Source organism: Lolium rigidum, chromosome 2 (genome assembly GCF_022539505.1).
Source record: "Lolium rigidum isolate FL_2022 chromosome 2, APGP_CSIRO_Lrig_0.1, whole genome shotgun sequence".
Taxonomy (NCBI): Eukaryota; Viridiplantae; Streptophyta; class Magnoliopsida; order Poales; family Poaceae; genus Lolium; species Lolium rigidum.
This window is the reverse complement of record NC_061509.1, coordinates 265,960,078-266,029,679: the sequence shown is the minus strand read 5'-3', so window position 1 is coordinate 266,029,679 and position 69,602 is coordinate 265,960,078. Positions and strand designations below refer to the sequence as shown.

At 45.6% G+C, this 69,602-nt stretch overlaps 6 protein-coding genes across 8 annotated transcripts; 2 read left to right on the top strand and 4 right to left on the bottom strand.

Annotated features, from left to right (window-relative positions):
* Nucleotides 1-17,551: 17,551 nt before the first annotated feature.
* LOC124693383 (aspartate aminotransferase P2, mitochondrial) lies at nucleotides 17,552-21,430 on the bottom strand. The gene is made up of 11 exons (XM_047226864.1): nucleotides 21,359-21,430; nucleotides 21,217-21,276; nucleotides 20,051-20,245; nucleotides 19,938-19,976; nucleotides 19,748-19,837; nucleotides 19,507-19,615; nucleotides 19,279-19,388; nucleotides 18,912-19,055; nucleotides 18,668-18,834; nucleotides 18,131-18,395; nucleotides 17,552-17,922 (listed from the first exon to the last, which is right to left on the bottom strand). The coding sequence occupies exons 1-11, from the start codon at nucleotides 21,413-21,415 to the stop codon at nucleotides 17,791-17,793; spliced, it is 1,368 nt and encodes a 455-aa protein (XP_047082820.1). The 5' UTR covers nucleotides 21,416-21,430; the 3' UTR covers nucleotides 17,552-17,790.
* A 1,669-nt stretch (nucleotides 21,431-23,099) lies between these two features.
* Nucleotides 23,100-27,714, top strand: LOC124688723 (DNA replication licensing factor MCM5). Its single transcript, XM_047222363.1, has 19 exons — nucleotides 23,100-23,257; nucleotides 23,333-23,447; nucleotides 23,531-23,674; nucleotides 23,785-23,964; nucleotides 24,085-24,183; nucleotides 24,315-24,448; nucleotides 24,527-24,632; nucleotides 24,712-24,846; nucleotides 24,952-25,029; nucleotides 25,584-25,688; nucleotides 25,770-25,861; nucleotides 25,971-26,103; nucleotides 26,221-26,316; nucleotides 26,396-26,493; nucleotides 26,574-26,664; nucleotides 26,805-26,914; nucleotides 27,039-27,168; nucleotides 27,250-27,351; nucleotides 27,435-27,714. Exons 1-19 carry the CDS (start codon nucleotides 23,100-23,102, stop codon nucleotides 27,516-27,518), a joined length of 2,190 nt encoding a protein of 729 aa, XP_047078319.1. The 3' UTR covers nucleotides 27,519-27,714.
* A 249-nt stretch (nucleotides 27,715-27,963) lies between these two features.
* On the bottom strand, nucleotides 27,964-30,316 carry LOC124693381 (peroxisomal membrane protein 11-1). Its single transcript, XM_047226863.1, has 7 exons — nucleotides 30,143-30,316; nucleotides 29,782-29,973; nucleotides 29,625-29,699; nucleotides 29,455-29,529; nucleotides 29,269-29,349; nucleotides 28,354-28,605; nucleotides 27,964-28,253 (listed from the first exon to the last, which is right to left on the bottom strand). The coding sequence occupies exons 2-7, from the start codon at nucleotides 29,971-29,973 to the stop codon at nucleotides 28,212-28,214; spliced, it is 717 nt and encodes a 238-aa protein (XP_047082819.1). The 5' UTR covers nucleotides 30,143-30,316; the 3' UTR covers nucleotides 27,964-28,211.
* Nucleotides 30,317-41,749: 11,433 nt separating this feature from the next.
* On the top strand, nucleotides 41,750-44,766 carry LOC124688722 (ATPase 8, plasma membrane-type-like). 2 transcript variants are annotated; one of them, XM_047222362.1, is made up of 3 exons: nucleotides 41,750-43,966; nucleotides 44,050-44,403; nucleotides 44,485-44,766. In XM_047222362.1, exons 1-3 carry the CDS (start codon nucleotides 41,750-41,752, stop codon nucleotides 44,764-44,766), a joined length of 2,853 nt encoding a protein of 950 aa, XP_047078318.1. The 2 variants fall into 2 exon arrangements, with proteins under 2 accessions (XP_047078318.1, XP_047078317.1); XM_047222361.1 differs by having other exon boundaries at nucleotides 44,050-44,412.
* Nucleotides 44,767-45,634: 868 nt separating this feature from the next.
* Nucleotides 45,635-47,859, bottom strand: LOC124688721 (H/ACA ribonucleoprotein complex subunit 3-like protein). Of its 2 annotated transcripts, none has more exons than XM_047222359.1 (4): nucleotides 47,794-47,859; nucleotides 47,122-47,193; nucleotides 46,995-47,037; nucleotides 45,635-45,932 (listed from the first exon to the last, which is right to left on the bottom strand). In XM_047222359.1, exons 2-4 carry the CDS (start codon nucleotides 47,173-47,175, stop codon nucleotides 45,835-45,837), a joined length of 195 nt encoding a protein of 64 aa, XP_047078315.1. In that variant the 5' UTR covers nucleotides 47,176-47,193; nucleotides 47,794-47,859; the 3' UTR covers nucleotides 45,635-45,834. The 2 variants fall into 2 exon arrangements, with proteins under 2 accessions (XP_047078315.1, XP_047078316.1); XM_047222360.1 differs by having other exon boundaries at nucleotides 47,122-47,188; nucleotides 47,794-47,850.
* Nucleotides 47,860-51,647: 3,788 nt separating this feature from the next.
* Nucleotides 51,648-52,209, bottom strand: LOC124688720 (60S ribosomal protein L39). Its single transcript, XM_047222358.1, has 3 exons — nucleotides 52,166-52,209; nucleotides 51,969-52,072; nucleotides 51,648-51,873 (listed from the first exon to the last, which is right to left on the bottom strand). Exons 1-3 carry the CDS (start codon nucleotides 52,166-52,168, stop codon nucleotides 51,825-51,827), a joined length of 156 nt encoding a protein of 51 aa, XP_047078314.1. The 5' UTR covers nucleotides 52,169-52,209; the 3' UTR covers nucleotides 51,648-51,824.
* Nucleotides 52,210-69,602: the final 17,393 nt, after the last annotated feature.

Genomic DNA, 69,602 nt, shown 5'->3' with positions numbered 1-69,602 from the left:
TCTTCCGGACTTTTCTAGAACCTTCTAGAACCTGCCATAAATGCACCGGATCATTTCCAAACTTGGAATATGACTTCCTATATATGAATCTTATTCTCCGGACCATTCCGAACTCCTCGTGATGTCCGGGATCTCATCCGGGACTCCGAACAAATATTCGAACTCCATTCCATATTCAAGTTCTACCATTTCAACATCCAACTTTAAGTGTGTCACCCTACGGTTCGTGAACTATGCGGACATGGTTGAGTACTCACTCCGACCAATAACCAATAGCGGGATCCGGAGATCCATAATGGCTCCCACATATTCAACGATGACTTTAGTGATCGAATGAACCATTCACATACAATACCAATTCCCTTTGTCACGCGATATTTTACTTGTCCGAGGTTTGATCTTCGGTATCACTCTATACCTTGTTCAACCTCGTCTCCCGACAAGTACTCTTTACTCGTACCGTGGTATGTGGTCTCTTATGAACTTATTCATATGCTTGCAAGACATTAGACGACATTCCACCGAGAGGGCCCGGAGTATATCTATCCGTCATCGGGATGGACAAATCCCACTGTTGATCCATATGCCTCAACTCATACTTTCCGGATACTTAATCCCACCTTTATAGCCACCCATTTACGCAGTGGTGTTTGGTGTAATCAAAGTACCTTTCCGGTATAAGTGATTTACATGATCTCATGGTCATAAGGACTAGGTAACTATGTATCGAAAGCATATAGCAAATAACTTAATTACTAGATCTTATGCTACGCTTAATTGGGTGTGTTCATTACATCATTCATACAATGATATAACCTTGTTATTAATAACATCCAATGTTCATGATTATGAAACTAATCATCCATTAATCAACAAGCTAGTTTAAGAGGCATACTAGGGACTTCTTTGTTGTCTACATATCACACATGTACTAATGTTTCGGTTAATACAATTATAGCATGATATATAAACATTTATCATAAACATAAAGATATAAATAATAACAACTTTATTATTGCCTCTAGGGCATATCTCCTTCATCTACTATCCTTAATTCTTGCATAGAATGCTACAGTAGGAATCCTTATATCCTTGATTATAAAGAGAGACACATTAATGCACAAGAATGCACTCGCAATTTGCAGGAACCGGTGGAAGAAGAAATTGATGAACTCGAAAGCTCATTGGATGAAAAAGAGGAGGAAATTGATGAACCTGAAAGCTCATTGGATGAAAAAGAAGAGGAGAGTGATGAACAAAAGGAGGAAGAATGGATTAGCTACCCATGCCAATCTTCTAATGAGAGTAACTCTTTATCTCTTACACTATTTGATTGTCCTCCATGCTTACCGGAAGAGGTTGAATGTTATGTTCCTGTGGATTCTCTTGAAATATTACCTATGAGTAAAACTTGTGAGAATGATTATGCTACTGTTATCTATGATAATCCATGCTACTTTGATAAATCTTATGATAATGCTTTGTTTGTGCCTGATGTCGAAATGCATGGTACTAAAGAATTTTGTTTGGCAAATGTCTATGATAAAGCTCTAGATGATGGTCCTATGTTACTTGATAATATTAATTGTACTACTAATGAAAATGGGATTGGAGAGTTCTTGACTTTATCTATGAGTCCCATATCTCTTGAGATTGATCAATCATCTTGTCATATTATTGATAAAAGTGAGTTTGAAAGTCTTAATCCCACTATTTTTGAGCTTGATAAAAATTATGTGTTTGGAAATCATGAAAAGTATGCTGCATGTGATAGTTATATTGTTGAGTTTATTCATGAAGCTACTGAAAATTATTATGAGAGAGGAAAATATGGTAGTAGAAATTTGCATGGTACTAAAACACCTCTCTATATGCTTAAAATTTTGAAGCTACACTTGTTTTATCTTCTTATGCTTGTCACTTTGTTCTTCATGAATTTATTTGTGTACAAGATTCCTATGCATAGGAAGCATGTTAGGCTTAAACTTGTTTTGGATTTGCCTCTTGATGCTCTCTTTTGCTTCAAATACTATTTCTTGCGAGTGCATCATTAAAACTGCTGAGCCCATCTTAATGGCTGTAAAGAAAAGAACTTCTTGGGAGATAACCCATGTGTTATTTTGCTACAGTACTTTGTTTTATATTTGTGTCTTGGAAGTTTTTTACTACTGTAGCAACCTCTCCTTATCTTAGTTTTGTGTTTTGTTGTGCCAAGTGAAGCCTCTAATCGAAGGTTGATACTAGATTTGGATTTCTGCGCAGAAACAGATTTCTATCTGTCACGAATCTGGGCTGTTTTCTCTGTAGGTAACTCAGAAAAATATGCCAATTTACGTGCATGTTCCTCAGATATGTACGCAACTTTCATTAGTTTTGAGTTTTCTGATTTGAGCAACGGAAGTATTTATTTAAAATTCGTATTTACTGGTTGTTCTGTTTTGGCAGATTCTGTCTCTGTTTTTTGCATTGTCTCTTGTGGACTTTAAGCAAGGCTTTCTACACGTGGAGAGCTGTAGCTAATGTTTTATTGAGTTCTTGCAATGTGTCACTACAGGACCAAGGTGGATTCAAGTTTTTTGAGTACTAACCCCTCTAATGAAGTTTATGAGAAGTTTGGTGTGAAGGAAGTTTTCAAGGGTCAAGAGAGGAGGATGATATATGATCGAGAAGAGTGAAAAGTCTAAGCTTGGGGATGCCCCGTGGTTCATCCCTGCATACTTCAAGGATACTCAAGCGTCTTAGCTTGGGGATGCCCAAGGCATCCCCTTCTTCATCAACTTATCAGGTTTCTTCTATTGAAACTATATTTTTATTCGGTCACATCATATGTGCTTTACTTGGAGCGTCTGTGTGCTTTTATTTTTGTTTATGTTTGAATAAATTCGGATCCTAGCAATCCTTGTGTGGGAGAGAGACACGCTCCGCTTTTTCATATGAACACTTGTGTTCTTCGTTTTACTTTTAATGTTCAATGATAAAAGTTGGAAGCTATTGCACTTATTTATATTTGGTTGAAAACAGAAAATGCCTCATCATGTCTTGGATAATTTGACACTTGGCAATTGTTTTGAGCTCTCAAGTAGATCATGATTAAGTTTTTTCGTGTAGTCTAAGCCTATTAGTGGAGAACTACTGTAGAGCTTGTTGAAATTGGTTTGCATGATTGGTCTCTCTTAAGGTCTAGATATTTTCTGGTAAAAGTGTTTGAGCAACAAGGAAGACAGTGTAGAGTATTATAATGCTTGCAACATGTTCTTATGTAAGTTTTGCTGTACCCGTTCATACTTGTGTTTGCTTCAAACAACCTTGCTAGCCTAAGCCTTGTACTGAGAGGGAATACTTCTCGTGCATCCAAAACCTTGAGCCAAAAACTATGCCATTTGTTCCACCATACCTACCTACTATGTGGTATTTCCTGCCATTCCAAAGTAAATTGCTTGAGTGCTACCTTTAAACAATTCAAAATGCTTCTCAATTTGTGTCAATGTTTTATAGCTCATGAGGAAGTATGTGGTGTTTATCTTTCAATCTTGTTGGGCAACTTTCACCAATGGACTAGTGGCTTCATCCGCTTATCCAATAATTTTGCAAAAAGAGCTGGCAATGGGATTCCCAGTCCCGAATTAATTAACTTAAATAGACACTCCTCCATGGTTTGTGATTGTTGGACGACACCCGAAGGATTCGGCTAGCCATGGCTTGTGTAAGCAAAGGTTGGGGGAGTGTCATCATCATAATAAAACTAAACTAAAAAGGCACTCCTTCATGGTATGTGATTGTTGGCGGGCACCCGAGGATTCGGTTAGCCATGGTTTGTGTAAGAAAGGTTGGAAGGAGTGCCACATAAAAATGCAAATAATTCATGGGAGCCGCTCTTGAAAGTCCGGTTGGCAAGGTAGTTGGTGTACCCATTACCATTCGTTGACAACAACAAACACCTCTCAAAATAATTTTACTCCTGCCTTACAAATGAAAAGCTCTAGCGCATGTTAACCCCTGCTTCCCTCTGCGAAGGGTCAATCTTTTACTTTTATGTTGTGTCTCCATCCTTTCTTTGAGCACTTTCTTGAGAGCACAACTGTCATTCTTAGTATAATATGCTTGTCTCAAAATATGATTGATTGTGGTATAACTTTGATGCCTTTATCTTTGACAATCACTACTTCTAGTCTTTCTCGTGAACTTCGGAGGTGCCGGGCATTTATGTTTTGCCGATCAAATACGAGCAAGCGAGATACCACTTTATCATACTCTCTTATGAACATTGCAATCCTGCTTATATACATGATTCATGATGCTTATTATTAATTGTTGGTACCTCTTCATGATTGACATAGGCTGTTAGATGATCTTATTTGCATGTATCTTATTATGAACTCGCTTAAGTATTAGCCATATCATGAGAATATATACATCATATGAACAAATGTGTTCGTGAAAGTTCTTTTATCGCTCGATTGTTAAGCTGAATTGCTTGAGGACAAGCAATAAGCTAAGCTTGGGGGAGTTGATACGTCCAAAACGTATCTACTTTCCCGAACACTTTTGCTATTGTTTTGCCTCTAATTTGTGTATTTTGGATGCAACTAACACGGACTAACGCTGTTTTCAGCAGAATCGTTACGGTGTCTCGTTTTTGTGCGGAAATCCAACTTTCGAGGAAAAACCTCGGGATTTTGACGAAGGCCCTATTTTCCCAGAATGCGACGGAGCCGGAAGGACAAATCAAGTGGAGGCCCGAGGGCCCCACACCATAAGGCGGCACGGCCTAGGGGGGGCCCGCGCGGCCCTATGGTGTGGCCCCCTCGGCCGGCCTCCGACGCCCTCCTTCGGACTATATATCGGCCTCGACCTAAAAACGCACGGAGAGAAGCCGAAGTCGCCAGAAACCCTCCAGAACGCCGCCACATCGCGAAACTCCGTCTCGGGAGCCAGAAGTCTCCGTTCTGGCACTCCGCCGGGACGGGGAATTGGAGGAGATCATCGCCATCATCACCGCCAACGCCTCTCCATCGACCAGCCATGTTTCCCCCATCCATGTGTGAGTAATTCCCCCGCTGTAGGCCGAAGGGGATGGTAGGGATTGGATGAGATTGGTCATGTAATAGCATAAGATTGTTAGGGCATAGTGCCTAGTATCCGTAGATGTTACTTTTATGATATTGTTGCAACTTGTTATGCTTAATGCTTGTCACTAGGGCCCGAGTGCCATGATCTCAGATCTGAACATGTTATTGTTTCATCATGATATTCATTGTTTATGGTCTTACCTGCAAGTTGTATACACATGTCGCTGTCCGGAACCAATGGCCCCGAAGTGACGAAATCGGGACAACCGGAGGGAATGGTAGTGATGTGAGGATCACATGTGTTCACGGAGTGTTAATGCTTTGCTCCGGTACTCTGTTAAAAGGAGTACCTTAATATCCAGTAGTTTCCCTAGAGGCCCGGCTGCCACCGGCTGGTAGGACAAAAGATGTTGTGCAAATTTCTCATTGCGAGCACGTACTACTATAATTGGAACACATGCCTATTGATTGATTAGTACTTGGATACCGTTTTATTATTATCTGCAAATGCCCTGCTATGATTGTTACATGAGTTTCTCTCATCCATGCAACGCCCGTCATTCGTCCCCGTGCCTACAGTATTTTAATCCTGCTGTTTACTAAAATCACTACTATTGTCTTTGTTACTCTGCTGCTGTTATTTTACTACTGCTACTGCTATAAAACTGTTACTACTGATAAACTCTTGCGAGCAAGTCTGTTTCCAGGTGCAGCTGAATTGACAGCTCCGCTGTTAAGGCTTTCAAGTATTCTTTGTCTCCCCTTGTGTCGAATCAATAAATTGGGTTTTACTTCCCTCGAAGACTGTTGCGATCCCCTATACTTGTGGGTCATCACCTATCAAACCCAGTATCATATTCTCTCGTAGGCTGAATGTGCCGCACCTCCTTCCTAGCACGTTTCTTCGCCTTTTCTCCATGAAAAGTCCAAATCTTGTAGGACGGTTTGAACCCGGACTTGATCAGGTGAAGACTCATAGTTTCCTTGTCCTGTGTTTTTTGGTTAGCGCACTTACTACAAGGGCAAAAAACTATACTGGGTCTGCTAGGGATCTCAAACGCCCTGTCCACGAACTGCTTGGTCTTTTCTCCCCATTCCTCAGTATATTTCCACGGACCGATTCTGCCATCGTACATCCAGTCACGGTTATCCATCCTCTAATCAGCACCAAAACAGACGAACTTAGAATTTATATCAAACATGATCCGCATTTCAATTTTTCTTTTTTACGCATGCATCAACCCGAATCTCTAATAGGCGGGCTCCTAGCAGCCGCCGGATCCGTAGATTGAGTACGTTCTCCCTGCTCTACCCTGATCCAAGACAGAATTTCGGCAGCACCTCCCCGCTGCTCTCCCGATACACGTCTCGCCAAAAAGCCGAGAGGGGTGTGCATCCGGAGAACAACGGGGAGGCGCTGCCGAAATCCTGACTCAGATCGGGGTAGAACAGGGAGAACGTCCCCAACTACGCATCCGCCGGCTGTCCCGATAAATGCCGTAAGAGTTACGGTTCATAATATGCGAGACCACTAATGCATATTTATCTGCGTAACCCTTACGGTCGGGAAAAGACGCCTAGGTATCGCGACAGACTTGGTGATCTAGACCCACAAAAAAAACCTAGGTACACGAGAGGCGAACGGATTCTCACCCTCGAAGCGTGATCGACAGCCGGCGAAGAAGACCAACGACCCTCCGGCAAATTCCCCTCCAGGAAAATGGTCTCTCCGAGCAACGCTACTCAAGCACCCCGACAACGCTGGCCCTTGTGTCCACCTCGAAACATCGTCTGCATAGCGAGAAAACTAATTAGCGATAAAGACCATTTGATTCCTCTAAATCCAACTATTATAAATACACTATTTCTAATTGTGCCCTAAATCCCATTTCTAAAATAATTTCTATACTAAACTACACTATTTTTGATGCAATTTTATTTTAACTACAAATTAGCATGCATAATATGTTTTAACTACCCTAAATACAGTAAGTAATATGCAAATTTCAAAAAAAAATGCACACATACTGTGAGGGTCGGCAGCGCTTTGCGGGCGAGCAGCAGCGGCAGCTGCGGGCGAGCAGCGGCAGCTCTGCGGGCGAGCAGCGGCAGCTCTGCGGGCGAGCAGCAGCAGGTGCGGGTGAGCGGGGGAGGGCCGGGCGCAGCTGCGGGCGGGGGAGGGCCGGGTCGAGCGGGCGAGGGAGCGGCGGGGGAGGGCCGGGCGAGGGAGCGGCGGGGAGGGCCGGACGCGGCAGCCGGCGGGGATGGCTGGGTCGGGCGGGCGAGGGAGCGGCAGCGGCGCGCGGGGGATGCCTGGGTCGGGCCAGCGAGGGAGCGGCAGCGGCGGGGGAGGGCCGGGCAGATCGAGGCGGCGCGTGCGGCGGGCGTGCGTGCGGCGGCGCGGTGCGAGGGGCGTGCGTGTGCGGCGGCGGCGTGGCGGTGGCGGCGGGCGTGCGTGTGCTAGCTAGTTGTTTCTCTGTGTGGAGGAGAAGGGGGTCGGGCCGACACCGTGCCTTATCCTCTATCTTTGTCGTGCAAGCTGCCTTTGCCGTGCGGCAAAGAAGCTTTGTCGTGCGCCAGGGGGCGTTGCCGTGTGCTCTTGCACGGCAAAGATCATTTCTTTTAACATTCAACAATGCTTTCTTTTAGTTTAGGGTGTATATGCACCCTGGTGTAGAAACATCGTGTCCAATTACTTTTTCCTACAAAAGTTAATGTATTTGGGATATCATTTGTGATAAGGGGGTGAACATGCTGAATTTGTATGCTACTTTCAAATTTTAACACATAATGTGAATTGTACCAGATTTTGTTAGTGAGTCTCACGCCCCTAGGATATGTGCCAAAGTGTGCCAAACCTGGCTTTCCATGTGCATATGGCCTAATCAAAACCAAACCTATCAAAAAGTATCTTGGTGGAACCTCGCGCGGTGAAATCTAGGGGGTAGACCCCCCGAGGCACGCAGACCGCCGTTTTCGGGGGGGGACGACCGCCGGAGCACCGGAATGCCACCAAAACTTGCAAGTGGACCTAGGATATGTGTGAAAGTGTGTTGGAAGGTGTGATTCACCAAATGGTGCAAGGCATAGCTCCCATGTGTGGCATTCCTCTCTTTCGTGCGATAACACTTGGAAGATTCCTCGACTTGTAGGCTGAAGTGTCCCGCTGCGGGTATACCGGTGGCTATAATGTGCCAAAGTGTGCCAAACCAAGCTTTCCATGTGTATATGGCCTAAACAAAACCAAACCTATCAAAAAGTATGTTTGTGGAACCTCGCGCGGAGAAATCTAGGGGGGTAGACCCCCCGAGGCACGCAGACCGCCGTTATCAGGGGGGAATGACCGCCGGGGCAACGGAATGCCACCAAAACTTGCAAGTGGACCTAGGATATGTGTGAAAGTGTGGTGGAAGGTGTGATTCACCAAATGGTGCAAGTCATAGCTCCCATGTGTGGCATTCCTCTCTTTCGGGCGATAGCACTTGGAAGATTCCTCGACTTGTAGGCTGAAGTGTCCCGCTGCGGGTATACCGGTGGCTATAATGTGCCAAAGTGTGCCAAACCAAGCTTTCCATGTGTATATGTCCTAATCAAAACCAAACCTATCAAAAAGTATGTTGGTGGAACCTCGCGCGGCGAAATCTATGGGGGTAGACCCCCCGAGGCACGCAGACCGCCGTTATCGGGGGGGGAATGACTGCCGGAGCACCGGAATGCCACCAAAACTTCCTGTGGACCTAGGATATGTTTGAAAGTGTGTTGGAAGGTGAGATTCACCAAATGGTGCAAGGCATAGCTCCCATGTGTGGCATTCCTCTCTTTCGGGCGATAGCACTTGGAAGATTCCTCGACTTGTAGGCTGAAGTGTCCCGCTGCGGGTATTCCGGTGGCTATAATGTGCCAAAGTGTGCCAAACCTAGCTTTCCATGTGTATATGGCCTAAACAAAACCAAACCTATCAAAAAGTATATTTGTGGAACCTCGCGCGGAGAAATCTAGGGGGGTAGACCCCCCGAGGCACGCAGACCGCCGTTACCGGGGGGGAATGACCGCCGGGCCCACCGGAATGCCACCAAAACTTGCAAGTGGACCTAGGATATGTGTGAACGTGTGGTGGAAGGTCTGATTCACCAAATGGTGCAAGGCATAGCCCCATGTGTGGCATTCCTCTCTTTCGGGCGATAGCACTTGGAAGATTCCTCGACTTGTAGGCTGAAGTGTCCCGCTGCGGGTATACCGGTGGCTATAATGTGCAAAAGTGTGCCAAACCAAGCTTTCCATGTGTATATGGCCTAATCAAAACCAAACCTATCAAAAAGTATGTTGGTGGAACCTCGCGCGGTGAAATCTTTGGGGGTAGACCCCCCCGAGACATGCAGACCGCCGTTATCGGGGGGAATGACCGCCGGAGCACCGGAATGCCACCAAAACTTGCATGTGGACCTAGGATATGTGTGAAAGTGTGTTGGAAGGTGTGATTCACCAAATGGTGCAAGGCATAGCTCCCATGTGTGGCATTCCTCTCTTTCAGGCGATAGCACTTGGAAGATTCCTCGACTTCTAGGCTGAAGTGTCCCGCTGCGGGTATACCGGTGGCTATAATGTGCCAAAGTGTGCCAAACCAAGCTTTCCATGTGTATATGGCCTAAACAAAACCAAACCTATCAAAAAGTATGTTTGTGGAACCTCGCGCGGAGAAATCTAGGGGTAGACCCCCGAGGCACGCAGACCGCCGTTATCGGGGGGGAATGACCGCCGGGGCACCGGAATGCCACCAAAACTTGCAAGTGGACCTAGGATATGTGTGAAAGTGTGTTGGAAGTTGTGATTCACCAAATGGTGCAAGGCATAGCTCCCATGTGTGACATTCCTCTCTTTCGGGCGATAACACTTGGAAGATTCCTCGACTTGTAGGCTGAAGTGTCCCGCTGCGGGTATACCGGTGGCTATAATGTGCCAAAGTGTGACAAACCTAGCTTTCCATGTGTATATGGCCTAAACAAAACCAAACCTATCAAAAAGTATGTTTGTGGAACCTCGCGCGGAGAAATCTAGGGGGTAGACCCCCCGAGGCACGCAGACCGCCGTTATCGGGGGGGGGAATGACCGCCGGGGCACCGGAATGCCACCAAAACTTGCAAGTGGACCTAGGATATGTGTGGAAGTGTGGTGGAAGGTTTGATTCACCAAATGGTGCAAGGCATAGCTCCCATGTGTGACATTCCTCTCTTTCAGGCGATAACACTTGGAAGATTTCTTGACTTGTAGGCTGAAGTGTCCCGCTGCGGGTATACCGGTGGCTATAATGTGCCAAAGTGTGCCAAACCTTGCTTTCCATGTGTATATGGACTAACCAAAACCAAACCTATCAAAAATTATGTTGGTGGAACCTCGTGCGGTGAAATCTATGGGGGTAGACCCCCCGAGGCACGCAGACCGCCGTTTTCGGGGGGGGACGATCGCCGGAGCACCGGAATGCCACCAAAACTTTCATGTGGACCTAGGATATGTGTGGAACTGTGGTGTAAGGTGTGATTCACCAAATGGTGCAAGACATAGCTCCCATGCGTGACCTTCCCCTCTCTTTCGGGCGATAACACTTGGAAGATTCCCCGAACGCGGTTTATTTGCTCTGAAACCCTGATATGTTGGAGGGGGAGTGAGGACTTATAGTACTTGTCGTATTGTAAAAATATGGTATACACATTGTATTAATGAAGATGTAGTACTTGTCATATTTCAAAAATAAATTTAAGCATTAAAATAAGTACAATAGAAAGAAAAAAGAGAAAATGGAACAAGGCACACGGCAAAGGCAAAACTGCACGGCAAAGCGGCCTTTGCCGTGCGACCTAGACCTGCGCATGGCAAAGGATTTCGCACGGCAACTGTTTGTTCTCTTTGCCATGCGTGTTTTCATTGCCGTGTGCTTTCCTGTGTCTTTGTCGTGCCCTTCCTCTTTGCCGTGCGCTGTAGCTCCTCTTTGCCGTGCTCTTGCCTTTGTCGTGCGTTTTCGTTTTTGTTGCACGGCAACGATAGCTTTGCCGTGCGCGAGCACACGGCAATAGGTGGTCGCACGGCAGCGGCTGTTTTTCCTGTAGTGAGTGGTAGTCGTCATGTCCTAGCCAAGCAGCGCTGCAGCTCTCCATCGCCCGACTACGACCGTTTCTGCGCGCACAGCCTCGCGGCCGACCGCATCCCGGGCTCAGCTCCACCAAGCCTAGAGCGCTCTCTTTCCTGTGTGCGCAACAAAGGCCCTGCTCCCTTGCCGACGCGTGCGTCGCCGTCTCCACTTGCTCCCTGCCCATGCGCGATGCCGGCCTCGACCCGCTCCTGGCCTTGGCCTTCTCTAGCACCGCACGCCAACGCAGTCCTCTGTCCCCGCGCGCGCGCATTGACCAGCCGAGCCGCTTGCCTGCACCACTTGCGCCCGCTCCACCAGATCCTGCCGGACACGGACGTCAACGACGGCGGCAAACTACCAGTCCACGAGCCACCAAAACCGCCTGAGATCTAGCGAAAACCACTGTGAGGGGGCAAGTTGTCCGGTTTTGCAAACATGGGGGGTTAAGTGCCCCACTTCAAAGTTAGCGGGTTCTCCATCCCAAACACAATACTAAGCGGGGTTATATTAACTTCTTTCTCATGTTCGTTGCAAACATCACACGCCCGCGCAGAGCTCCGCCCCGCCCAGCGCCGCCGCACGCCGCCTCGCCCAGGCCCGCCACGGCGCCGCCCCGACCACCCCAACGCCGCCCCACCACGCCCCAGCCATGGCCCCGCGCGCGCTGCTAGGCTACGCCCGCGTCGGCCACCGCGCGCAGCCTCACCCAGACCCGAGCCGCCCCGCCCCTGTCCCACGCCGCGCCACCCCGGCCGCCCCAGCCCCCGACCTGCGCCACCTCGACCCCGCGCCACTCCGCCCGGCCCTACCCTGGCCCCGCCCCGTCCAACACCGCCATGGTGAGCTCGACGCTGCCCCGCCTCGTCACGGACGCCTCCAAGGCCGCCCCGGCCGCGCCCGGCGAACTCGTGGCCGGTCGGCTGTCCGCTATCCCTTCCCCAAGCTCGCAACGCATGGCCCGACCAAAATTTGGTTGACCTCCGGTAATCCTCCGGTGGAAGTGCACTGTTTGGAGCTGAAGTTTCAGCCCGCCAAAACACCACTGGGAGTACAGTTCAGCGTTCAGTTCGACCTTCTGACCCCTACAAATACGGGCCAGAGTTTGGTTTTCAGTCTCGACCTGTAAATTTTTTTCGGTTTTCGTCCCGTTTACAGTAACTGATCTGCGCCGATTTTCGAACTGAACCGGTAAACTGGCGGTTATTTTACAGTTTTGGCCTGTTTACGGGCTCTGCTAGAGATGCTCTTAGAGTGTTCTTTCTTTGCAGCAAATATGGCCACGAGCCAATTGAAGCCACTAGTGGCGGTCTCTGGATGTTCTTCCTCGAAAGGATCAACAGGGCTACAATTACCAGCTGGATTTTCCAGTTTGGGTGATTGAGTATGTCCGAGAGTGTTCTTTCTTGGCAGCGAACATACTGAACCAACACTAGTTAGGTTTCCTGATTTTTCAATGTTCTAATTTGTGTCAACCATGGTTCAAACTATGCATTAGTTTATGTAAACCATGTTCCCAATTATGTATTAGTTTGTGTAAACCATGTTTCAAACTATGTACTATGTATTAGATAGATAATGAAATAATATTTCATATGGTATCTACAAAATATCATATTTATTGATAGGTTCTTCTAAAATTTAGTTAAATTTTACTTGGCTTGACTTAAAAAATAATAAGCCTTAAGTTTTTGAACAGAGGTAGTAGTGCGAAGCGCTGTTGTTACCCGATCGTAGATCTTAGCCTTTCACCCTAAAAAAAAGTATGTGCTCAAAAAATATTGCCTCAACAAGGCCATTGCCAGATACAATCAGTTAATGCAGTTAATGCCAGACTTTGGATTTTCACCATGAAAGGTAGGACATTGGACTTCACTTCTGCTGGCGCTCCCACTCGTATGCCACTATTATGAAGCCCGAGACACCAAGCAAGTTCATCATCGATGCAAATCCTCGTACCACCAACACAAGTCTAAAAAACTCGGCTTCCATGCCATTCTCCGCATCTGACTTTATTGTTGCACCAAAGAGCCATGTTCCATGATGGCAACAAATAGCAAAGCTTTGCACCGGCCCCTCTTGAAACCAAACTGCCGGAAAAAACATGGAAAAGCCTGACCGAATCCCATCCGATGAAGCAATCTCCAAGCTTGAGTCACCCAAGGGAGTTCGCCGGTGGAGCCTTCCGAAACTCGACACTCTGGCCAAATTAAGGAGGATAAGCATCCAGTAGATCTTCATCTTGACGCAAGAGGAACCCTAGGACCACCACATTCATTTCTTGATGTGGACGAACATATCCCCACGTCGCCATCCGCCGCCCAACAACAAAGGAGGTTCAGAACCTCTTTCGCGGTAGGAAATGGAAGATGCACCAGCGACATATGAGCAACGTGGTGCCCACCGTCGCTACACACCCAGCTGTCACCCCCCAAGGCCGACGAGGTGCGTGTAGCAGCCACAACCCCCACAACCCAGATCAGGCCAACGTGGCCCAGTGCGCTGCCTAGATAGCCGCGCCCCAACGCATCCGCGGTCCATGTCGCCGCATCCCGTCGCCAGCCCATCGCCCATGTCCATCGCCTAGAGTGCCACCACCGCACGCCCACTGGAGTTTCACCTCTGCGCATAGAGGATTCAGCCGATGCGCTCCTTGCCCTCTGCCTTTGACGGCCGGGCGCTGCCATCACCGCCAGCACATGAGGTGGCAGCGAACAACAGAGCCACAAGAGGGAGGTCTTGTGTTGTTGATGTTGCCCTCCGGGGTGGTCATCGTGCAGGCGACTCAGGAGGAGGTAGGAAGGAGGGGCGGCTAGGAGGAGGGAGGAGGGAAGCGCGGTTGGGAGGATGTAGATAATCTCATTATCATGTGCCCCTCCTAATATCACAGTGGGTATTTTGAAATAGAATAGGCAGTTCTATCAAAGTAAGCTTCACAACTTGTGGTCACCAATATGGTAGAGCGATTGAAGATCTTGACGGCCCGATATGCCTCACATGGGCAATGAGGCAAGGCTTGGTATATTATGAAATGTCAACGCATCATTCATGAGTTAGATGTGGCTACGACAGCGTCAACGGCGGCAATAGAAGAACCAATGTCCACAATTAGGACGAGCTGTTGTTGATCTCCATTTGATCTCTTCGTGGATGCCTTTGTAATGTGATATTATTGGATGGCGTGTTTTTGTTGCATGGACTATGGGGAATGATGTTTTGGCACATGGGAGCATATGCTCCCTTTATTTTGAAATGCATGTTACATACATTTTGAAATTTCAAAAAATTGAAACGAAAAATTTGAACGTACATCTTCACGTGCTACGCGCTCATAAAGTTGTTTCATAAAAATCCGACTTGTCGTGTGGCGTGTGTAAAAAAGACAAAATTCAATGCTGAAAATAAGGCTTTTCACGAGATAAATTTTCTCTTTTTTACATAGACCACAAAACATATTGGTTCCTCGCGAAACTTGACGAATGTACGTATATTATGGAGATGTACATGTAGAACTTTTTGTCAAAAAATTTCAACATTTTGAAATATTTTTTTGATAGAGGGAGCATATGTTCGTGGGACTATTTTGGTGTGGCTTGACTTTCATGGCTTTTAAATTGTTCAAACTATTTGCATGTCTTGATTTGAATTTTTTATTAATTCTGAATTTACTTGAGAAAAAATATCATTTAGGCCATCCTATCAGGGCACCGCTATGGGCAGAGGCCGCCCTACTGCCGGCGCCCCGAAAACAGCTAGTGTGGCGCTATTGTCGGACATAGTTTAGGGCGTGCTGATGTAGATGCTCTTACATTTTGCTTAGGTAATGGCCACCTGATGAACATGCTCATAATATTTAAGACTAAAAGCCAAAACTTCAGGTGTTACTCACTTCTTATCATATATCTTTTGGGTATTATTATTAGCCAAGTTCTACATTTTCAACTAGAAAAATAAGTCATGTCAAACAAAATATATATGATTTGATTTACCTCATATCACATCCAATTACTGCAATAGTTAGAATATTGCAAACCAATAGATGTTGCATTCAGCAAAGTCACCATATGTTTAAATACAGCTTGTTGGCTTTGGATTTTTTTTTTATTGTATGATGTAGGGTAATGCCAGGGTGTGTTATCAATCAGACTACTCATACATCATGTCTTGTATACAAACAAGTTATGCATCTTTCTGCTATTTCTTCGTTTTTTGCTCTGTTTGGGCTAAATCCCAAAACTTCTGCTAAGTACTCTGCCTTGTACTGTCAAAAAAGGAGAGTACTCTGCCTTAGAGCATCTCCACTCGTTTGCCCTCCCCACGCCGAAATCCGGGGAAATTTACATCCAGATTGGACGTAAATTTGGCGTGGGGAGGAGTAGTTTCCCAGCCGCGAACTCAGGCGAAGACGGCGATCTAAATTTGAAAAACGGAAACTTGACAAACTACGGCATAAAACGGTCGAATTTAGACTAAATTTAATGATATTTACTATATCGAGGGCGAAGTTCATACATATAGACCGAATTCGACTATATTTCGAATTCGGCTAGGGGAATAGAACTGTAAATATTAAAACACGGCGCTCTACATGCCGAAATGGCGGTAGAACACCGTGTAGTCCATGTCGCTGTTGCCGCCATCGTCGTCGGAGCCATCGTCGTCGAACTGCGGCGGCGCCGAAGCCGCCTGGCTGCTGCCTTGGCCGGCGTCTCCCCACCGGCCACTAGTGCGAGGCGGGGACGGCGTAGGCTTGTACAGGTCGTCGTCGGAGGCTTCGAGGTCGACGACGGGGACATCGGCGCCGGAAGGAGGAGTCGCAGGCCGGCGGTAGCGAGCGATGTCCTGGAGGAGCCTCGCCTGCCGCTCCGCCTCCTCCTTCTCCCACTGCTCCCTCGACCAGGCGCAGGCCTGGTCGAGCGGCATGGCATTCTCAGCGGGGACGAGGTCCTGGAGGGACCTCGCGATGACGGCCTCGAGGATGCGGCGTCCTCGGCGCTTTCGGCCTCCTCCACCTTCACCTTCGCCGGCTTGCGCTTCCGCTCGCCGGAAGTGTCCTGTTCGCGCTTCGGGTGGAGCCGTCCTTGTGCCGTCGAGGGCTCGCGGATGACGATGCCGCCGCCGCCGCGCGTGCGGTTGCTCGGCGGGGAAGCCGGCTCCTTTTTCACCGGCGCCAAGGATGGTGCCGACCTGGAGAGCGACCTCGACGCCGTGTCGGAAGACGACGAGCTGGCAGCCATGCGCCGTGGCTGCCAGCTGTTTCCCTGGCGTCGGCTGGCCGATGCCCTCGATGGATCGTGAGCACCGGGGTGTTGCCGCCCTCGATGTGCCCGAGGACGTTGTGGAGCGTCCTATTCGGCGCGCTCCACCAACGCCGGCGACCCGCGGCGTTGTTGCGCGGAGGCGGAGGCGGCGGGCCGTCGTAGGACGCCAGCTCCCGCTCCCACCGCCGGAGGAAGAAGGAATTCCACCTCGTGTAGTTCTCGGGGTGGTGACGCGGGTCGGCGCGTTCTTCCTCCATCATCGCCATCCGAGCCTCCTCGATGGCGGCGTCGAGGGCGTGGCCCTGGGGCGGCGGCGGGATTGGCACGCCGCCAGCACTTAGCCGCCACCCGCCACCGGGAGGCCTGGTGTCCGGCGGGCAGGGGTACCCCGCCTGGTGGAGGAGGTGCCCCTCCCACGCGTGGAGCGACCGGCGGGGGAAGCCGTTGTTAGCTGCGCCGTCTTCGTCGTTGAACGCCATCGGGAGAGTGGAGGGAGAGTGGAGCAGGGATACGCGTCGCGGCGAGCGGAGCGGCGTATATAGGCGCGGCTGGCGTCGGCGATTAATGCCGCGTGGAATGCGACGCGTCCGCGGCGAACTGACCGGCGGCAGCCTTTACTGCGCGCGAAAGACGATGCGTGCACGGAAGACGATGCGCGTGTCGCTGACCGGTCGGGGCCACCTCCGCGGTGAAGACGAAACGAAAGCGCGAGGGAGATTCCTCGGCGTTTCGCGCGCTTTCGCTTCGTCCGGAGTCCCCGAGCGCTCCCCGGTAGACCGGGGTTGGCGTGGGCTCGCCGGATGGATGAAAGCCCAAATCCGGCAAAAAAACGAGGAACCGGGGGCGCGGCTAGGCCATTTTCCGCCGTCCGGATGAAAAAATGGCACACCGGAGGCCTTTGGGGGGGGGGGGACGAGTGGAGATGCTCTTAGTGTCCATCGGCTCGGTTCGGTTCAGGAGCAGCTCGCTTCCATTGCTGAATGCTGATACGAACCTAGACCTAGATCTTCCTACATATGTATTGCTGTTGGTTTAAGCACGGGGGCCAAAATTCAACTCGGGATTACCTCAGCCGAAAATTAAGTCAGATGACGAATATCTAAACCTCGACATGTGCATTAAACTGTAGATGTCATTATACTTAGTATTACAAGCTTGTAAACACCATGCTGACTTTACATGAGTTTCTCTGTACTGGCAGAATTTCCTTTATTACCTCTGGAATTCACGAAACGGACACACTATCCTGACTGAAAACTCACGCTGGAAGGACCCAAAAATGCCAGCATATATTACTATCAAAAGAATTAATCGCAACAGTGTGGCCCCCAATTATAACCTAGTTGACGTTATGGAAGGAGTCGATGATGGCGTCCGCGAGATACTCACACTTCGCCAGGTTCAATCCGGCCAATGAAATTCTCCCATCCTTGGTCATGTATATGTGCCATTTATCGGTCATGTTATCACTCTGCAAAAAAAAAGGAATTCAGAACATGCCGCGGTATACATTGGTATAGTGTGCCAATCGCATGGTATTTGCAGACATATCATTCAGAGATACATGTGTGTATTTAAGTGTTTTGAGGTCGGTCACCTGGTTCAATGACTATTCACAACACTATTCAGAGATAATCTGTAAATTGAGTGTGCCATTTGTGGAATTTGAAGGTAAGTACCTGGGTTCTGTTCAAGCCCGTGTAGGAGAACATGCCTATCTGGCTCAGAATGAAAGACCAGTCCTTGCCAGTCTGGTCCTTTGCAGATAAGCTATCATAAAGCTTCTGCCGTACATTCTTGATCCGCCCAGCCATTTGTGCCATCTCTTCTTTCCATTCACTGAACATGGTAGGGTCTCCAACAACATTGGCGACGATCTTAGCACCATGAACAGGTGGGTTTGAGTACATGGGCCTTGCCAACCGTTTCAGCTGGCTCTTCACCCTGCAAAGCTTATAATGTCATAATACAGAAGACAAAATTCATGCATATTCTTACAAATCAAGTAACTATTGCAAACATTTGGTTCCTCTTCCTTTTTCTTGCCCATGAAGCAAAACTAGTTACAGATGAAATAGTTATAGTGTTTGCCCCTAAGCAAGGATACTACAGTGCAATGGTGTGAAACTAAGGGAGAAAGCCAAAATTAGCATTTCCAGGAACTGAATAAGAACAAAAACATGTGTAGGCAGGCAACATTTGTAACACCAGATTACCTATCTGCAACTTCTGGTGCTGAGCAAATGACATTAATTGCACCAATTCTTTCTGCATATAGACCAAGGTTCTTGCTGTAAGACTGCGCAACAAACACTTCCAGGCCACGCTCAACAAAAAGCCTGACAGAATATGCATCTTCATCAAGGCTTCCACTGGCAAAACCCTATAAAGCACACATAGCAGTCAGTAAGAGATAAATTGTGAAAATGGAAAAGGAGAGTTAAAATCAAACCCATTCACCTGATATGCAACATCAAAGAAAGGCATATGGTTTTTCTCTTGAATCACATCTGCAAGTCTCTCCCACTGTTGCGGAGTTGGGTCTATTCCAGTTGGATTGTGAGCACAACCATGTAGCAGAACAAAAGACCCTTCTGGGGCAGCCTATTTTGCAAAGAGAAAACACATAAATTAACAGCACAAAAAATAACCACAGATAAGACATTAACAGTAGCATAAAGAAATCGTGACTGTTCATTTCCAGATTGCAGTTTCTTAACAAAATTGAACAAAAAAACTACATAACAAAATTCTTCCAATTAAAAGTTGCAAAACAAACAGAAATATTTGGATTACAGTTCATATTTTGGCACAGATACTCAAGTACCTGTATGTCAGCTATCATTCCCTCAAAATCCAGCCCAACAGTCTTGGGATCATAATACCGGTACTCTGACCAAGGTACCCTGGCATCATTGAATATGTTCTTGTGGTTACCTGTTAACACAAAAAAAATGGACAAAATAGAAGTTTCCCAGTGAGATTCAGCACAAAAACAACAATGAAAAATAGACTTCTGCACGTGAAGTCATGAAGATTCCATTGCCATACATACCCCATGTAGGAGATGATATAAGTACTTTTGCATCAGGGAAATATCTTTGAATAAATGCCGCTGCAAGGCGTAATGATCCAGTCCCTGACAGAGACTGAAGAGTGGCAACCTACAGTAGGAGTGATTACTGAATAAGGTTAACTGAACATAAGGCAAAGGAAACGCCCCAATATATGTCGATATCAGGATGCCAGACAGTCCTAATATAACAAGAACGATGGCAAGGGCTGCATAGCAATACCCGTCCTTGCTTGATGGCGGGATTATCAGCTCCAAGCAATAGATCTGCGGTTGCTTTGTTAAATGCAGCTAAACCTTCAATAGGCAGATACTGCACCATAAAATATGCTTTCAGACTTAGGAATAAAAAAGGAAAACATGAGTGCTTATAACCAAGTTCAAATCATGTGAATCGCAAGGTTCCACCATACCTCCTTGAATTCTCCTTTCTCCAACATGAGATTTTCAGCCTACCACATGTAACAATAGAGCATCACAATAGGAATCTAAATTAATCTGGAAATGCTAGGACGATTAGACTTACCTTCTTGACTACGTTCAAGACAGCGGGCTGTAGCTCTTCCGTTCTGTAGGCGCCAACACCAAGGTTGAGCTTCAGGTCACTTGTGTCTGCTCTAAATGCTTCCGACACACCAAGAATTGGGTCTGGAGGGGCCATTGGCACTCCTTCGAATCGAGAAGTGTCTACTGCAAGTGCCATCGCGACACGGCCAAGATTCTTGCATCCAAAACAGCAAAGGAAACAAAAAATCAGATTTCAAAGCACAAATGATATCACGAGGTGGCAAATCTCGCAGAGCTGACATCACATACAAAAAGATTATTCGGGGTAAACAGAAACTCTGGCCTAACCAGCTATACTACCAACTGCTACAAGCCTCATTATTGAACAAGACATCCCCAGAGTGGTCCTATATTACTATCAGAAGCCTGGACCGAGCACAACATATTATCACTGCAAACTTCAGTGATAAAAATGCTGCGCGTGAAGGTCCTGACAGAATTAAACCACAACTTCATTGTTTACTTGTATTCACAAGATGCCTGCTTATATTTTACTACCTCCGTTTCAAGGAATAAGGCGCCCTAGTTTTACGTGTTTTTTGTTTGACCAAGAATTACTTTAAATAGATAAAGATTATTTGTATGAAAGTAGCATCATTCAAAGTCCTTTTCAATACGAATCCAACAATACTAATTACATATAATATAATCAAAATTTTGTTGCTCAATTTTTATGGTCAAAGTTCGTCTTGGAATACGTGTGCGCCTTATTCCTTGAAACGGAGGTAGCATTATTTTTACAGACACAGTATGAAAGTTATTATTAACAATGACATAATCCTTCAAATCCTTATGAGCCATCCTACATTTTTTAATGATTCCTTGAGTAGCTAAGCAGCAAGCCAATGAAAATTTGAAATACCATAGATGCATGACCCGTAGTATGAAATACCAGCAGCCCTCCATGAGTCACTATTATTCGAAGAGCTTGTGGCATCATGCACAATCGGAAACCACTCACAGAACAAACTGCCTACTCAATTATGAACGTTACGAGTAAACCACTAGCAGTCCTGAACTGCCAATCAAGAGAAATCCACAGCAGGACACAGACCAAACCAATTCAACAAACCAGACATCGGATCTAGATGAGCCAGAGCGGCAACATAGGATCAGATCAATCACCTTCCTCGCGACCCCGACGCGGCACCCGGCCATCCCATCCTTCCTCCCTCCTCCAAACACCTGCACCCACGACACAAAAGAAACCTTCAGAAACCACTGCAAAAGAAACTACGGGCCTGGGGTCGAAGAGACGGGGCCCTGCCTTGGACCGGGCGGCGGCGACGGCGGAGGCCGCGGGCGAGGAGACGGCGGAGGCCATTCGCGGGATGTAGGGAGATCGGCGACGCGGCCCGCGAACTGGCGATGAGCTGCAGTGAGGCGAGGCGAGGGTGATCTTGGATCAGAGCGGGTGGATGGCGATGGCCTTGGAGTCTCCGTCAGAACTGAGGTTGAAGGACCGGCTCTGTTCTGCTGTCGAGTTCTCGAGCCGGAGATTCCGACGGGGAGGGTGACGTGGGTAACTCTCAGCCGTCCGATCTGGAGTACGGCGATTCCTTGCGTCTCATCGGGAGCTAGCCGCCGCGCACGCCGCGATGGTTCTGAAAGCGAAAAAGTGACCCCGGTTTCTTTCGAAAGCTATTTGTGTTCTTGTTAAAAAATGAATGGATATACTTTCCTCCAAGAGATAACCCTCCATGATTCTTCTTGTTCCAAGAGATAGAAAAGTCAGTAAGAAAGGAGAATTTCATGTAAGTTACCTTTTATATTCTCCTTTCACACCAAACGTTGGTGTGGAGAAATAACAATAAATTTCTCTCTTTGTTAAAGATGAACGGCGAGTAACCTGTTCTCAAGAGTCTACAATTACTCCCTCCGTTCGGATTAAATTGACGCGAGCTTACCAAAGGAAAACAACTACACACATACGAACTCCGCGTCGATTAAAGAAGACCAGAGGGAGTACATCTTTGCAAGTCGTTCAATGCAATGGTAATCTTTTGTGTGCATTTGTCTTGAGACTTGAGAGGCACCTCTTCAAAGTATTTTAGTGTTGAAAAGTCATTGCCTTTTCTTTGTCTTTGTAGACGCCGTGATGCTTTGAGGAAATGCAACTTGTTATACTCAAATATGACATGTCCTTTGAAAAATATATGTTTATCCATAAAAATACGTGCATATAAAGTCAATGATGTTTTTAACTAAAAAAATGTTGTGAACACATATGTCAACTATGACGATGTCGTTACACTTCATTGACATTACATGTAAACGGGTTAAGTAACCCCATACAACGTTATCACCCTCACAGGCCATCACTCTTTGTGGTTATCCTAACTTCCGTGTTCGCCACATTCAAGATGAATTAGGAGGAACTCAAGTAAATAAGAATGTTTACTTTCATTATCCACTTCAAGAGGAATTAAACTAAATAAAGATGTTTTTAGATATACCCATGTTCTTTTGGCAACCAAAAAAACTCAAAGATACCTTTTTCCATAGTATAAGCTCCCAATTGTTGAACTTTGGTGTTTGCCTTATCTTATAATCTTCTACTCCCTCCTACATTAAGTGTCACTGAGTAAAAGGAACCATTTTAATTTTTAGTGGAAAGAAAAAAACAATGCACTTGAATACAAAAGAGAATGGACATTTTTCTAGCAGAAAAAGAAAATGGACCTTTTTTTAGCAGAAAGAAAATGGACCTAGGTCGCCCTTATTAGTCCATTATCGTTCCAGGCTCAAGCCCGTATACATACAGCCCACCAACAGGCGTCGTTTCGCCGCTCCAACAACCAAACCCTAGACGAGCACGAGCAAGAGCCAGAGCACAACAACAGCCTTCCTCCCGCCAAAACACCAACCTTTTTCCCGCCAAATCCTGTCTATTACCCCGTTCGCGCCACTCCTCCTCGCCCCTCGCCGTCTTCCCGCCCCACCATTCCCCTCCGCATCCACACGCCCGCGCCTCCCTCTCGCCGCCGCCACCACCACAACCGCCAGCCATGTCGGGCTGGGACGAGGGCGCCGTCTTCTACAGCGACCAGGCGCAGTTCCCCCAGGGCGACCCCGCCGCCGCCGACATCACGCGCCACTCCGCCCTCCGCAAGTTCAAGGAGTTCCTCCGCGGCTTCACCGGCCCCGACGGCGACTTCCCCTACCGGTACCCCTCCCCCTCTCCCTCCCCAGATCTGACGCCTCGCTGGCTGGCTAACCCGCGTTTCTTTCTCCGTTCCAGTGAGAGCCTGGTGCACAACCGCGACCATGTCACCGTCGCCATCGAGGACCTCGACGCCTTCGACGCCGAACTGGCCGACAGGATCCGGAAGGCGCCCGCAGACTACCTCCCGCTGGTGCGTCCTCCTCCCTGACGTTTCGCCACCTCCCTTTCTCTTGATTCAGAGTCGTCTTTAATTCCCCCCTTGTCTTAACGTAGTTCGAGACGGCCGGGTCCGAGGTTCTCTCCAGCCTCCGGTCGAAGGTCGCCGGGGAGACCGGGGAGATGGAGGAGCCGGTCACCGGCGACGTGCAGATCTTCCTCTCCTCCAAGGAGAACTGCGTGTCCATGAGATCTATCGGGGTCAGTTCCGCACCTACTTGTGTATCAGTTATTCTCAAATAACCGATTTCACAGTTCAGACCGTTCTAGGAACTCCATTCTGATACCAATTTCTATTTCCGAAACCTCAGGCGGACTACATGTCGAAGCTGGTCAAGATTGCCGGTATCGCAATCGCTGCGTCGAGGGTGAAAGCCAAGGCCACTCACGTGACGCTGCTCTGCAAGAACTGCAGGAGCGTCAGGACGGTGCCGTGCAGGCCTGGCCTCGGTGGGGCTATCGTCCCACGGTCGTGTGATCATGTTCCTCAGGTATGTTCCTCAGTAATCACTCACTTGCTTTCTAGTTTCAGTGCTGTAATGTTGTTACTGATGGTGTATGTATCTGATTAATCGAAAAATGTGTGCATATCTGATTGTTTAACTCCTCAGCCTGGAGAAGAGCCTTGCCCGCTGGACCCCTGGATTGCAGTACCTGATAAGAGCAAGTATGTGGATCTGCAGACGCTCAAAATGCAGGAAAATCCCGAGGTTAGTTGCTGCAAATGTTTTCTTGCTGCAAAGCTATTGTGTTGCAGTAATCTCGTTTATGTGTGACGTTCACTGGTCAACTGTTATAACATGACTCTGACAATCAACCATCTTCCGTAAATTGGCTTCAGGATGTTCCAACTGGCGAGCTCCCTAGGAATGTGCTGCTGTCTATAGATAGACACCTTGTTCAGACTATTGTTCCGGGGACAAGGTTAACCGTGATTGGTATCTACAGTGTTTTCCAAGCATCCGGCACTACCAAGTATGTTGGACCTAAAGCTTGTTTTTGTTAGCTTAAATCGAGTGCATTGCTGATTGCCTCCATATATTCGTTTTGCAGCCACAAAGGTGCTGTTGGAGTGAAACAGCCCTATATTAGAATTGTGGGGTTGGAGCAGTCACGGGATGATAACTCAAATGGCCCCTCAAGTTTCACACTCGATGAGGTAGTTTGAGTTTTGATGTCTTTGTTGATTCTAGGAGTTGCAGTTTATCATATAATCTAACTTTCTCGTTTGGTTGTAGGAAATGGAATTCAAAGAATTTGCACAAAGGCCTGATGCATATGCCAAGCTTTGCTCGATGATTGGCCCTTCAATTTATGGTCATGCTGATGTCAAGAAAGCCATTGCATGCTTGTTGTTTGGGGGATCAAAGAAGGTATTTGATCTAATCCAGTGGCTCATGTGTTTTTGGTAATTTAATTATTTATCTAGTGGCTAATTTGTAGTGATCCCTTGATGTTTAAACTTCTGTCTGCTGCAGAGGCTACCTGATGGTGTCCGTTTGAGAGGGGACATTCATGCATTGCTTTTGGGTGATCCATCTACAGCAAAATCTCAGGCAAGTATAGGTTGGAGGATCATAGCATGTAGTTTGATGGCAAATAATATGACAAGAAAGCTCATATATGTGAACTCTTCAAGAGGTGTCAAAAAATTAAAGAATTGGTGATTTACACAATTACACTTGTTGGAATGTCCGTTAAACATTTACTGGAACCTTTCGAAGGAGAGAAACTGGATATAGTTTCAAAACTATTCCTTGAACTAGCAACCAGTACCTTTCAAATTAGAGGGCTTTCAGGAGCTAGGCTCCTTGATTTCCTGTTGCTTCACTCTTGTTGTTGCCTCTGCCTGTGTGTTATACTCAACCTTTAGTTTCATCTGCTTTTGACCTGCAATACAAGTTGTTTGTATAATGCTTTAGGACTGTCTTTTTTATTCATGCTTCCTCCCATTATTGCATTAGGCCATATTTTTCTGCCTTTTCACTCAATAATGTCAAGTGAAATCATTCTCTATGTATGCTCATGTAATTTTTCAAATAATGCAAAAAGGTTAAGATAATGGCAAAAATCAATCTGATTTACTAACACAAATTCTACATGTCCACAGTTTCTTAAGTTTGTAGAGAAGACAGCTCCAATTGCGGTTTATACATCTGGAAAAGGTTCATCTGCAGCTGGTCTTACAGCATCTGTAACTCGGGATAGCAACTCGGTATGCCTGCCTTCATTGTGTTACTTTTTAGTTCATTTGAAGTTGGTTTCCACAGGTAATAAATTAATTTTTCCTGTACAGCGTGAGTTTTATTTGGAAGGAGGGGCCATGGTATTGGCTGATGGTGGAGTAGTTTGTATTGATGAATTTGACAAGATGAGGCCGGAAGACAGGTAAAATTCAATCAATTCTTGGTTGAAACTATGATGAACATAGTAGATCTGTTTTTCTTGTACCCTCTTGTAATTTTAAATCTGTTTCTTTTTTCTTTGATTGTTACAGAGTTGCAATTCATGAAGCCATGGAGCAGCAAACCATATCTATTGCCAAAGCTGGCATTACAACAGTACTTAATTCGAGGACCTCAGTTCTTGCAGCTGCAAATCCAATTTCGGGGCGATATGATGACCTTAAGGTACGTCACTATATGTAAAATTACTGTCTTGCCTCCTATTTCCATATTTCAGAAAAGTTGCAATTATTTTATTGATCTGGATAATCATTTAATAAATGGTTGTTTTCTGTTTATCAGACTGCACAAGATAACATTGATCTGCAGACAACTATCCTTTCTCGATTTGATCTTATCTTTATTGTTAAAGATGTCAGAATGTATGAGCAAGATAAGGTATGAAACAATTGGCTTTCTTCACATTGCATGTGTACCGATAACTTCTAAGGCTAAACAAACTTTTTTTTAAATGCAGCGAATAGCAAACCACATCATTAAGGTGCATGCCAGTGGTGCTCAAACTACTTCCAACAAGAACACTGAGGTCAATGAAGGAGAGAATTGGTTGAAAAGGTGTGGTTGGATTTGCATTTTTCTGTTTTCACACAAAATTTGACAAATTTTTTAATATGCATACTCTTGCTAATATTTAGGTATGTTGAGTATTGCCGCAATACATGTAGACCACGTCTTTCTGAGAAGGCAGCAGAGATGCTGCAGAACAAATATGTTGAGATCAGACAGGTATATCTACTACAGATTTTCACCTCATTAACTGGCAACATAACTGGTTATTTAGACTTGATTACCGCCTTCTTTGGATAACACCAGAGATTGCTCTCCCAGCCTAGACTTGCTTATTGTCTAACTTGTTCATTTTGCAGAAAATGAGACAACAATCTCATGAGACAGGGAGAGCTGCAGCTATACCCATCACTGTGAGGCAGCTTGAAGCTATTATACGGCTGAGTGAATCTCTCGCAAAGATGAGATTGTAAGTACTAGCTTATTACATGCTAATTATACCACAAACATAAGCATGCAAGTAGCCCAATTCTTGTTCTACTTCTAACAATAACTACCATGTCATTCCTTGCTGACATGTGAATGGTTTTTAGGACTAGTGTGGCTACACCAGAGCATATTGAAGAGGCATTTAGATTGTTCAACGTCTCCACAGTTGATGCTGCAAGATCTGGAATCAACGAGCATCTGAACTTGTCACCAGAGATTGCAAACGAGATCAAGGTCAGTATCTCTGCCCAAAATAAAATCCATCCAGTTCAACCCTGCATTTCCTGATCCCCTCTTCTGTTTAATCCTTAACAGCAAGCTGAGGCGCAAATCAAGAGGCGAATGGGAATTGGAAGCCACATCTCTGAACGGCGGCTGCTAGATGAGCTTAGCCGGATGGGCATGAACGAATCCATTGTAAGCAACCTGCCATGTCCCGCATGAAAATAATCTGTACTACTGCTTGGTTTGTTTCTCACCATGGCTTTCTATCGTTTCAGGTTAGAAGAGCCCTTGTGATCATGCACCAGAGGGACGAGGTGGAGTACAAGAGGGAGCGCCACGTGATCGTCCGCAAGGCTTGAGCTGGACTCAGCAATGGAATGCAATGAGATCCTGGTCTGTTCTGATCATCTGATGTGTGTATAAGTAGTACTGACACTGCAACTGTTTTTCTGGAGGAAATTTGTTGCATCGATGAAATGGAGTTGTAGTTGTACTACTTTAAGCTGTAGCTGTAACCCTAAATCATGTTTGTGTCTGAAGTTGACTGAAATGAAGATGTACCACATTAAGTTTGATTCATGGATGCAACATTTGTGTTTCCTGCAGTGCCCAGGCAGAACAATTGAAAAAGTAGCGGGCTTTCCTGGGTGACTGAAAAACGAGAGTGCATTATTGATTGGCTACAATGTGCATTTTCAACATTTGGCATATTTACTTTGTGAGAAATATGAGTAGATAAAAAAGGATTGCATATGTGCATATGATTGCTTGAGATTTTCTTAAAGTTTATACCTGCCTCTTGGATTTATCAGGCTCTAACTCCACCCATCAAATTGTAAACCTTGGTGCTCACATTTACACATGATACGACCATGTCCATTACTATCCATAAGGTACTGTGTAAAAGTACAAACCGTAAAGACGATCAACACCGTCATTCTATACTGCTAACACTGACGGACGATAACATCTCTGAATCCATTACATGCTGACTCCAAGCAAACGTGTGAGGTATGATGCAGCAACCCTCCAGACTAGAACGGCACCATTCCTCACGCCTTCACTTTGGCCAGCGGTGCACGGGACGGGAGTTGCTGCAGAGGCCGAGCAGCAAAGTTCAGTTCATAACCGGCACAGTATCAGTCAGTTCTTCAAGAATTTAGATGGAAGAAGACGAGGTTCATTTGTATATACCTGATAGCATGAGATGAGCGAGGTGATGAAGCCCAGCGCCCCGGTGACCCTGGGCGTGACCTTCTTGGGCGCCAGCTGCAGGAGCCCCACCGCCACCACCACGTCCACGGCCGCCTTCACCAGCGCCAGCAGCCGGTCGTCTGACTGCTTCATCTTCGCCAGGTACTGCTCGTCCTCGTACTTGTCGGCTGTGCCCCTGATCTCCTTCGCGCGCTTCCTCATCGACTTGGACAGCCTCTTGAGCTCTCCAAGCTGCTCGCAATGCAAAAAAAAGAACATGATCAGCTCTTCATACCGCACGAAGTATGTATTAAAGCGCTGCGGAAAAATTGGGCTCTTTAATTTGAAGGAAAATATGTTCTGTTGGTTGGCAATTAGAGATCGTTCTTGGACTGCTGGCAGATTGTAAAGAAAGCGGTGAAATCATTGGAGTACTGCACATTCTGCTAACAACAGCAGGAGAGCATCAACCACTTGATCATGTAATGCCCTTTTGCGAGGGAATTCTGGTCCCGTGTTGGGAAAATCAGAGGAGCAGCAGCCATCATGCCCATGCAACAAGGGATAGTCTGGCAGTGGTTTATCGCAACAAGCCAGCCGAGGAAGAGAAGAAAAGGCCTCAGTACGTTGGTCATTGCAGGCATGAGAGACGCCTTTGGCTGGAGCGAAATGCAAAAACTTTCGACAGAAAGAGTTCTACCATGAATCAAGTTGTAGCAGCAGTGGTTGCAGAGTAAAAACTGTGGGAACTAGCTGCGCAGCCGTCAGGTAGGCAGGAGGAAGTAGTCGCTATGTCATGGCGGGCAGCGTGGCCGCACGTAAGAAATTGTAAAACCCTTTGCTAAATCTTAATACTTGCCTGTTCTTGGAGAAAAATAGAACATGGATTTGATCCTATGATGAAACTGTGCATACCTCAACCAAACTTGCGCAGACCGAGGAAGCCATCCAACAGTAGAGGGATAGCCGGGCGATACGGTCGGTGCGTTCCTTGTTCTACCAGTAACAGCAGAAGATCATCATGTTTATAAACTGTCAGTCGATGCATGATTGCCAATTCATAAAGCAAAAATAAACTAAAGTACAGGGAATATTGGCAACCTGGTAGATCCCTGATCTCCCTGCCCACACGAACTGGTCCAGGAACAGGAAGGTCGACAGCAGCGCGTTCTTGGACTGCAGTTGCAGTAGTTCACTTAACAGTTAGCACATAAATCATCCTTACTCTTTGACGAAATTGCAGTCAGTGAACATGAATAAACAGACTATACCTTCCCTAGCAGGACCAGCGTGAGAGGGGTCCCTTTGGCAGGAGGGCTGATGAGGCCATGCAGGTCGTTTACCCACTGCAGAAGATGCAAGGTTAGTTTGTCATACAATCACGGCCAGTTCATCAAAGGATCAAGGTGAGCGAGTGTGTTAGCGGACCTTGAACAGCCTGAAGACTTTGCGGGCCAAGGTGGTAGAGCGGTCGACGTTCTGCGCGGTGCCGGGCTGGCCGTTGCTGATGAACTTGGAGCCGTACTGGATGGCCCTGCATATCTTGTCCCGAGCCTCCGCCTTGTTCAGGTACAGCACCACCAGACCCAGCTCCGCACGCGTTGCCTCCAACGAGCTCATCTGAAGTACAGGAGCATTAGAGGCAACGAATTCACAGAACCAGTCTGAAGTACTTCTTCTCGGCAGGTGCAATTTCTCAGAGGAAATTAAGAGACATGAACTAATGTACAGAATCGACCGATACTAGGATAGGGAAATTGACATCGTGATGCAGAGAAGTTTAATTTACCTTTGCTAGTGATGAAGAAGTGAGGAGTGCTTGACTAGAGCAAGCAAGCGAAGGGTTCGACTACGGGATAGGGAAGGGGCGGCTGGCAACCCGGTGCTCTGCTGCCGGGAGAGCTGCGTCTTAATTTCGGCTGCTACGCCATTCGATTTTGTGTGGATTGAGATGAGATGGGTCGCGTAGGGACGGGGCTCGCCTCTCGGCAGCTGATAGCGTGATGCTGAGAGGCAGCCTTGGATTCTTCTAGCCTGCCCCGTGCCTGCGGGTGGCCACGGGAAGGACTTCCAAGTTTCCTAAAAATGTGAAAAAGAAGTTCATGTGCATAGATTAGGCTACACATTGTGTTCAAGGATTAAATAAAATCTCGAGAGGATCGAGATCAACTCGTGTTCTTCTAGCTCGACTCGAGATCAACTGAAAAAAGTTGAGCTTAATATGAGCACTCTGTATGCCTCGATCGGCAAACGAGCTAACCTTAAGAAAACACTAGCCCGGAAGATCAAAATAATATACTTCCTCCCTTTCATGAAAGTTATCTAAAATTTATCTAAATTAGGATGTACCTAGACACTAAATATCATCTAGATACATCTAATTTTTTTTAAAAAAAATCTTAGACAAATTTCATGAGATGGAGGGAGTAGTTTTTCCACAACAGCAAAAAAATAAAGTTATTTATGATGATTATGTTATATATTAAATAGAAATAGGTACCTTATACATTGCGGATGCCATTTTTCTTCTCTCTGCAAGGAAATCTGGTAGGTTAATCAAGCATAAAGCCAATTTAGTGCCTAACATGGTATATGGTCTGATCTAAGATATAGATACAAGATAGAAAGATGATAATCTAAATAACTTGGCTACGTTTGTACTGTGTTTCTAAAAAAAAATCTAAATAACTTGGCTTCATTATAATTGATGAAGATCCCTGAGGTAGCCAAGTTTTCAATGCCTTCCACACATACACATTGATTAAGTTTGATCTTGTTGGTCGCCAACCAAGATGGGTACTAGGAGGTTAGTCACAACAAGCTTGTTAGATGGTTGTTTTCTTGGCACCATTTTAAGTCCAAATAAACTAGGCAAACAAATTGACATCTGTATCCTTTCTAAGTAAATAATGAAACAACATGAACAATGAAAAGATTTGAGAAGGTACCGTTTGAACATGACGAAACAAAGTGCCCCTTCCAACGACATACGTAGCAAGAAGTTCTTCCTTACTCTTCATCTTTGATTTCTTGACTTGGTGTGCTTTAGCTTAATTTTTATTGGAAATGGCCTATCTTCAACTAGACTTTTAGAATTAGACATTTTCAGATAAAAGATCTTTCTAATCCAGTCTATCTAATTATGTATTTTTGAGGAGCCAGAGGAAATGGATTTGTGGTACACTAATTAGTATGTATGAGAGGATTAATGGCGGATCCTCAAGGACGAATGATTGATTTGCCTATTCAAAGAAATTTACGCGACGGAATTTCTTTGAATAATCAAAAAAAAGTTCTTGTGGAGCCGCAAAGGCGTTGTAGATACTATTGTACGAATAACAGATTATACTTAATCTTTGCCACTTCCATTGTTGATTCTCACTTAGTGATTCTTTTTCAATGGACACGATCTAACATGGTGCCCTTCAACCTTGCATTTCAAACAAATAATCTTGGCCAAATTCTTGACTTGGTTTTGACCCTTCTTCATATTCTTCTTAGGCTTTTTCTTGTTATTGGAGTTCAATCCAAGTTCATTCTTGTCATTGGAGAATTTTCACACACTCAAAATACTATGGAGTGTGGATTTCCCTTCATAACACTTTTCCAAGTATTTGTTGTAAGAAGTGACTTGGGCCTTCAACTAATTGATTTTCTTTACATGGTTAGAATCAACACAAGTATTAGTGGAGTTGAAGTTTCATTGTTAGAACAAGAAGGCAAGAAAATAAATTCATCGCATGATATATCAACACTATGTGTGGATGAATTACTATAACCATACGCTCATCACATGTTGGCTTTTGGGTTTCCTGCGCTTCTAGAGAAAGGGTGGGAGTGAGTTTTGGTAGGGAATGAATGTAGGGATAAGGGTATGTGTCTTTGTTCCTCCCATAAAATTATAGGGATTAAGAGATATTTTAGGAGTATGCTAGACCATGTTTTTGTCTTGATTTTGGGAGTATGATGATTTTTAGGGACTGACAATGACTTTACTCCACTAGTAGGAAAAATCATATCAGCGGCATGCCAAAAAGGTCTTAGTGGCATGTACGTTGATATACTTACTGGGGCATGTGAAAGGATCGTATGGCACCTGGGGGGGTAAATAGGTGCTTTATCAAATTTTAATTGTTTTTCAATTTAGGCTTCACACAAAAGGTAAATTATCTAGATATGCAACTATGTGAATTTACCTATATGACAAGGTGCTAGCAAACTAAACAAGATACAAGTAGTAAAGTGCGGTAAAGGATATATAGAGGCCGAGGTGAAGCACGCGGAGACACAAGGGTTTGATTCCCGTAGTTTCTTCCTTATTAAGGGAAGTACATCCATGTTGGAGGGGTGTGGTTTCACGAAGGCCTACCAACGCCACGAACGCCTCACCCTATTCTCCGGTGAGCACCGCCACGAAGGGCTAGCTCACGCTCCACTAAGCGGCTGCCTTCAAAGTCGCAACCGGCACCTTTACACAAAGATTGGGGCACACATCCACACGAAAATTGGAGGCTCCCAAAGTTGTTACAACACAACAATAAGTTATCAAAGAGAAAACAGCAACTAGGGTTTCCAAAGAAAACACTAGCACAAGAGCCCTCAAGTGAATAACTAGGAAATGCAAATCGCTTTGGCAAAGATGTAGATCGGGGTCTTCTCCTTTGATTCTCCAAGGATCAAGAGCTTTGGGTGGTTGAGGGAGAAGATCTAGTGATTTCCGTGGCTCAGCTTGAGGTGTTGTGCTTGAGAAAAACGAGCGACCCTCCAAGGTGGAAGAAGGGTCATATTTATACCCCTCAGCTAAATCTGCTCGTTGGAGCGACCTCGGTAGTGTCGGTAAAAAATAACCAGCAGTGCCGGCCCTAGAGAAACTGCTTAATGTTCATGAAGAGAAGATGCTGGTGGTAGTGTCGGCTTGTGCGTGGAGGCAGTGTCGGTCAGCACAAGGCGGCAATGCCGGCCGGCGGGTGGCGGCAGTGCTGGCTAGCCCACTGCGGCAGTGCCGCTCGCACCTCAGCAGTAGTGCCTCCCTGATGGAAGGGCAAGGCAGCAGCACGTGCTAGCAGCAGTGCCGGCCTAGGGCTGCACAGCCTTTTAAGATTTGCACTCTTTTCCTCCTTGGGGGGGGGGGTCGATACCGACGGGAATAAGCACCGATAATATCTGCATCAGTTAGCACATCGTTAAAATATCGTTGTTCTTGTCGGCAAACACACAGAACCCTAGGGATCATGAAATGGCCTTTCAGAATGCATGCCAGGCACCACACCGCTGGTAAATGAAATACCGGTGGTGTGTCATCTGCCATGCCACCGGTAGTGTGTACACTCGTGGTGTACCGCGAGGACTACATGCCACTATGATTTTTCTGAAAATTAAAAAGATATTGTTTTTATTTAATTTGACAACAATATGAAATCAAAAACAACATCATTATCTAACATAACAACAATATCGTGTAACAAAACAGTGATAACATCATATGTTGTATTATTGAATTTAACTATCCATATAGAGTAGAAATTACTCATGACATACTAGCTAGCTACCCTTAGGTAGCTACTCCACGGGGTAATGGACAACGAGCATGTCATCATCTCTCAGGTCGTGGCGTTTGTTGTAAGCCAAAAATGGTGAGTTGTCTCGGGAATCGTAGTAGAAGTATATTTTGACAAAAGCATTGTAGAGGTAGAAATAACACTTTATCCCGGCTTCAATCCTCTAGAATTTCGTAAGTTCTCTATAACGAGGGCAATCGAAATAGGTTCGGTTCACCTCCTTAGTGACTAGAACCCTCAAGGTCATGGGGGGGTATGTGCACTGATTCTTGGATCAGGGTGACTTCAAACTATCTCAGATGATGAATGTATGTGTTGACATGCTCCATGAAGTCACGTCTTGCGCTACAATGGATAGCCTAAGCACAATTACAAGAAAACAACAATTAATTAGATCAAAGGCATAGTTGGACACAACTATATATGAACTACTTAGATACATATCATGTTGAATTCAAGCATGGCATCCTAGTTTTGAAGTCCTCGAAGAACAATATGACATACTTCTTATCCTAGCACAATCCATTGCATTCTAAACACAAGGCATTTTGAACACCCGAAACACATAGTACCATCAATTCTAGCACGCCACCCTACTATAAGACATTCTATACATCTCTAAATAACTCTACACTTACACTAGTCAAAGTTTATGCTATCTTTGTCGATAGCGCCGTCATCATAGTTAAAGTCGGTGAACTGGTCATCCTGATGGTAGTGTTGTTGTCCCACACCGGAGGGGCCGGCCTCCTGGTCGTTGTGCTCCCTGCTCAAGAGGATCATGCGGCGGAGGAGAATTCCTGGATGTTCTGCTACATCACACGAGCCTCCATATTGAGTATATATATATGCCACGTTGTGATCGTAGAGCTGCACCATGGCCCAACGGTGCTCCTCCTCCTCGGCCCCTGGTGATATACCTCATATCCTTTGGCACGAGTGTGTGAGCGACATGTTGTTCCTCGGTGAAGTTGAGCTATACTCTATTTCCGAAGAATTGCACTGCGTATAGTCATTGGTGTGTGCCGTCTGGTATGGGTTTTCCCACGTACTGATGACTGCAAGTGCGTAGGTAGATGTAGCTAGTTTCAAAATAAGAGTATCAATCCCACAGAGAGCCTACTGGCTATGAACAGAGATTGTTCCTCATTACCACTTACCAAGGTATGCACAAGATGTGTTGCGCCACGCAACAGAAAACAAAACTTTTCCCTACGAGGTACACTCAGGATCTAGCTCAGGAAGAAGGCCACGAGGATTACCACTAGACGCGCACGTGTGGAACTTGATGAAGCACGCCGGGACAGTGCAGTCCTCGATCTGTTCCAAGACGATCCCACGAACAGCTCCCGGATCCGCTAATTCTTTCGCCTTGAAGCGTCACACGTGCAACGCCTCTGCCGGTATCCACAAGTATGAGGAGGAGCACTGACGGTGGACTTCTAGATCCAGTACAGCGGCTGGACTGAGTGGGGCTAGGGTTTCCAACCCATGGAATGCTCTAGTTCCTTTTGGGCAGCATCCACCCCACTTTATATAGGGCATGAGTGAGGGCTTCACAACACTTGCAACCCACTCACTTGGACCCTATTTTGGTCACTGTGAGTCCAACCCACTAACCAAATCCTGGTCCGGTTCGAGTCCAACTCGACTGAATCTGTTTCAGTCAAATCACATCCGACAGAATCCTTGCTCTTAAGTGTGTGACCCTGCAGGTTCAAGACTTAGTCTCAAGTCGATAACTGGTAGCGGCTCCTAGCAGAAATTGCCAGCTCCCAAGTGATGTAAAGTCATGGCGACTAACCTTTCAATGTGAAATATGTCTAAGTCATTTTTGCCTTATGATATACCTTATCAAGCTATAGGCCAGTTGTCGTCATCCCTTTAATAGCTCAACTCTCTTCTCGATCCATGATATGTGATTCACCCGACTAATCCTTATTCGATCGCCTCGGTTAACACTTAACCGAGTCGTGCAGGGCCATGCTTTCTGAATCATATATATCACTCGAGAGGCCGGGCCCAGAGAATATCTCTCCAAGTGGAGGGGAAAAATCCTATATTGGTTATCCATATCACGCAGCTTGCTTCTCAGTCGACCTGAACCCTGCCTTTATAACTTCCTTATTACTGAACAACGTTTGACAGAACCTAAGTCGGCCAATCCACAACTCGGATCATGCAATAACCTCAAGTCTAAGGATTACATTGATAGATACATGCAAATGACGACTTTGCTCGTTGTGTCTCACGGTGGGTTAGTCCGACTCGCTAAACACTTTAGCCAAGTCCGTGTAAGTCGGATTAGCATCACCATGTCCATGACAAGTGGAACAGATTCATCAGCCTACTTGCACATTAGTCTAAGTCATGTGTCCAACACAACCTCGATGACTAAGGACAATTTAGTATGAACAACATAAGCATCTATATAGTTCCACAGCCGAATCACGTATTCGATGATACGGATGAAGCTCGGTGATCACATGGGTACGTGAGCACGCGGTGGCTGGCTGCCACGTGTCTAACGACGTTTGTGTTGTTGTCCGTGAAATGATAACCCTGAAGTACCGTCTTATCTCCAACTCTCTCACCCTTTTATCTTTAGCTAGCCGCTCCCCCATCGTACACCTTCGAACCGGAGCTCCGCCTCCCGTCGAGCTCCTCTCCTCCCCCTCGAAACCTATCAATCACCTGACCTCTGCCGTCGCCATCGCCGGGTATGGCTACTCTACTCCTCACGCCCACAACACATCTTCAAATCCCCTTAGAAACGGCTGGAACCTCCACATCTCACACATGATTTAGGTCCTCTATCGCCAACCGCGCCCACGCGCATGGCGGCCGCCGCTCTTACCTCCACATCTCACATAGGATTTAGGTCCTCTGGCGCCCAGGATTCTTCGCCGTCGGCGTCCATCTCTAAATCCAGCCGATGGGAGGCCTGCCGTCGGCAGCATCGGCCGCCGCTCCGCCCGGATCGCCTACTGCGGCCTCTTCGCGCTCTCCCTCCTCGCCTCAAGGGTGCTCCACGAGGTCGTCGCACCCCTCCTCCGGTCCATCCCACGTACGCCCCTCAACCCCCCTTCGTTCTGATTCCAAGGCATGATTCGATTTCACCCGATTTGACCCCTGATGCTGCCTCCTTACTTCTGATCACGCGCGCGTGCAGGGATTAACCACTACAGCAAGACGCCGGACCGCGAGTGGTTAAGGACCAGAAGAACCCGCGCGACAAGGTCCACCACGCGGGTGGATGGCCAAGATCTTTGCTGGGTCCTCATCGTCTTCCTCATGTTCTTTGTGCCCAACGAGGTCGTCAGCTTCTACGGTGAGCTACTTTTCGCCTGCAGGAGGGAGCTGACTGTGTATATCTGACTTGTTTGGTGCCCACTGCACTTGGCAAAACATAATCATGGAGATAGATAGATACTAGAACACCATTTGATTGAGGGACGCCACAAATCACCCAAATGAAGTTGATTGTATTTTCACCTGCAGGAGCAGGGTGCAGCTGATTGTATATATAGTCCGTCTGATATCTATCGCACCTGAGTGTGAGGGTCAGAATCGATAATGCTTTGAAGTTGTAGCGGCGCGGTCGCGTGCACCTCATCACCATCACTGGCGCCAGGGAACACCGCATGGGCCTTCCCCTCATCTCCGCGCCTCCCCAGGGGCCAGCGCCGGCACCCTGGTCCTGGCCGCTGAGGGCAAGTACTTCTCCAACAGCTTCGACCAGGCCTGGGCACGCAAGGTCCCGTGCCACCTGCACGCCTCCATGAGTGAGGGCTTCCGGGGCCTCCTCGCCGACCTCCTCGCGCTCCCATGCCGACCGTCGCGGCCATCACGGGCCACCCCGCCGCCGGGTGCGCGCAGGGCTGTCTGATTCCCACCGCCGGGTGCGCGCAGGGCTGTCTGCTTCCCGCCGCCGATGCCACTCCCGCTGCTAAAGTTCATGCGCTGCTCCATAATGATGCATGTGACATTGATCTGTATGAAAGATTCTTGTTTTTATTGAATAGTGGACGAGAGATGCATGTGACATGGAGCCAATCAAAAAAGGACAAACGGGCAGAGAAAGCCCCAGAACCGTGTAGTCGCCGTCTAATCTCCGTTAGTTGATGGGCAGGATCCAACGGTACTAGACAATATCCAACGGTAATGGATGCATGCTCACGTACCCATCTGATCACCAAATACACTCTCTGATACGGATATATGCAAGAGTTCATACAAGGACAACCTTACTTTATGAATAAATTAGAAAATACATCATCCATGATTGCCTCTAGGGCATATTCCCAACAAGATGCCCTTAATTCCAAGCAAGAGTAAATAAGATTGATTAAGTGTAAATAACAGTAAATGTAAAAGTGCTAAAAGTGACTAAGAAAAAATAGAACAACGCGATGTAAAGGTACTGAAACTGAAGTGGGCTAAAGTGTTTTCGGGGAGTCTCGAATCCACCTATAGTATTTGAAATATTAATGATTAGGATAGTTCTACCCATTCTTTATACATGTGTATGTGAGAAGCTCCACATATGGCGGTTGCAGACCAGCCATCTGATCAATTGTCCTCTCATAACCACATCAAAGTGTAAAGGGCAAGCCACCTCATTACACCACTATTAAGAGTTCCGCCAAGATCCCGTGGATATGGATGTACATTCTATGAGTCTTGTCTTATTCCCCTTGACCACATCATAGAGGATTAGCATGAGGGTGTCCTTTGACGCCTCCTCTCTACCACATGTCGAACGGTAATCCCCTCTCTGGTCCTTAAAGGCAAATGTTACATGGTCAACTTCATACAACATCAAGAGAGAAAATTAACACACAATGGTAAAGGATTGAATAAAACATCTTTATTTCATCTCAAATCCATAACTAGGATTTCACCACATCCCCAAGAACAAGGAAATCTACTCACAAATAGAGGTAGGAAACATCATCATGTAAACAAAATGGATCAATAACATAGGGGGGATGAATACTTCTTCTGATGGTGTTTATGATGGGGATGGTGTTGATGCAGCGGGTGGTGATGGAGATGATGCCCAAGCCTCCAAGGATCCAAGTAGCAGCGAAGATCGGTTCCCTTATGCTAGTTCCCCCTCCATACCCCTTCTGAAGGTGAGATTTCTGCGTAATTTCTTAGTGTCTACGAATGTCAGATATCTCATCTGTTTGCACGAGATGAAACTATTTTAAGAAGCGAAGGGGTGGCACATGGTACGAGCGGACTGATTTGTATCAAAAATGACTGCTCCATTGACTGTGTCCATCAAATCGTTCCATTCGGGGATCCCGCTGAAACTAACATAAAAGCCGCGCGCGTGCATGGTAAACTATCAAAATTCTATCACTACTACTGCAAAAACATTAAGTAAATATGCTTCAGAAAAGCACTAATCACGTGCCAAGGTAGTGCTTCACCTTATTGATGGTGATCTAAGCCCCCTATGTTGGCTTCTTTGTGTTCTTTTTGTGAACACCACGGAACTTTGACTTCAACGTGATACTAACAACAACACAAAACAATTACAACGCTACATCATGTACACAATTTTAATGTACATCACTATCATCTACACTACTATATACATTAGCAACTAACAACTAACAAAATCCTGCAAAACTAACACTACACTAACACAATTAAGAACTACACTATATTACCAATTACATTAAATATACACTACAATAACATCACTAACAACTACATTGTTTTTCTAACAAATTATCTACACACTACACTAACATTTACACAACTAACATTTTACAAGAAAAACGAGGGAGAAAATAGCGGCGACGCGGTACTCACCGAGGCGGCTGGCGGAGCAGACGGTGGCGGCATGGGGCAGACATAGGCAATGGCGCGGTTGGGATGGAGGCGACTGATGGGGTGTATCGGAGCACGAGGTGTGGAGCGAGAGTACCGGCACGGGGGAAGAGCGCGGGTGGAGACTCGAATGAGGGAGAGAGTGAGAGTGGGGGATGTAGATTGTGCCACCATGGACCACAACATCGGTGGAGAAACAAATTTTTAGCATGCTTGGGCAGTGAAATACTGGTGGCCTGCCAAATTTCATTATGACACATGTATTTTAGATATATACTAGCGGCGTGTGATTTTATAGGCTATTAGCTATTTCCTATTAGTTCTCCTTTCGGTGGAGATGCTCTTGCTCTAGTACATTTCCCAACAAAACCCCCAACCTAGCAATAGGCAACAAAGACTTTAGCCACCTCAGCTATGATAGTGTTCGCTCAACTCTAGACAGACAATGTATACAAAGAAGAGTGTAGCACCTTTCCCTTATGCGCACTTAGTGTAACGTGCCACGCTAAACAGCTCCTGGAACCCGCATGCCACATGCCACGCTGGCAAAGTGTGTAGTGCCATTGGAATAGGCGCTACACTATTAGGCTGGTGCCAATGCATCACCCCACTCTCACCCGCCATGTCAGCTTTTACCTTCACTCTCACCCCACTCTCACCCCACTCTCACCCCACGGTGTCAGTGCACGGGCTATAGTGCCAGCTCTCACTTCTCTCTCATCCCTACCGCCTCCCAACCGCCTCCCTACCTCCCCCACTAGCACCGCTATCGCCTCCCTCTCGCCCCGCTCTCGCCTCCAACGCGGGCTATAGGCGGGCGGTACCGCCCCCTACCGCCGGGCGGTGGATCCACCGCCCGCCGCTAGCGTCTCGCCCGCCTCTCGCCTCCCTCTCGCCCCGACGCGGGCGGTACCGCCCCGCCTCCAGCCCGCGTTGGCACCAGCCTTAGTTCTTTTGCGACAAACGCTACTCAAAAGGGTTAGATCAGTGAAATTCTTTCGCCGAGAGTGGTCTAGAGATTAAGTGTTTAGCTTATCACCCCCTGGTGCGATGGCATGCCTTCCTAAATAAACGAAGAAGCTTTAGGAAGGAACAGCACTGGGATATGAAACGAACAACTCGAATAAGCCCGTTCTTGAACTTATTATAGTAGGTTGAACAGGTTTCACATACTCAGTGAGTGGTGAAGACCACTGACCCCAATTGGTAGATCAGCAGATAGCTAAACTAATTCGGTATACTCAAATAGTAATTCGGCATACTCAACACCATAGGTAGAAACGGGAGTTCGAAGGATTTATTTTGTAAATTTGTTCCGATTTTGGGCTAGTTTTATCCACTTTGCAGGATTTTTCTTTCAACACAATTGAAAAATAGCTGCATAACTTTGATTTTTTTTTCCTTAGCTCTACCAACCGATTTGTCTCTGTTTTCTACCGTATGATTTAACCATGCTTGTGTGAGTTTGTGTATCCTGTTTGGTGGTGGTGTGTGCAAGAAATATCGCAGAAAAGAGAGGAAGAAAAATGAAATGAGAGGAAGGCAGAAAGAGCAGAGCAGAGCAAGTAGGGGTGGTGAGCCGCGCGCGTCGCGCGCTTGGTGCTCGCGGCCGTTGCATGCAGAGTAGACCGGTCGTGAGGCGGTGAGAGTCACCCGCGCGCGGCGAGCCCGGTGGCACGGTATAAGGATCGTGGCGCGCTCCGCATGGCCATCTCGTCTTCAACCAGCGCACCGAGCGACCTCGCGGGGCACGGCAAGCCAAAGCCATAGCTAGGCCACCTCCCTCCTCACTTCTCCATGAAGAAGGCCTAAAGCCCCACCCCTCTCGTCCGGGCGAGACACATCTTCACACAAGATCGAGGTCACCGGCCGGGAGTCCTCCGCGCGCGCGCGCCACCCGCCGCCGTTCCCGGTCCATCCAGCATCAGCCGCCACCTCTGCGACACACCCATCACTGGTAACGAACAAGAAGAAGAGATCCTCGAGGCGCCATGGCTTCCATGTCGCTGGAGGACGTCCGCAACGAGACGGTGGACCTGGAGACGATCCCGGTGCAGGAGGTGTTCAGCCACCTGAAATGCAGCAAGCAGGGGCTCTCCGCCACGGAGGCCGCGAACCGGCTCGCCATCTTCGGGCCCAACAAGCTGGAGGAGAAGACGGAGAGCAAGCTGCTCAAGTTCCTGGGCTTCATGTGGAACCCGCTCTCGTGGGTCATGGAGGCCGCCGCCATAATGGCCATCGTCCTCGCCAACGGCGGTGGCAAGCCCCCGGACTGGCAGGACTTCGTCGGTATCGTCACCCTCCTCTTCATCAACTCCACCATCAGTTTCATCGAGGAGAACAACGCTGGGAACGCCGCGGCGGCGCTCATGGCCGGGCTGGCCCCCAAGACCAAGGTGCTCCGTGATGGGAAATGGGCCGAGATGGACGCCTCCATACTTGTACCTGGCGACATCATCAGCATCAAGCTCGGCGACATCATCCCAGCCGACGCGAGGCTGTTGGAGGGTGATCCTCTCAAGGTGGACCAGGCGGCGCTCACCGGAGAGTCCATGGCGGTGAACAAGCACGCCGGGCAGGGCGTCTTCTCGGGCTCCACCGTGAAGCAGGGCGAGATTGAGGCCGTTGTCATCGCCACCGGCGTGCACACTTTCTTTGGCAAGGCCGCGCACCTCGTCGACAGCACCAACAACGTCGGACACTTCCAGCAGGTGCTCACGGCTATTGGAAACTTCTGCATCATCTCCATCGCCCTCGGGATGCTGGTGGAGGTGGTCGTCATGTACCCGATCCAGCACCGTGCCTACCGCGACGGCATCGACAACCTCCTGGTCCTCCTCATTGGCGGCATCCCAATCGCCATGCCCACCGTGCTCTCCGTCACCATGGCCATCGGATCCCACCGCCTGTCCCAGCAGGGCGCCATCACCAAGCGCATGACCGCCATTGAAGAGATGGCCGGTATGGACGTGCTCTGCAGCGACAAGACCGGCACGCTGACCCTCAACAAGCTCACCGTCGACAAGTCGCTCATCGAGGTGTGCGGCAAGGGATTGGACAAGGACTCGGTGATGCTCTACGCCGCCAGGGCGTCCCGTGTTGAGAACCAGGATGCCATCGACACGTGCATCGTCGGCATGCTGGCCGACCCCAAGGAGGCCAGGGCGGGGATCCAGGAGGTGCACTTCCTCCCCTTCAACCCCGTCGAGAAGCGCACAGCTATCACCTACATCGACGGCAAGGGCGATTGGCACCGGATCAGCAAGGGCGCGCCGGAGCAGATCATCGAGCTGTGCAGGATGCCAAAGGAGGCCGAGAAGAGGATCCACAGCCTGATCGACCAGTACGCCGACCGTGGGCTCAGGTCCCTCGGCGTGTCGTACCAGGCCGTGCCGGCCAAGAGCAAGGACAGCCCCGGTGAGCCGTGGCAGTTCGTCGGCCTTCTGCCGCTGTTCGACCCGCCGAGGCACGATAGTGCGGAAACCATCCGGCGCGCGCTGCATCTGGGCGTGAACGTGAAGATGATCACCGGTGACCAGCTTGCCATCGGCAAGGAGACGGCGCGGCGGCTTGGCATGGGCACCAACATGTACCCGTCCACAACCCTGCTGGGCGACAAGAGCACGGAGATGAGTGGGCTCCCCATTGACGAGCTGATCGAGAAGGCTGACGGGTTCGCCGGGGTGTTTCCAGAGCACAAGTACGAGATCGTGAAGCGGCTGCAAGACCGGAAGCACATATGCGGCATGACGGGTGATGGTGTGAACGACGCCCCCGCACTGAAGAAGGCCGACATCGGCATCGCCGTGGACGACGCGACCGACGCCGCCCGTTCGGCGTCGGACATCGTGCTGACGGAGCCGGGGCTGAGCGTGATCGTGAGCGCCGTGCTCACCAGCAGGGCCATCTTCCAACGGATGAAGAACTACACCATCTACGCCGTGTCCATCACCATCCGTATCGTGCTCGGCTTCATGCTCGTGGCCCTGCTCTGGAAGTTCGACTTCGCGCCCTTCATGGTGCTCATCATCGCCATCCTCAACGACGGCACCATCATGACCATCTCCAAGGACCGCGTCAAGCCGTCGCCCACCCCTGACTCGTGGAAGCTCAAGGAGATCTTCGCCACCGGCGTCGTCCTCGGCACCTACATGGCCCTCGTCACCGTCCTCTTCTTCTACCTCGCCCACGACACCGACTTCTTCTCCGTATGTTACGCTGTGTCCTTCTCCTTCTTCCATCCACCATCATCAATGCAACAAAACTAACTGAAGAATTCTTGTGGTTGCAGGAGACGTTCGGGGTTCGGTCGATCAAGGAGAACGAGAAGGAGATGATGGCGGCGCTGTACCTGCAGGTGAGCATCATCAGCCAGGCGCTCATCTTCGTGACGCGGTCGCGGAGCTGGTCCTTCGTGGAGCGGCCGGGCGCGCTGCTGGTGATCGCCTTCTTCTTGGCGCAGCTCGTCGCCACGTGCATCGCCGTGTACGCCAACTGGGAGTTCTGCAAGATGGAGGGGATCGGCTGGGGATGGGGCCTCTCCATCTGGGCATTCACCATCGTCACCTACATCCCGCTCGACATCCTCAAGTTCATCATCCGCTACGCGCTCAGCGGCAGGGCGTGGAACAACATCAACAACAAGGCAAGCATTGTTCCATTACCTTGCAGCCAACTCCATTGAAATCCCTTGCCTGAAATTAGCTGCTTCGTCAAATCATGGCAGACCGCCTTCACGAACAAGAACGACTACGGCAAGGTGGAGAGGGAGGCACAGTGGGCGACGGCGCAGAGGACGCTGCACGGGCTCAACCAGCCCAGCACAAACACGGGCATGTTCGACGACAACGGCGGCTACCGCGAGCTCTCCGAGCTCGCCGAGCAGGCCGCCAAGAGGGCCGAGGTGGCCAGGCTCAGGGAGCTGCACACGCTCAAGGGCCACGTCGAGTCCGTCGTCAAGCTCAAGGGGCTCGACATCGAGACAATAAACCAGAGCTACACGGTATGATCGTCGACCACCGCCGTTGTCGTCGTCGATGCACACCGACATAGCGATATCTCTACACTTTATTTTAGCCCCCCTCTGCTGCCTCGGCGATCAACAGCGGTCGGCGGCTGGAGCAGGGTAGGTTGATTTTAAGGGTTGTTATTTTGATCTAGACTGTTGTTGTTGGCTATATTTGTAATTTTTCAGTGAGGAAGAAGAGTGCCCTCTTGAGTATTATGTATAGTTGCTTGGCCAGGACAGTTGTTATTTTGCTTGTAATATGTAAGCTCTTCCTTAATTGCCACAGTTTTTTTGTTCTTCTTTTTGTATCTTGTAGATTTGAACTCAATAAACAGAATTCAGAGAAGTCCCACATTTTCACTTCTATGATTACGGTTGCAGACTGCAGTTCTATGTTCCAGGCACATCAATAGCATCAGCTTCACACAAAATGAAGTGACATCCTTACTAGTACATATACTCCTAATTAAGAATCATTCAAATCAGAGAATGACATCATTCAAGACAGTTTACAGTAATTGCCAACCAAAAAACTGATGATTCAGTACAGAAGGTCCAGTCCACCCTGATAGAGCTCAAGGTCAAGACTATCATTATATAACACAGTCCACATTATTAGCGGACATGGAATTTTGTAATAACTAGACAAAAAAAAAACAGATGAATCCATCATGCCTCTGAACAGAAGTCTAAGGCTCGTTCTAATAGAGAAAGGTTAAGGCTCAGGTCATTCAACAGAGTCAACAGCACTAACAGAGCTAGATGGTCAACTAAAAAAATAGATTAATCGGTGGCGCTTCAAAAGAGAAGGCTCATCCTTGATAGAGAAACTCGAGAATATCAAGCACAAAGCAACACATGCAAGTGATTGGTCACATCCACAAAAGAGCACACTCTGGTCAATCAATAGCATTGCATTACATTCAGAATTACCGTGATAACAAGTATCATAACTTCATAAGAAAGTAGCACTACTGATTTTCTCTTCACATTGCTCGTCACCTAATCTACACTTCCAACCAGCATTCAGTGAAGTAAACGTATCTCAGGATCCATCCAACGATTGCTTCAGTACTTCGGTGCTGGCTGTTGGGTTGGCAGCAGTCCAAACCTCTTCTTCAACAGGTAACGCTGGCGTGCATACTTGTCATCTGGGGAGAAGCGGGCTGCATCACAAATATGTAACTTGTTAATTCCTTCTTTCATGTCAAAACACTCAGATGCTCGAACAAATTAAAAATCAATTACATAACACAACTACAATTACTATGAGCCTTCAGAGTTGACTTACTGTCGACATGACAAAAACACAGCACAGATGTTCTATTCAAGAAAATAAAATATCACTATTTAATCTAGAGCCTATACAACAATACATATTAAGATCGGCAGTTATAAGAGGATCAACCTTTGATACGCGATATAGTGTTGACATAATCATCAATGGAACTCCAGGACAGGATTCTAATTTGCTATATCTCAGAAGATCCTTTTGAGTATACTGTTCTCACACAACTTTCACCACACCCAAAAGATAGAATGAATTGAGGTATTCTACAAATATCTACCGCAGTAATTCAGTCCTTAAGATGTGCAGGATGGGTAATTTATAGAATGGTGAGATTTGACACAGGGGAAGGATTCAAAAAAAAATCACAAACCATTGAGCAACAGATCTTCTCGAAAAGATATGTCCATGAACATAGCTAAATAACAGAACAACTGTCAGAACTTTGGTACCTAGCCTAGGAATGCTCTTTTAGCAGCAAAACCAAATTCCAGCACCCAAATCTTAACTAAGAAAGCAGATCACCAAGCTGAAAATTTGATATTTCGCAACATGAATTTGGCAGCACTACTAAGTATCCATCAAATGACTTCATCAATTAAAGAGTAAAAAAATGCCACTTCATGAGCAAAATCTTTCTTCTAGCAGAAGGCCAAGACCTCAACTACAATACAACTAGTACATTTTTCTCCAAAATTGATTTATAAAACATGCATACATGTCTACTTGTCAAGAGTTTGAGAACAAGCAGCTTGGTGCTGCGTCTGGACCTGACAAACAGGAGAGGACACAGAGACGACAACGCGTCATGTTTAGCATCATTTGCACTTAAAGAAAGCTGATAAACCATGTCCAAACTCAAACAAAGGCTGGTAGTAGTTCACACGTACAAAGGTCCAACGGACAAGACAATTAAGCCAGTGAAAGGAAGTGAGCATACCTGGGTGGGCAGACTGCGTCGGCACACCGTGAGGGGACTCCTTCTGCAGTATACAAGAAGAAAAGCATTAGAATAGGCCCGCAACGCAAATCATAGACTAATAAAGCACGAGGTGAGCTTGTACTACCTTGGTGGTGTAAACCTTTTTGCCTTCCTCGTTGATCCAGTACTGGAGATACATCTTGGATCAGAGTGTGCGCTGAAAAATTCAAAGCGGAGTTAGCAGTATGTAATCGAGCATGGATGCAAGCGGTACTGCTCGTCCCGATAAACTGAGGTACACTAGGATCAGACTCGTTAAAATCGGAACTAGACTAATGAGTCCAATAGGATCAGACCTTCGCGAGTTGATTTTCTCTATGAAAATTAGATTGACGAGCATAATAGGATCATACCCGTAAAAAACTTAAAACCATTGTTTGAACAGCCTCATGGGTTGCTTTTCTTTCTCTATGAAAAATAAATTGATGAGTCGATATTTTTAAAAGATGTATAACCGAAATTGTTTTGCGAAATTTATGAGAGGGGCTTTCCGTGTTGATTTCTTGGTCCCTTTGCAACTAGAGCATCGGCAACAACCAAGAAGCAGCAGCGACGGCCAATTCATCAAGCAGCGCACGCAGCTGTAGCTAAATCAGGGCCGGACCTAATGAATTACTCCCCACCACCATAACAAGAAAAGAGCGGGCTGCAATTTCGAGCGGGGCAGCAAAGGGGAAGAACCCGTTTGATCGAGCGCTGCAATCATCGGATTGAATTGCATGGATGCAGGATGGAAGAGAGAAGAGAAGGAGTTTACCAAGACGGGGGAGAGGTTGGCGGAGGCGACGAGTCGACGGAGGGAGGGCAGAAGCAAGCGCAGGTACGGTATCTGGCGGCTGCTAGGGTTCGAAGGGAGGCTTTAGAACGGGGCCTCGTTTAAGAGCTCCCATCACGCACCTTCACGTGTCGGCGGGCCTTCAAAAGCCGGCTAATTCAAAGCCGAGTGCGGCCCGTTTTCTTTTCTCCTTTTTTTCTTCTCCGGCCCGCGATTTGCCCTCCTTGGTGCCACATCATTTTCCTCCGCCCACACCCAACGGGAGGGAAAACTCTATACACCGCCCGTTGCGGCGTGTATGCTCTGCACCGTGTGGGGTGTGTGGCGCGGTGGGCGGAGGGATTTGCGGCGGTTGCTCTCCGCGCCTTTCTCATGGCAGATGAACTTAGGGCGACGAGCAAGGCGACGACGAAGCCGTCGTGACTGGAGGGAGCTTCAGAGAAGAAGGAGCCGGCGATATTGGAGCAAGGTGGCAGCTGGAACTTAGGGTTGGGGGTACGTGGGTGCAGGCTGTAGAGGCGTCGGTGACTTAGGGTTAGGGTTTGTCTCACCGGTGCCGGAGAAGAAGCCGATGCAGGGGGGAGGGGCTTAGAGGGATGGTCGGGGCAGCGGAGGACTGGCCGAGGTGGTGATTTGGGTAAGTTGGGGCGCCAAGGCGACGCGGTAGCGGCGTCGGGCGCGAGTGGCGGTCACAGGCGATTGCGGCCGGCGAAGGTAATGGGGAAATCGGTCGGGAAGAGGAGTCATTGAGGGGGGAATCGATGACGGTGGTGTTGTCTCTGTCGTCGTGTCTTCTCTGAGTCGATCAAGAAAAGGGGAGGAGGAAGGAAGAAGAACAAGGAGGTGGTGGTGCGCCAACCCACGACGCGGGTGCGTGTGTGTGGTGTCTATCATCCACGCCGCTAAATGCGGCATATAGTAGCCGCTTCACCTAATCGCAAAGCCGCTAGAAGAAGCGCCAATGGAAGAAAATGTGAGCCGTCTTCTCTTGAGTTTGCTTCCAAGGCGGGAAAAGCCCGCAATACCTGCAATTATTCCACCCTCTCTTCTCAAGACGATTCGTCGTCCATATCCTATTATGAAAGGACAACCCAGCAAAGAACTTGACCTTTGGGGGTGTCCAAGCCTTCCAAATCAACATGTTCATGCACGTGTGAGTGGCCCGAATTGTGCATTGTAGGACGAGGTCATGGAGTATCCCCCATTGTGCGTGAGTTTCCAAATGATAGCATCATCGTTGTCCTCGTTGAGGTGGACTCCATTGAGTTTAACCCAAAGCCGAATGTATTCGTGAATGTGTTGCACGGTCAAGCAAGCATCCATCTTTATCCTTGAGATCCATGCGTTGTTGAGCAAGGCTTGGTGAACTTTCCATTCTTTCTTGTGGAAACCACGTACATGAGACGGGTGATGTCCTTGGGCTTTTTCCACATTGTGCCAAGGGGAGTCCCAAAAGGGGGCAATTTTCCCATTTCCAATGGTTATGGTGGTGGCGGCGTAGAAGAGGTCCATGTCAACAACACCACAAGGGGTGCCCATCCCAACCCAATGCTTCTTTGTGTCGAACCACTCTAACCAAGGCCACCGCAACAGAAGAGCTCTAGCAAACTTCTTTAGATACAAAATTCCCAAACCACCAAGCTTTTTCGGCCTACACACTGCCTCCAAAGGAACGCCCTCTCAATTTTGTTCATGGAAGCAAGGCAACCCGGCGAGTTGAGTGGTGTAAGGTGGAATATGGCTTCGGAAGCTAGGACCGATTTGACAAGGTCTCCACAGCCGACAACATTAATTTTTTTTTCCATCCCAAGTAACAAGCTTGCCGGCCATTTTGCTTTTAAAATGTTGAAAGTCCACCCTTTTGAGCTTCCAAACCAAGAGCGGGAGGCCCAAATACTTCGTAGGAAAGGAGGAACGGAGAACCGGCAACCCACTGAGCACATCATCAAGGTCATGCATCAATTTTTCTATGCTTCTCATCCATGCTAGCTTCTTACTTGTAAGCTTACATGTTGGAAATCTATAATGCGGTGATTTGTTAGCGATAGATCACACATCTTTTCAAGATGGTGCTGCTCCAAAGTATAATAGCTCCCTCCATCTATTAATAATTGATTTGACTTTATCTAGATACGATCTACTGTAGCGTTTTTAGTAGAGAGTATTAAACATGATGCCAATAGTAATACACAAGTGTCTGAGCTCACAGTCGTTGATGTACTAATACACAGGTGTCTGAGCTCACAGTCGTTGATGTACGGAATATAAACTAAGTTTCTTCTTTGCTCAAGCGGGCTGCCTAAAGAAGGTTGACTTCGATGTTCTTTTCAGATTCAATTAAACAAACATAGATACTTAGTTATTTGTTGATCAATCATAATTTGTGATAGAACATGCAAACTTGTTTTGCACATGCAACTATCAGCTATGTTATAAGCAGTTTGCCATTGATCTAAACTTAAATGTTTTTCCTCCAAAAAATTGTATGAATCTCCAATGAAGTGTCCCTTTTGTTTGCAGGTCTGTTGGAAAAAACACATGAACGAGGAATCTTCCAGAAGTCACTGTGTCTTCACACTTTGAATATTTGGTCTAAATGTTGTGGAGTACAGTAATTTTCAGATGATAAAAGTAATTTTAGCTTTACCCAAACATCAGTTCAGTTATACAACTGGGGATGATGAAGTTGCAGCATAAATCAACAAGATACAGGACAGAAGAATACATAGTACGCACAGGGTCCTCAACCAAACCACTTCTCTTGCATTTTACAAGAGAGTGAAGACCATACTCGAGTTAAGTTACTAAAAAGAAATGTCCACCGTTAGAACAAATTATACTCCTCTCGTAAAAAAAAAACCAGCTAGGCATACTGCAGAAAAAGAAAATGCACCATATTTTGTGTGGGGCTGATGTTAAGTTGATAACTGGCAAGTCCATTGTTAAACTATAAAGCACTCACACCTACACTAGAGTATGAGCAGACATGAATCTACAGCATGCAACAACACACTGCTGAACAAGTAAACAAAGTCCTGAGCAACATGGTACTGCTAACATAACTAATTATCATCCAACACACAAATGCAGCAAAATCATCATGTCAAATTATTATACAGAAGAGGAGATAAAATCATCTGAGCTAACTTGAGCACAGTCTAAAAATGAGTCATAAAATCACGAAGTTTCTTGTCGAAAATCTACCACAACATATATATGGATTTCTCAAGCAAGCATTAAGTTCAAGACAAAACTTACATCTAAGCAATCACGACCTGCACAACATATCTTCCAAAATAAGCTGTGAACTTAAAGTGTACCTTTTGGTCTAAAAGATGGCTAATGAATCATAGTGAAAACAAACAGCAGGGCAATCATATTATGTACTGATGCAACAAAAAGACAAATGTAATTAATACAATCAGTGAAGTATAATTGGCAACTGAATAGAACATAAGCCCCATGGTAATCTTGATTTGACAGACTTATTTACTTGGCACATCATGGTAAGCTAAGAACACTAGAATACTAGTAGCAATTTTCTTTATCACCAAAACCTTTGTTCAAACATCCTGGTATTAGTACAACATCTGAGCTCATTTTGATGTCTGCCACTGTACCGCAGCACGCTAAAACCTAGATTCACACAAACAGGATATGCACAGCATAACATACATAACAAGCTGTTTAAGATGGCTGCCATTCTAATAGAGAAACCCACAGTGGGGCAAAATACGATGTGAAACAAACATACAAATGGGGATAATATAACCAATGCAGAATAATTGGTCGATTAAACATAAAATGAACCTCAGAGACACTTGACACGACAGACAAATAGGAAGGGTTCATTACTTAGCACATCATGGTATCCTCAGTACATCACCAAAACCTTAATTCAAACATCCTGGAATCACTTCCTAACTTGCATAGACGCTGAAACATAAAACGAAATGCAGATAACGCTGGCACCATGGCATCCCCACGGAGCAGCCGGCCGGGATCTCCCCTGCTTAGAACCCGAGCTTGGTGCGGCGCCAGTGCCTGCGCTTCGCGTTGTACCTGATGGAAAGGAAGCACGGAAGCGACATCAGGACACGTTCAGCACACCGACACGCCTCGCACAAGGAAGACGGGTTGGGGAAGGCGGCCATTACCTGATGGTGTTGTCGGTCCTCATGCGGATCCAGTAGGGGATGGGGCGGTTCTGGCGCTGCTTCTTGGCCAGCTTCTGCTTGATGCGGAAGGTCTTGTGGGACGGCTGCGAGGAGGCGAGAAAACGGAGTCAGCGAGACGTCGAAGCCCTACATGCATAGGTCGAACTCCATGGAAGAAGAGGAAGAAGATCAGGTACCATCGTTGCGGCGGAGGCGAAGACGCGGCGCGGCGGCGGCTGTGGCGGCGGCAGCGAAACCCTAGGTCCGTGAAGTGACGAACTGGTGCGTTGTGGGGATTATATAGTGGACGACATTCAGCGATAAAGGATGGGCTCGTTGGGCTTGGCCTTGGCAGTCGCAATTGTGGTGATCCAAATGGTTATGCAATTGCGCTTGCTCAACTTCTGAATAACATAACGTAGTATGGGCTTTACGAAAGAGCAGTTCAACAACAATGTTAGGCCCGTTTGTGTTTCATAGGGCTCGTTAAGTTCAATAATTTGCCATGGACTTCTAGGCTTCTTAAACCTCCACTAACAAATTATCTCCACTCTCTTCTTTTCATTTTCACGAATCTCCGCTCTCTTCTTTTCATTTCCGCAAATGTCCACTCTCTTATTTTCATCTACAATAAATTTACCCACTATAATTTATTTTGTTCTCAAACTTCAGGCACACTTTTCCTCGGTTGAGGATGTTGTCTAGAAGATCTAGTGACTTGGAACTCATGGAGTGGTTTGTGGTTGTCGCTCATGTTATTTTCGTCTTGATGAGATTTTCATTTTAACAATTTGGGAAAACCAAATTATCATTGTATTTTAGGAACATGATTTTTTCAGGAATGTTCGTACATTGATGTTTTTTCGCATTATTTTTTTTTTCTAAATCTCATATATTTTCTGGTAAAACTAACTAAATTAGTTGTTTTCAAATTTCTTATTGTCTATTTTATCACACATATGGTGGCATCTTCAACTCTCTCTTCTGGTGAACTCATATAACAGAGAGGTAATATAATCAAAACATCAAAGGAAGGATGACACTGAGTATAGCAACAAGGGTTTACAATGAATGCTACCATATGGCTATGGAGCTTGTGAGAGTCTGCTATATATGAACCCTTCAAGATTCTACCTTCATGGCTCTTGCCGATGATGTAACCCGTGCTCATATGGTACCTATTGGCGAGGTTTTCATTTAAGTGTGATAAAAGGTATGTGGTACATATGTAATTTTCACGAAACATTGTTGCATTTGGATTAGTGCCACATGACTTGTCGTTGCCTATTCGACAATGCCCCAGAGGAGGTATTCTCACGAAGGGAGGAAAAAAGATGGGGCCATAGGGCGGAGAGCAACCAGGACGGTGGCACACAATTTACCTAGCTTCGGATCACGTTGCACGATGGCAGGTGGTTGTGCCTCTAGGCCTCCCGGGATCCGGCTTATATAGACACCCAGATCTTAGGATTTCTACGAAGAGTCCTACCCGGATACAAGTTACCTATCTACGGAATATTACATTATCGTTCACGTCAAGGATTCACCTATTCCTAACTTGTCGTCATGGATCCGGCTTCCTTCATGGGCCTTCATGGATCCAACTCGTTGTTCCTGGGATAGACTTTTTCCATCCTTAATCAACATCAACTAGGCTATTCGGTGGGCCATATGCTACCACCACCATATACCCACAACATGACTCGTATGAAGTTTGTAGTAAGTTCAGTGTATATTTTATAAAACATTTCCGACATGTGTGGGTGCATGCAAATAAATGCATCTAGTTGTCCTTATAAGTTCCATATTACTATACATATAAGATTTTATCAAATCAAGATTTGCAAGTACGAATTATATAGGATAACAATATCAACCTCTATAAAATTAATTCAACATTATTAGAACTGTAATGCAATATAGTTTCATATTATATACGTTGTGTATTGTTTATTTTGATGTTTTATCCTACACATGGTTGAATATTACAAAGCTTGGCTTTGAGCAAACTTATTGTGCGAAAAAATAATGATATAAATATTGAATCAAAGGGAATATTTTAGAGGTATTTTGATGTAAAAAAATGTTTCTATAGCGAATCGTTGCACTTCATCATCGGATTGTAGTGCATCTAGGATTGGACATAAAGCTCGAAGTTTGACGATCTTAATGAGTGTTCGATGCGCTTAGCTCAACTTGTTACAGTAATGAACGGAGTAAATAATTATTTTAGCTTGATATCATTAATGAGCTGAATGAGCAAGCAGGCAAGCCTCACGAATACTCAAAATGCTTGTGCATAGCTAGCTTCCCTAGCCAAATCCTGATGCACATGTAGTATGTTTGACAAATATATGTCCATGGATGGTGTTGCATGGATACATCACCGATACATGTATGTACTACCTAAGTTGTTAGCCATTTTTTCTCGATCTTAATGAGCAGCTCGTGAGCCCTCGCAAGCACATAACCAACAGATCCAACCAATGATTTTAGCTTGTTATTTTTAACTATATTAAAGATCTAATCCTTAACGAGTTGAGACTTAACGAGCCCGTAAAGACCGTTAGGTCCGGCCCTAAAGGCATCCCAATGCGGGCGCTAGCAGGGGGCGCCAGGATCTTCTTCCTGGCCATTATGGCTGATTCCCTGGCGATGCTGGGAATTCTGTTAGAGTCGCCGTTTGAGTATGCGCAGGCGCTACGTTTCATTTTTCGTAAAAATCGATTTTATGAAAAATGAAACGTAGACAGACGGAGCTTGACCGTCTAACGGTTGTTCCGAATGTTTCCACTGGGCATGAAACAACAGTAGTAGACGATGAGGAAGAGGATGACATCTTAGATGGTCAGCTTCTCTCGGCTATTATTGGTAATATTTCAGAAGTCGATTTAGAACACGTGGAGCTTAGTTCTGATCTACAAGCTTCTGAACGTGGTTCTCGATCGTCGGCTGGAAAGAAATCTTGTAGATATAGCAAGAATACTATATCTAAAATAGTTTCTCGATGAATGGCATGTTTCGGAATAGCAGAGATCTTGGTGACTTGGCTAAACATTCCCACATTGCCGATGGTTGTAGAGATTATGATTTAGATTTCATTGCTATATCGGAGACGGGTAGGCCAAATTTCACACAAAGTTTTCTCGACCGACTGTCAGGCGGGATTAACTTTCAGTGGTTTTCTCGCCCGCCTCGTGGTAGGTCCGGTGGCATTTTACTTGGCGTCCGTATAGACACCATGACTGTCTTAGCTAGTTCCGATGGAGAGTATCACATTAAGCTCGACATTCAGAATAAAGCGGACGGTTTCACGTGGACTCGGTTGCTGTGTATGGTGCCGCCCGGGATGCTTTTAAGGCTGACTTTTTACGTGAGTTGGTAAATCTTACAAAAGATAATCCTTATCCGATTTTAATCGGAGGCGATTTTAATTTGTTGAGATTTCCTCACGAGAAAAGTAAAGGCCGTTTCGATGGACATTGGCCTTTCTTGTTCAATGATGTCATTGATAGCCTTGATTTAAGAGAGGTGATTATGTCCGGTCGACAGTTTACTTGGACCAACAGCTTGCCTGAACCCACATACGAGAAACTAGATCGCGTGTTGATGGATACCGAATGGGAAAATAAATACCCTATGGTGTCGGTCCAGTGCACTAGAACGTATTGAAAAACTGTCTGACCATGCTCCCATCCTCCTAACTACTGGGAATCCCCGTCCTGTTTGTAAACGGCCGTTCAAATTTGAACTTGGCTGGCTACATCGAGAGGGATTTCATGATATGGTTAAGAAGGTTTGGGAGAGACCGGTCGGGGGCAGCACTCCAATTTTGAGATGGAATAATAAGATGCGGACAATGCGCAAACTCTCTGGTTGGGCTGCCCATACGGCCGGTATCCTTAAAAAAGAGAAGGCTCGCTTATCAAATGTAATTGATGAGCTTGAGGCTGTTGCAGAGGTTAGACCGTTGTCTACGCAAGAGATTGAACTTAAAAATCAATCAAATGCGCAGATGGCGAGTCTTCTTCGCGAGGAGGAACTCAAATCGTATCAACGTTCCAAAGCTCAATTCATATTGGAAGGAGATTCAAATACGCGATATTTTCATGACTTAGCCAATGGGAGACATCGGAAAAAACGTATTCATTCTCTTTATTCAAGATGAAGGGTTGATTGAAGGCCATGAGCAACTCAAATCTTACATTAGTAATTATTATAAAGGTCTGTTTGGTCCTCCGAAGGAAAGCACTTTCTCTCTTAATGAGGACTTAACGGACGATATACCCCAAGTTTCTATGGAAGAAAATGGTCTACTAACCGCACCTTATACCGAGGAAGAGGTTCAGAAGGCAATTTTCCAAATGGAATGCAACAAAGCACCGGGTCCTGATGGTTTTCCAGCGGAGTTTTATCAAACTTTTTGGGATACGATTAAATCGGACCTTCTAGATTTGTTCAGTGACCTACATATTGGACAACTAGAATTATTTCGTCTAAATTTTGGTGAAGTAATCTTGTTACCGAAAGTTGATGAGGCAGAAAGGATTCAACAATATAGACCTATTTGCCTCTTAAATGTAAGTTTCAAGATTTTCACGAAAGTGGCCACCATTAGACTTAATACGGTTGCGGACCATGTTGTCCAGCCATCACAGACAGCCTTTATGCAAGGAAGGAACATCCTTGATGGAGTGGCGGTCTTGCATGAGACGGTACATGAGATGCATTCTAAGAAATTACATGGGGTTATTCTAAAACTAGATTTTGAAAAGGCGTATGATAAAGTTAAGTGGTCTTTCCTACAGCAGACACTCAGGATGAAAGGTTTTTCTCCAGAGTGGCGCGCTCTAATAAATGATTCTGTGTATGGAGTTAGTGTTGCAATCCGGGTTAATGATGACACCGACCACTATTTCCAAACACGAAAAGGGTTACGCCAAGGGGATCCGTTATCACCGATGTTGTTTAACATTGTAGCGGATATGCTGGCTATACTCATAGAGCGGGCCAAGGCTGATGGCCAGATTGAAGGAGTGATTCCACATCTGGTTGATGGTGGTCTATCTATACTTCAATATGCCAGACGATACAATTCTATTTATGGATCATGATCTTGAAAAAGCTCAAAATCTGAAATTAATTTTGGCGGCTTTTGAGCGAGTTGTCGGGATTGAAAATCAATTTCCATAAAAGCGAATTGTTCGTTTCGGTGATGCCCAAAACGATACGGCTCTGTATACGAGTTGTTTGGTTGTGGGCAAGGCCAATTTCCTATTCGTTATTTGGGTATTCCGATTCATTATCGGAGACTTACAATCGCGGAATGGAAATTAGTGGAAGAAAGATTACAAAAACGCTTTAGTAGTTGGAAAGGTAAATTGTTGTCCCTGGGAGGAAGATTGGTACTCATTAATTTGGTACTCACAAATACGGTACTGTATATGTTATCATTCTTCATCCTACCGAAAGGAATTCTGCATAAACTCTATTACTATCGATCCAGATTCTTTTGGCAAGGGGATATCGAGAAAAAGAAATATCGACTGGTTAAGTGGAGTATAGTTTGTAGTCCCAAAGATCAAGGAGGGCTTGGAGTTTGATACATCTCCGACGTATCGATAATTTCTTGTGTTCCATGCCACATTATTGATGATATCTACATGTTTTATGCACACTTTATGTCATATTCGTGCATTTTCTGGAACTAACCTATTAACAAGATGCCGAAGTGCCGATTCTTTGTTTTTCTGCTGTTTTTGGTTTCAGAAATCCTAGTAAAGAAATATTCTCGGAATTGGACGAAATCAACGCCCAGGTTCCTATTTTGCCCGGAAGCATCCGGAACACACGAGAACCGCCAGAGAGGGGGCACAGGGCCACCAAACCCTAGGCCGGCGCGGCCAAGGGGGGCCCGCGCCCCCCTATAGTGTGGGCCCCCCAGAAGTCCACCGACCTTGCCCTTCCGCCTATTTAAAGCCTCCGTCGCGAAAACCCTGATACGTTGGACGAAACCCACAGAAACCTTCCAGAGCCGCCGCCATCGCGAAGCCAAGATCTGGGGGCGGGAGTCTCTGTTCCGGCACGCCGCCGGAGCGGGGAAGTGCCCCGGAAGGCTTCTCCATCGACACCGCTGCCATCTCCACCGCCATCTTCATCACCGCTGCTGCTCCCATGAGGAGGAGTAGTTCTCCATCGAGGCTCGGGGCTGTACCGGTAGCTATGTGGTTCATCTCTCTCCTATGTACTTCAATACAATAATCTCATGAGCTGCCTTACATGATTGAGATTCATATGATGATACTTGTAATCTAGATGTCGTTATGCTAGTCAAGTGAATTTTACTTATGTGATCTCCGGAGACTCCTTGTCCCACGTGTGTAAAGGTGACAGTGTGTGCACCGTGTGGGTCTCTTAGGCTATATTTCACAGAATACTTATTCACAGTTATGAATGGCGTAGTGAAGTGCTTATTTATATCTCTTTATGATTGCAATGTGTTTTGTATCACAATTTATCTATGTGCTACTCTAGTGATGTTATTAAAGTAGTTTTATTCCTCACGCACGGTGTAATGGTGACGAGTGTGTGCATCCGTGTTAGTACTTGGCATAGGCTATGATTATGATCTCTTGTAGATTATGAAGTTAACTATTGCTATGATAGTATTGATATGATCTATGCCTCCTTTCTTAGCATGAAGGTGACAGTGTGCATGCTATGTTAGTACTTGGTTTAGTTGTGTTGATCTATCTTACACTCTAAGGTTATTTAAATATGAACATTGAATTGTGGAGCTTGTTAACTCCGGCATTGAGGGTTCGTGTAATCCTACGCAATGTGTTCATCATCCAACAAGAGAGTGTAGAGTATGCATTTATCTATTACGTTATGTGATCAAAGTTGAGAGTGTCCACTAGTGAAAGTGTAATCCCTAGGCCTTGTTCCTAAATATCGCTATCGCTGCTTGTTTACTTGTTTCTTTGCGTTACTACTGCTTATTCATACCACTCGTATTTCACTATCTCTTCGCCGAACTAGTGCACCTATTAGGTGTGTTGGGGACACAAGAGACTTCTTGCTTTGTGGTTGCGGGGTTGCATGAGAGGGATATCTTTGACCTCTTCCTCCCTGAGTTCGATAAACCTTGGGTGATCCACTTAAGGGAAACTTGCTGCTGTTCTACAAACCTCTGCTCTTGGAGGCCCAACACTGTCTATAGGAAAAGGAGGGGGGCGTAGACATCAGAGTTCATGACCTGGAGGTCAAGAATTTAGCTCTTCTGGGTAAATGGCTGTTTAAGCTACTTACTGATGATGGGACTTGGCAAACTATTCTTCGGAGAAAGTATATCGGCTCGAAGACATTATCCCAAGCGGTTTGGAAACCTGGGGATTCTCACTTCTGGGCTGGTCTTATGGCGACAAAAAATGTATTCTTTCGCTGTGGTACTTTCTCAATCAGGAATGGAGCACAAATACGATTCTGGGAAGATGCTTGGCTAGACAATGCACCCTTAAGTGAACAGTATCCTGCTCTGTATAGGATTGCTCGTCGCCAAGGTGATACCATTGCTACTGTAATGGCTACCTCACCTCCGAATTTGACGTTCAGACGGGTTTTACTTGGACAAAGACTTGTGGCATGGAATACCCTAATTCAACGGCTCGGAGATATTCATTTATCACCTGAACCAGACGAATTTAGATGGAACCTTCATGTAGATGGTACCTTTTCCGTAAAATCTTTCTACAATGTGATCACTACAACAGAACCCCTCCTACTGCAACGTATTTATCTGTATCTAAATGTCAATATAGGCGTTGCTAGCGCTTCTACCAACGGATAATAAGGCGTTGCGTTTTTGGGCGTTGCAAAGGTACAATGCAACGCATATAGGTCTGTTGGTAACAGGGGCGTTGCTAGGCAGCAACGTATAGAACTAAGGGCGGGCAACACTTACATACGTTGGTGCTTGCCCTACTTGATTCCAGATACACGTAATATTAATTTTATATTTTGGCAAAAATTAATATTATTTTCTTAATTAAATATTTGCAATGGTGGTCTACATATAACATCTGTACTATTACTTTTTCCCGCAATTGTTGCAGTTATCTTGAATCGGGTCCCTTTCATGGTTTCAACACATATGTTTAAGTGAGAAAAATCAATATCACTATTTATATAAATAAAAGAGAAACATATATGTTGGACTCAAATGGTAGCATTACAAGAGGAACACCATCCACGTGGTACATATATAAATATTATGTTTACAACATCACTGTCCTCCCACGAAATAACTACAGATGCATAGATGTGAAGTACATTATCCAGCCGCAACAGCAACTGTTCCTCCTTCCGTTCAACTAGTCACCCATATCATCATCCATTTATCTTTTGAATCTACAGAAAAAGGCCAATTTGTCAACACAACAGCGGAAGAAATATCACATGATACAAGTATCGAGACGGCAAAAAAGTCACGTACAAAGGTTGAAGGCCATGCAATTTTTGTTCCTTCTGCGTTACCAAGAGTGGTACAATTTTTTCGTTTCCGTACCAGCTCTTCGGTTTTCACAAGTGCAGCAATGACATGTACAGCCCAGAATTGGTTTGTTATTTCAGCACCATCGAGTTTATATTTCGGATCGGTGCTTACAATTGTAGCAAGAGCAACGTCCTTATTTCCGCTTGCTAGGCTCTTCAAGAATACTTTAGTGCCTGCCTGTTAGAAAAACAAAGCTAAGGATTGGTTTCCTCCTGCCTATAATTCAGAAAGAAAACTAGAACAAAATAGATTTTTTTCAAGAAAAAATATAATCATAATTAAAATAATGTCAGAAACATTATCATTCACATCTAGTGAAGCTAAATAAATGGATCGCAAAGTTGAGCAATCTTACTGGTAGCAAGCCAGCACCCAACCAACTTACTGAACCACTTTGTTGTTTCTACAAAATATATAATGTTGAATGTCAGTGCCCAATTCAAGTAAATATTATAAACAATATTTTAATAAGGTTGTGTGTGTTTACATTAGAAAGCACGGGTGCATTAGCAACTTTTGAGTTCCTGCTCTTAAAATCATGCTGATAGCCAGAAGCAACATCATTTTAAATAATGATTAGAGTACTAGAGTTTGAACATAAATCCATGTTTGATGATAAAAACATACCTTGACTGATGTTGATACCCCAGTTACTCTTTGTTTCTCGCTCTGTAGGGGGGTTGTTTTCATGTTCTGAATTGTAATAGAACAACAAATTACCAATAAAAATGTGATACATCAAAGTTCATAATGGCGGTAAGCTCCAAATAACAAGAGTGAACTAACATTGTGTACAGCAGCATTTTTCTCCCCTTGTTGTGCATTGCCATTTTGAACCAAACTTTCTTTGTTCTGTGATCAAGGAATACATCACAAGTTTTGGAAGAATAGAATTTAGACGTAACATTGCAAACAATTCATGCAAAAGGGTTTGATCCTCTATAATGCGAGCAAACCTTATCTTGAGTAGCCGGCTTGATTGATGATTGCGAGTCCAGATCAGGGAAACCACTCTGCTTGATCTGTAGTGAAAGGTAAGATAAATCAGTAGTTTCTATAAGTTGCTGCTTTAGAATGTAAATCCACATCCATACATTACCATCAAATTATTTGGTTCCTTGACCATTGGGAGTTGTTTACTAGGAGAAGTGCCATATACTCTCTATAGATAGAGAAAGAAAATTAAGACGCGAGACAATATATGTTAGAGTGAACTTTGAGAAATTTATTTTGTGCACTAAAATGTACATACTTTCCTCTTAGAATTATGTCCATCTACAGGAGGATCATCTCGAAGAGTAGGCACAAGATTCAAACTTCTCTGGAATAGCAATGAAGTTAGTTCTGAAAATAAATGAAGATGAAGTTTCTATAAATTTACCTGATTCGGTCCTCTTTCCAACTCTCTTATCTTCTCTTTTAGCTCCATAATTTCCAAACTTCTCTGTCATAGCAATGAAGTTAGTTCTGAAAACAAATGATGGTGAAGTTCCTATAAATTTACCTGATCCGGTTCTCTTTCCAACTCTCTTATCTTCTCTTTCAGTTCCAGCATTTCAGCACCTTGATTCTTCACATATTGTCCTATTTTTTCCATCTCAACGCTAAGAGATAGCATAGCTTCATTTGGTATATCCTCCAATGAAGTAAATTGTATATTCTGGAAGCGGCGGGAAGTTGACACATCAAGAACTTTGTTTGGATTAGGAACTAGTCCCAAACCATGTACATGACCAGACTTCTCATCTCCCAAGACTATATTCAATGCATCTCCTTTCCAAGCAGTCTTTCCTTGGCTGGTATCTGCTAACTCTGGTTGCTCTTCTAAGATACCTTTCAACCTTGCCTAAACACAAGACAGAGTAAGAAAAGGCAAAATATGCAATAGCAGCAAAGTAAGAGTGGCTGAGAGCTGAGGAAATACCACATGTGCATTAATTTTCTTGTTATCCTTGCTTATAGGCTTGTGTGTATGGATGTACAAGACAGCCCTATGAGGGTACTTCTTCTCAGGATCTTGTTCTCTCTAATAGTGGATGAATAAATTACTTAAGGGGTTGGTGATAAATTTACGTTATATGAAAATGGAAAAGAGATGTAGTTATTAAAAATTATACCAATTCTTCCCTATTCCGAGAAAAACTCTTCGTTCCAGCGGTATGCGTGGACTTCCTCTTCCCACAGTTTTCCCTATTTTGAGCACTTATATCCTACAAAGAATAAATGGAAAAATTTGTGCACATATCTTATAATTTGGTGGAAAAGCTAATTTGATAGGGGAAAATATAAACGATAAAAAAATGCCTATGTACCTTTGCTTTCTGGCTTGTCCAATTATTCACTAGAGCTCTCCACTGATCTGGACTCACACAACTTGGACCATTGCTGTAATTTGCTTCAATGCTCTTCTTATCATTAAAGTAGAGTGCTTTCATGTCTGACTTATGTTGCCTCCATCGGTCTCTAATTGTTTTTAATATATATGGTTCCAATCGTGAAGGATATAGGAACCTCATCTACATAATAATAATCAGAAAACAATAGAGAAACTAAATTTAATGCAAAATAAGAGAATCTTGTAAAAGATACTAATGTGCCACAATTTACCTTTACTTGATCAAGTATAGCCTTTAAGTTTATCCTTACATTAGTTTCTTTATCTTTTTCTCCTATCAACAATCTCCAATCCTTGTAGGACAAGCTACACAAGGATCCATTCCTAGCTATCGTGCCAAGAAAGTTTCCAAGATGTTTAGCTTCTTTCCCAATTGGCTGATCTAAATCATTGCACTTAACCACAATCCTTTTTCCAACAGGAAGGTTCCAAATATATTTAAGCTTTCTCTTCTTACGCCCTTTTGTTCCTACGGTTTGCATGAATTCAACTCGGAATTATCTCATATGACAATTAAGAATTTTCTGTTGCAATGAATAAGGAATAGCTTCCAAATTACCTTCATCGTTATCAGCATCATCATCACAATCTGTGGAGCCTTCTTCATCGTTACTTGTTGTGATAACTTGATGATCAGATGATTCTTGAATTTTTTCAACACAATTTTGTTGCTCGATCTGTTCCTCGACCAAATATTCTTCGTTGGATTCGACAACATGCATTTTTTTCCTCGTCATATCTAATGCACCATGAAAATCATAACACAAAGTTAGCATGTATCATAGAAAATCCTCAAAATATATACTGACGATTGTAAAAATATAATAGAATAATGGAGGGATGGGGAAAGCATGCGGTAGCAGCACATAGTACTCTCATGTGAATTCCCAGGAAATTTACCCCGTTCTTCACCAGTGAAAAAAATGAGGCATGAAACAGAAAACGTACCCATTCACCCCTAGGAATACATACCGACACGATATAGTACTCAAATATTCATAGATCGGGGATGCAAATCAGTAATGGATCAGGAATCGGGAAAAGGAGAGGAGGCCACTGACCTGAAAAATTCACAGGGTCGCTACCATCGCCGTCCGGTTGTGCCTGTATCATCGATGGAAATTGAGTTAACAGAGGAATGGGCAGTGGTAGCATCGGGAGAGGAGGGCGGCTGACCTGATTGAACTCGTTGGGTGCTGCCCACACCTGCCTGCTGTGCCTAGGAGATCCATGGAGATTGAGTTAGAGAAGGGGATCTGGGGTAGGGATCAAGAGAAGAGAAGGGATCGGAAGATATGCCGCTAACCTGATGAACTCGGAGTTGGAAGATGCCACCCGACGGTCGTGGGCGTGACCACCTGCGCGAATAAGAAGAAGGAACCGCTGTATATGCGGCGAGGTAGCTGATTTTGTGGGATTTGTTCCGTTCAAAGTTCTACCCGTGATAATTCCTGGTTCCTATGAAAGGTGGGGTCATCGTACAATTAGCGCGGGTAACCAATTTTTTGCCCACATTGGGGGCTATTTGGTGGGAAAGAATGGAGGGAAATAAAAGCGTGGAGCGAAAATATGGAGCGAAAAGATGCAGAATTCCAAAACGTCTCGGTCCGTATGTTTAAAAAAAGTCTAGTATATAGTAATAAAAAAAAGTTAATCTCAATATATCATGATATATTTTTATTTAAAATATTTATGTTTAAATATTTAATGAAACCTTTGATGCAATTAGATTTACAAGCGAGAGGAGCGCAGCGAGAGGAGTGCTGCGGGCGTGAGCGTGCCTGTCCCCTGCTCCGTCGCCGCCGCGGCGGCGGCACCCCACCCACCCATGGCCACTCCATCCCCATCCCCTTCCCCCTCACCATCGCCGGCGGGGAGCCCGCGCGGCCGTGCTGACCGCTGGCGCGGCGGTCGCGGGTCGGACTCGGAGGACACCCCGAGTTCCTTCCGGGATGCGCTGGTGGGGGCAAGGGCGGCGGAGCGCGTCGATGAGCCGGAGAGCTCCCGTGCGCGCCGCGAGGTCAGATCCATGGTCCGGCGGGAGGAAGCGAGCACTGCCATCGACGCGCTGGATGACTCCGATGATCTCCTCGACGAAGAAGGAGAGGGAGGCCTGTGGGAAGAACCCGCTCACGTCACCCGCAAACGCGCAAGGGGGCGCCGCGGCGGGAAGAAGGTCGCGGCGAGGCCGGTGCGCCCGGCGCGCGAGGTCGGCGCGTACGCAGACTACGAGGGCATGTGCCTGCTCTGCACCCAGCCGGGGCACCGCGTCGTCGACTGCACCATGGGGCCGGTGTGCCTCCGCTGCGGTGAGACTGGCCACATGGCGAGGGAATGCTCCCTGCCGCGAGGAAACTAAATAACTAATTAAAACAAAATAACTTAATAAAACTAATTACTAAACTAAAACTAATTAACTAATTAACTTAATAAAACTAAAACCTAATTAACCTAAAACTAAAACTAAAACTAAAACTAAAACCTAATTAACTACTAACTATAAACCTAAAACTAAAACTAAAAACTAAATATACTAACTACAAAAAAAACCTAAAAATAAAAAAAGGGCACCGAGGCGGCGGCCCGAGCAGGCGGCGGTGAGCGCGCTACCTAGCTGCGGCGGCCGAGGCGACCGAGGCAGAGGACGAAGGCGGTGGCTCGAGGCAGAGGACGAAGGCGGCGGCGGCCCGAGGCAGAGGAGGGCACGCGCGGGGTAGAGGGCGGCGGTGGCGGAGAATTCCGGCAGCCTGGCGGCGCTATGTGCTAGGGTTTGCCTCCGGTTGTCGCGGGCCGGGACAAAAAGCCTGCACGAAAGCCCTGTTTTCTGCTAGTGTGTCGTATTTCTCCATTTCAAAATTTTCATGTTATTTCAAAATTACCATGAAATAAATTTAGCAAAAGTTTAGCTGACTGAACTTGCAAAGTTCAGAAACATGCAGAAAAGTTCAGCTAACTGAACTTGATTGTCGACAGTTTCAGGGAATCGATATCTAATTTCTGGTTCAAAATATTATGTAGGTGTCAAAACTGAAAGTGACTCTCAGGTTATCCGTTTACAAAGTTTATCCAATTGATGGTCATCTTACATACGGATCTTGGATTTGTTTCCTGATATAAAGGGAGATATGTCCTATGAAGGCCTAATACTGAATAATGGTTGTACATACCATCAAAAAAAGAACTTTTGATCACGTTTTCAGAAAATAATAGCAGTGCACACATATTGTGACAAATTGCAGGTTCCGAAATTAAGAAAGTACTCTTACGCACCACAAATATACTTGTTCGAGGTACCATGTACTGGGACAGAAAATAAAGTCTTTAAGCAACAAATAGTTTTAAAAATGAACAGAAATGGCTTCATCAAGTTAACTGGTTCCAGACTTTTATAATTCACCCGCTGCTGAAGAAAATGTTGCAACTGAATCACACGAGAACACACAGGAAGCTGAACTTCATTGAGGCACTGTTTCATCGGGAACTGATTCATCTGGTGACACTTTGGGAGCATCTACAGTATCTCCCTCTATATCTCTTCTCCTCCAAGTTTGTTTCTGATGGGAAATATCAAAAAGCTCCAAGAACTTGCTGACATGATAAGGTTCAGTTTCCACATCGTTCCACTCTTCACCCAATTCGAACTCATCTCGAGGCTTTATCTTCAAAGCAATTGACCATCCATGATAAAGATGATCATCCACGTAGAATACTTGGTCGACTTGATTGGCAAACACAAAAGGTTCATCACTTCCCTTTTTACCGGTGTGAATTTGATGCGAGAAATTGACAAGTCTACAACCATACTTATCTATTTGCACACCTTTTCCTTCAGTAGGATCAACCCATTCGCACTTAAACAGCACAACTGAAAATTTTCTATAGTAGTCTAACTCAATTATGTCAACTATCCTTCCAAAGTACATGACATCTCCAAGGATAGGGTTTTTATCACGTGCAGAAGTGTAGCTTGATGTTTTTGCAATCAGAACAACACCACTATTTTGAGTCACCTTGTCATAACGCTTCGGTCTAAATCTGTATCCACGAATATTAAATGCTCTATGTCTTGTTGCAACATGAAGTGGACCACGGGCTAACCATCTAATATCCGCATCGATGCTGCCAGTACCGTTCTCCCTCTCCAACTCCATGACCTATAGGAAAAAAGTAATATGTAAGCTAAATTCAAACCAAAAATAAGTAAATCATGATTAAATTGCATAATGGAATTTACATGATCCTTGAACCATTCAGCAAATTCCTCATGTTGCATCTTCTCAAATGTATTTGGATCTAGGCGTTTCTTTCGGTTCTTTCTTCTCAAATATTTACCATGTTCTCTACAAAAAGAAGGCCACAAGTTTACATAAAAACTAAATAATAAACAAATTGAAAATTTGGGCCATGACATTTACGTTAAATATGGCTTGACAGCATCACAATTGAATAGCACATATCTATGGGCACATGTCTGCCTCGTTGTCGCCTAAAGTGTAAACAATTGGTCTTCCCAGTGATTTCCCTACCGGAGGAAACAACATAGACTCATGTGAATATATTGAAGATTCAGATTGATGTGGGTTGTCATCATTCCTTGCTGGCTGGTTATGCTTAGTGGAGAAACCCTCTAAGTATCTTGAACAAAATGCCATACACTCATCCGCCAAATACGACTCTGCAATTGAGCCCTCCGGACGAGCTTTGTTGCGAACATACGACTTCAGCTTACCAAGATACCTGTAGTCCACACATAACCATTAATTTAGAAAAATATATGACATGAAAGGAAGAAAAAGAAAAACTGAATGTATGTTAAGAACACATGATAACCTTTCAATGAAGTACATCCATCGGTAGCAAACTGGTCCAGCTATCTTACACTCAGTTGCTAAATGGACAACTAAGTGAACCATAACCGTGAAAAATCCAGGAGGGAATATCATCTCCATTTTACAGAGTGTAATTTTGATGCTTTCTTCCAAACGTTCAAGCTCATCTTCATGAAGAACTTTCGAACATATTCCACGAAAGTAAGATGACAATTCAAATAATACTGCTTTGTGACATTATCTGGAAGAATACCCCTCAAAGCAATAGGCATGAATTGATGCATTAGGACATGACAATCATGTGTTTTGAGTCCATGGATTTTTCCGTCAACACAATTTACACATTTGGATATATTTCCACAATATCCATCTGGAACATTTATATTGCGATGATTTTTGCGGAATAATTGCTTCTCACTTCTACACATAGTAAAGCTTGCAGGTGGTAAGTAGAACTTGCCTGAAGGTTTTTTTTCTGGATGGAGATCCTCTCTAATATTCATCTCTTTGAGATCTTGACGAGCCTGTAGATTATCTTTTGACTTTCCATCCAAATTTAGAAGTGTGCCATAAATATTATCACACACATTCTTCTCTATATGCATAACATCAAGATTATGTCGAAGGAGATTAGTGTTCCAATAAGGTAATGTGAATAGACTGCTTTTGCCCTTGTATGTTTTTGACTTCGTAAAATCACTAATGGAAGCTATGTCATCTAATACGGGGCGCCCATAATAAGTTTCAGGCTCGTTCCATGCTCGAGTTTTCCATCAAAAGAAGAAGCATCATTACGGAATTCATGACCAGGTGGCAGAAATCGTCGGTGACCCATAAAACAATATTTTTTCCCATGTTTCAGGCGCTTGGTCCATGCATTTGCACCACAAGGTGGACATGCAAACTCTCCATGCACCATATATGAAGCCAACATTCCGAAGGCTGGTAAGTCATTTATAGTCCACAACACAGCTGCTTTCAGAAGAAAGGTTTCATTTTTGGATGCATCATAAACGGAAATGCCATTCAGAAATAGATCTTTCAAATCATCTAAAAGGGGTTGTAGAAAGACATGAATATTATCCCCGGGGCTCTTAGATCCAGGAATTATTAAAGATAATGAAAGGTAAGATTCCTTCATGCATAGCCATGGAGGCAGGTTATACATGACTAAGACAACCGGCCAACAACTATAACTAGAGCTCATCATCCCATATGGATTAAATCCATCGGTAGCCGAGCCAAACCGAATATTACGGGCATACGAATCAAATCCCGTCTTTTCATCAAAATGCTTCCATGCACAGGAATCAGCTGGATGTCGTAGCACGCCATCCCGCTTGATGCGCTCTTCATCGTGCCATCGCGCTAAAGCTGCTCGTTTCTTTGCACATGAACAACCTTTTCAGCCTCTCCTTGATTGGAAAGTATCTTAAAACTTTGCTTGGGATTGCTTTCTTTCTTTCCTTTTTGGTTAACTTGGTTTCGGGTAGTTTATCTTTCCATCTAGAAGCCTTGCAGATAGAGCAAAAATCATCATCTGCTTTATCTTTCCAGAACAACTGGCAATTTTTTGGGCATGCATGAATTTTTTCATAACCAAGGCCAAACTTCGAAACAATCTTCTTAGACTCGTAAAAATTCTGGGGAAGTTCCTTTCCATTCGGAATAGCCATGTGCAGAATATCAAGTAGATCTCCAAATGATTTATCAGACCATTTGTTCATGGATTTTATATTAAACAAAAGAACAAGTAAGGATAACTGAGATAATTCACATCCTGGCCACAAAGGTTTCTCTGAGTCCTTAATCAATTTGTAAAAGTTTTGTGCTTCTATGTTTGGTCCATTTGAAAG

Coding starts and splice junctions, on each gene's coding strand:
- LOC124693381 (XM_047226863.1), bottom strand. CDS start 29,973: ATGAGCTCGTTGGAGGCAACGCGTGCGGAGCTGGGTCTGGTGGTGCTG. Junction 29,700..29,781: donor AAGTCTTCAGGCTGTTCAAG/GTCCGCTAACAC, acceptor CATCTTCTGCAG/TGGGTAAACGACCTGCATGG. Junction 28,254..28,353: donor CGCTCATCTCATGCTATCAG/GTATATACAAAT, acceptor CGGCCTCTGCAG/CAACTCCCGTCCCGTGCACC.
- LOC124688722 (XM_047222361.1), top strand. CDS start 41,750: ATGGCTTCCATGTCGCTGGAGGACGTCCGCAACGAGACGGTGGACCTG. Junction 43,967..44,049: donor ACGACACCGACTTCTTCTCC/GTATGTTACGCT, acceptor TTGTGGTTGCAG/GAGACGTTCGGGGTTCGGTC. Junction 44,413..44,484: donor TCAACAACAAGGCAAGCATT/GTTCCATTACCT, acceptor AAATCATGGCAG/ACCGCCTTCACGAACAAGAA.
- LOC124688723 (XM_047222363.1), top strand. CDS start 23,100: ATGTCGGGCTGGGACGAGGGCGCCGTCTTCTACAGCGACCAGGCGCAG. Junction 23,965..24,084: donor CGTGTGATCATGTTCCTCAG/GTATGTTCCTCA, acceptor TTAACTCCTCAG/CCTGGAGAAGAGCCTTGCCC. Junction 26,494..26,573: donor GGAGAGAATTGGTTGAAAAG/GTGTGGTTGGAT, acceptor GCTAATATTTAG/GTATGTTGAGTATTGCCGCA.
- LOC124688721 (XM_047222359.1), bottom strand. CDS start 47,175: ATGTATCTCCAGTACTGGATCAACGAGGAAGGCAAAAAGGTTTACACC. Junction 47,038..47,121: donor AAAAGGTTTACACCACCAAG/GTAGTACAAGCT, acceptor TGTATACTGCAG/AAGGAGTCCCCTCACGGTGT. Junction 45,933..46,994: donor GACGCAGTCTGCCCACCCAG/GTATGCTCACTT, acceptor TTTGTGATGCAG/CCCGCTTCTCCCCAGATGAC.
- LOC124693383 (XM_047226864.1), bottom strand. CDS start 21,415: ATGGCCTCCGCCGTCTCCTCGCCCGCGGCCTCCGCCGTCGCCGCCGCC. Junction 19,616..19,747: donor CCGCCATCAAGCAAGGACGG/GTATTGCTATGC, acceptor CTCCTACTGTAG/GTTGCCACTCTTCAGTCTCT. Junction 19,389..19,506: donor TATATCATCTCCTACATGGG/GTATGTATGGCA, acceptor TTGTGTTAACAG/GTAACCACAAGAACATATTC.
- LOC124688720 (XM_047222358.1), bottom strand. Junction 51,874..51,968: donor AGGACCGACAACACCATCAG/GTAATGGCCGCC, acceptor CCTTTCCATCAG/GTACAACGCGAAGCGCAGGC.